Consider the following 72089-nt stretch of genomic DNA (forward strand, 5'->3'; position numbering starts at 1 on the left):
CAGAGAGGCCTGATGCTCTTTAGCTTCTGAAGCTGGACAAAGTCATCAGCAGTCTGTCATTTGCTAAGAGATATTCTTAACCAGATATTTAAAAGCCTTCACACAATCTTTCCTATCTTTAAAATCTTGTTCTAGCAGCTAATTTGTAGAGAAGTGTGGGAAAAAATACTGAGTTTTCTAAACAAAATATAAGTGAAAATTTTAAAATACTTTATCATGAATTCTATCACTATACATGATCAATTGCTCTTCACACATACTGTTAAGTTGCGGGCTCTTTTAGGCTTTCCTCTGTAATCTGGTTTGCTCGTAGATAGTTCTCCACTTGCAAGAGGTAAGACGGCCATTGTTCTGGATGCTTTACATCGAACTCTCTGAGTTTGCCAACTTTCGGCATCTTTCCTCGATTCCTGCGTTCTCAGATCCTGCTTCTTGGGCTCAGGGAATGCATCCACTGAGCACGCAGCCACTAGTGTAGCTTTACTAGCTGGCCTAGAGGGGCGGAGATGCCTCTTTCCTCCAGTGAGTAATGCCGACCCCTCGTAAACTTCAGCCCTTTAGGCGGTGAAGCAGGATCCCACCCTCGTCGCCACTGTTAAGTCGTGGGCTTTGCTGAGCAGGAATGAAGACACACAGCTGAGTACAGAGAAACTCATTCTTTATTCAAGCTGGAAATGAACTAGGGCTTGGGCCGCTCCCAGCCCCAATATATAGCCAAGCCCTATGGTAGCAACCAATAATATTGAACCCGCGCTTGCCGCCTGAGGCTGACCAATTGCAGGCCCGGAGATGGCCTATCTAGGTTGCTGGAGAACGGTTAGTTCTCCAGCAATGCTCGTGGTGTGGTACCAAAAGCCCAGTACATAACACATACAGTACTACATTCATTGTGGCACATACTTGTACCATTTATTTTATCAATTTAGCAATATTTTTCCAAAGTACAAAAAAATATGTTGGTTTGATTCTAAATTTCAGCATGTGCTTGGATGTTGTTTCATTGCCCCAAAGACTCTCCATAGACTTATTGTTTTATTTTATAAATAGCCATTTTATAGAGAAAGAAATGGAAATGAGTACCTACATTATATAGAATACAACCAATTTAGAAGTAACAGTCAATAGTGATTCACCACGGACGGGACTGAAAGCGAAGACAAAATGTACTGAAGTTTAAAGAATGAACTATATATACACAAAGAGCAACTGCAGAGAAGTGATTTGATGTGTTTGTATGTGGCTATTTAAACTGGGAATATTTTTATTTACCTGACTTTTTAAAGGAAAGATTCATAGCAAAATGATATTTCAGTGAGCAAAGATACCCAGTTGGTCTATATGCTACTTGTGTGTATGTGATCTTTGTGTGGGGGGAGGGGTTTGCTGGTTTTAATGTTGCTGGTCACCCAGAATAGCTGGCAGCTATACAAAACTGAAACAAAAAAAAACATGAATTTTTTAATGAATATTTTCCCCCTGAAAGTTAAAAGGATGGAATAGATTAACAGCCTAGTGGGAGTTATCACAGTTTGAGTGATACAGCACCTGTTCTGCAAGCAAGCAAACAGTGCCAATTCAAGCCTTGGCATCATTAAGTTGAAATTAGGTGACGTGCTCTATCGACTTAGCAATTCCTTATTTTTGCAGCTCAGTTCTAAGCATGTTTAAAAATAAATCCCATTACATTTACTGGATTTACTCTCAGGAAAGTGCACAAGGTTAGAACCTTGGTTGCTCTCTGCGTTTTCCATCTTTATTCATTGATTTTTGAGGCCGCAGCATATCTGTCTTGCTTCTCATATTGCTTTTTTCCGGGAGAAGTTGCCTTGGGTTTCTGTGAGTCCTTATGCAAAACCCATGTGACTATGCATACATGCTATGCTGTCTCCAAGGTAGCACTTTCTGCCCCATTGTTTTCTAACACTGCCTTTCATAGTATGCAAATCAAGAGCAAAAGACTTGGAGACTTAATCAAGGAGATAAAACATAGAAAGGAAAGAAGCAGGAGAATAGACCAAGTATCAATCAGCAGCTCTGAAAAAGGAAGTGCTCAAGAAAAGAGGACATTCTCCCCTGGGCCACAGTGTGCAAAAGCCACAGTATCTCTGCAAGGTCATTTTTAGAGTAATCTGAAGGTGTAATCCACCTCCCTCCCCCTCAAAAAAAAGTCTTCTGCAAAAGAATTGCATTGAAATTAATGAGGGATGTGCTTTTCCTTAGGCAGTGTAAATTTCCAGCACAATGAACCTAAACATGTTTGCCTTCTTTTCTTTGAACCATACTGTAATTTTCTTAGCAGGAATATGTTTTTCCAAGTCTAGAAAAGAAATTATTATTATTTTGCTTTCTAACTGGTGGTTTTCATTGACATAAATGTTACGCTTAAAATTCTGGCAATAACATTTCTCCTGGTGGATTTGGTTACACCCTGTTTCCCCTTCCCAAATTCTTTTACATTATTCTTCTTCCAAAGTTATCAAAAACATTACAGAAACTCTGATCCCCTCAGGCCCTAACTGGTATTAAGTTCTTCTGATGGTATTTTCAGGGAATCCACGTTATGTAATGTTCCAGACACAGCTGTTGGGGGACTAATAAGGTAATCCTGGCAAAAACTCAAATGATCAAGAAAAGCACCTGGCTGTAGCTGAAAACCGGGTAGTGCTGACAGACCAAATAACTCAGAAGCTTTCTGTAGCTGGGATCTTTTGATTCAGAAGAAGAAACTCCAAAGGAAGCCTACATATTTATGGCTTAAAAAGTGTGTAGGGATGGGGTTTCCTTAATGGGTCTTCAAACAACATGAAGTGAAAAGGGCCTACCCCAGAGGACTGAACCATGCAGTGAGAAGGCAAAAGGCCACACTGTGTAACTCTGCTGCCAGTTAGTTCAGATGATCAACGTACAGGAATGGGTTATGTGGTATAGCAGATAGGAGTTACATCTCAGAACAACTTCCCAGGTGTCAGGTGTTCATCAGGCTGTGAGTCCAGTGTAGGAGAGGTGGTTGTGCAAAGCATTGGGCGATCTCCTTCCCCCAATGCCCATCAGCTCTTCATTGGGTTATTTTTAGAAATGGGTTTAACACATTTCTGAAAGTTGCACCCCTGTTTAAAAGTAAACCGGCCAATAGATGACAGGCATTACTTCCCCCATGGTGTCTGTCTAAACTTTAGATAACTTTTGCATTCAACTATGCAAAATAGGAGCTTGGATTGTGTTTTCGTAGATACGTTAACTTACTTCCTCACCAGCACCAGCCTATGTTAATGAGAATGATTGGTATATGTTCACACCAGCAGATTCTATTTGTTGGAAGAGGAGGGGACCATGGGGAAGATGTACTGTGATTCCCTGAAAGTAAGCCCTACCCTGAAAATAAGCCCTAGCTTGATTTTTGAGGGTGGACCTAATGTAAGACCTATCCCAAAAATAAACTGTAGTTTTGGGGCAAGGCACACGCCTAAAAATCAAGCTAGGGTCAGGGTAGAGGAGTGGAGCTTACCATTGCAGCCAGGCCTCCCATGGATCGACTCTTGTCTTGCCTCACCAACCTACTTTTTCTGTGGCTGAAGGTGTCAAGTGACAGTGGAGGTCCAGCCTGCATTTCACAGTCAGAGGCCTTTCTGGAAGGCCTCTGCAGCCAAGAACAGAACTATGGATTCGATCCATAGCTCAGTTCTAGACTGCAGAGGCCTTTCCAGAATGCCTCTGACAGCGAAATGCAGGCCGGAGCTCCATTCTCAGCTGCAAAATGAAGCTGCTCCTTCGGCCACAGAAAAAGTGGGCCAGCTAGGAAGGGCTGTTGATGATGCCACTGCAAAGTGAATGGAAAAGCCCCCCCCCCCCCCCAAAAAAAAAGAATAAGACCTGGTGCCTCTTTTGGAGGCAAAAAAATAAATAAAAATAAGACCAGGTCTTATTTTGGGGGAAACACAGCACTAATCTTTTTATTGAGAGCCAGTTTGATCTGGTGGTTAAGATATCAGGCTAGAAACCTGCCTTAGACATGAAAACTGGCTGGGTGACTTTGGACCAGCTTTCAGCCCAACTCTTCTCACAGAGTTGGTATTGTGGGGAAACAGGTGGAGGAAGGAGTATTAGGTATATACCCTGCCATGAGTTATTTATAACAAATAATGAAGATGGGATGTAAACAAGCAAACATAGCCTGCACTTGCTGTCTTTTGTTGAACCAGCTATCTGTGGCAGGATAATGATTGAGCTTGAAGCGCTACTTATCATTTGTTGTCAGGTATAGAAAGAGCAGCAATGGCTAAGAAATGGGGGAGGAAATCACTTTACATTTCAAGTTAAAGAATGCTCCAATTATTGACCAATGGCACTTATCTCTGTTAGTAATCTAGACCTCATCAAAACATAGAATGAGAAGTGCCAGATGTTCATCCTAGCTTCTGAAGAGGTAGAGGCACTCAAGAAAAAAACATGAACATTTATTGGATAGCGAAGAAAAGCAAAGGTATTCCAAAATGACATCTATTTTTCCATTAGCAATTATCCTAAGGCTTTTGATTGTATAGACCACAAATTGAGGAAAGCCCTTAAAAACATGGCAATTCTGGGCTCCTCATCTGCCTACTAAAGAATTTGTATGATGTCCAGGAACCATTTTGGAATAGAGACTGGAGCAATTAAATTCAGAATTGGGTAGGTGTATGCCAAAGGTCCATATGGCCACCTTGCTTATTTAATTTACTGTATATATGGTGTACATCATGAGATATGCTTGACAAGAAGAAATGGACATTGAAATTAAAATCAATCGGAGAAACATCAATAGACATAGATATAATACTGTTGACATCACTTTAATGACTAGAAGTGAAGAAGACTTAAGAAATATCTTGTTGCAGGTGAAAGAAAAATGTCTGCTTCTCAGTATTAAAAACACCAACAATGTTAACAAGCAATGTCAATCCAATCCAATGATGCAAAGAAGTTGAACAGTAGCATAATATATCTAAGCTCAAAAATTCAGAGGGATGATAACTTATAAGCATAAAATAATGAGATATCTGCTATTTAGAAGAAGGCTATGAAAAATCTAGAAAACAAAATCTAGTTGTTCATAGACATCAAAGAAGAAGGAATCAACCTAATCTCCAAAGCAACTGAAGGCAGAGCAAGAAACAATGGAGGAAACTAATCAAGGAGACGACTTGCTTCCTGAAAGAAGTTGTGGGTACTCCAACACTGGAAGTTTTTAAGAAGAGATTGGACAACCATTTGTCTGAAATTGTATAGGGTTTCCTACTTGAGCAGGGGGTTAGACTAGAAGACCTTCAAGGTCCCTTCCAACTCTGATATTCTGTGATACTATATAAATATATGTATTGTCAAGGCTATGGCTTTCGCACTGGTAACAGAGAATGGTGAAAACTGGACTATTTGAAAGGCAGACGAAAGAAAAATGGGTCCCTCTGAATTGTGATTGACAGTATCTTAGGCTACAAAGAGAACAAATCATTCAAAATGAAATGAAGTAAAACCAGACCATTCACCAGGAGTGTTAATATGAAGCCGAAGCTTAAAGGAAGCACAGTACGAAGGCAAGAGTTATTGGAAAAGATGCTTGGGGAAACACAATGGCAAAGAAACCAATACAAGATAAGGTAGTGTAGGCATAAGCAAACTCAAAGAAACAGACAGTCTTGGGGAAACAGCCATGTCCTCCCCTGGGTTACAAAAAAGGCAGATATGACCAAATAACTGAACAACAAGAAGAGTGTTCTGTTGGCTCAAGGATAGTTGGGCAGCACTTTAAATGAACTCACAGGAAATGCCCTGAGTTTCTCTTGATCTCCTTGCCAACTATCAACAAGCAAATGAAGGAGGGGGCAGGAGATGGAAAAGGACAGCAGGAAGACTGTAAATATTTTGCAGAGGAATGCTTCCTCACTTGGCAAGCACAATCAAGATAAAATTCTAGAAGGCAAAAACTTCTGTCTGTCTCTTTCTACCAAGTCACTGCATGCATTGTTTACATAACAAGGGAACAAACTGTGCAAATGTTCTTTTGCACACATGTTCGGTGGAAAAAAACAGACCAATTAACTTTTGGGTAAAGCTTACGGTGTTATTTCTGTGCTTTGGAGGCCATTCCAGACCTAATGTAGACTGAGTTTGTACAATGCAATAAGCCATAATGCAGTTTGATTGTACTGGACTTGTGGTGGTCAACAAACTATGGTTAAACAAATTGTGCATCAGCACAGCATATGAATCAGGTAGTAGGGTGGCTAGATACAAAACTCTTGAAACTCTGGGGAGCACCTGGTATTGGCAACTGACATTTAGGGGAAGTTATGAGAGAACTGCTATCAGGATGACAGTATCTCCCCATTTCCCCCCTAGTCCATCACTTTGAGTTAAACCAGAAGGCTGGATCTAGAAGTTACTATGGAAATTCTCATAGTGCCTTTACCTAATACACTGTGGAAGGTGGGGATGGGGGTCACAAACATAGCAGCTGCAACTTTTTACCAGAAGATGTGTCGCTGGCTGCAAGCTTGGTTGGTTTCAAAAAAGGGTTTCCTGAAAGTCAAAGAAATCAATGGCTATTAGACTTGATGTCAGCATGACTGAGAGACTGGGCTTCCTTGTGCAGTTAGTTGTACCACAGCATTGGACATTGCTGATATTCTGATGACCTATGTACGTAACGACCTCTGACTTTATTCTTCCTTTGTTTTTGTTTCTCTCTCTCTCTCAGAATGACATTTGGAAACATCATCACGAGATAGGTAAGCCACGTGCCATGCTGTGGATTTGGGGTGTTTTTTTTTAAAGGAAAGAAACGTGTTTTACATCAGAAAGAGAATGCAGGAGTGCTGCTAAGTCTAGATTGCCAGCTGTAGGGCCTGTATCTCGTAGAATCCAAAGCCCACTCAACTGACACATATTTCCTATATGTGCATGTTTAAGATAAGTGATCCTGCTCACCTCTGCCTCCTCGAAAACGGCCATTGCTCAGGGTGGGGGGGGGAAACAGACAGAGAGAGAAGAAAGAGACACCAAAGATTGGATGCAAATAATGGGGAAGGGGTGGTGGTGGTGGTCAGAAATCCATTTTGAGAGCCCCAATGATCCCTCATTTTCCTATCAGGCCTCCGATAGAATGTGAGACTAAATGAGTTCATAAGTTTGATATGCTTATTCACACAAGGAAAAACAAAAGCGAACATTGTTGTTGTTGTTGTTAGTTGCGAAGTCGTGTCCGACCCATCGCGACCCTATGGACAATGTTCCTCCAGGCCTTCCTGTCCAAAAGCGAACATACTGTACACAAAGAGGAAGGGAGGAGGAGCTTCTGCGTGGGTCTCCCCTAGCAACAGTCGAAGTCAATCTTTCACTGATTAGATATAGAGCTGGCTTCTTGTAACAACAAGGAAGCAATGCCACCTGTTACTTGGGAAAGTGTGTTGGTGTACTCTATTCCTGTTTGAACTATCTGATGAGGCTGTTTTACTTTTTCTTTCCCAGCCTCCCCCAAGCTATCCAAGTTGCTCTCTTGGTTGTTATTTGTATATTCTTTTTAATTATAACCAGCCAGTTTCATTTGTATATCCAGTGTAGCCTCTTTTTCCATATCATTCTTGTAGCTGGTCATTTTTAAATCCATTTTCAAATCAGTCTTAATCTTGTCTGGTAAAACCTGATGCTCTTCCATAACATCTTTTAAACACAGTCTGTTTATAATGGTAGACACTCTTAAAATTAACTTGCAGGTCCATTTTCCACAAATATACTTCAATAGGTCCAATATTAAGTATATTGCTCCATTCTGTAGTAGTAAGTCAAATTTAAGCGCTCTTCTCTTTTAATTGTAATCTTTAGTTCCTTCTGGTTCCCTCTAGTGTCCAACCTTCAAAGTCTCGTCTTATCATGGTTTTTTAAAAGTATTCAAAACAACAGCATTTTTCCCACAGGAAGTATTATTGTTAATTTAAAAAACTTATTTCAAAACCATCTCGATCCTTAGACCATTTGTAACTTTCCGAAATCAACATTCTGATAACCCCTTTTGCTGTTTTACCAAAAAGGTTTTTTTTTAATGTCAAACGTATATTTAAAACTTTGGCCACCTAATGAGAAGGAAGGACTCACTGGAGAAGAGCCTAATGCTGGGAAAGGTTGAGGGCAAGAGAAGAAGGGGACGACAGAGAATGAGGTGGCTGGATGGAGTCACTGAAGCAGTAGGCGTGAGCTTAGATGGACTCCAGAAGATGGTAGAGGACAGGAAGGCCTGGAGAAACATTTTCCATGGGGTCACAATGTTTCGGACACAACTTCGCAACTAACAACAACAACATGTTTAAAACGTATTTCATACGGGGTTGAAGGGAACTCACCAGATGCTGCCAAAGCACATTGAACCAAAAGTTCCTAATAGCTGAAAAGCAGTTAATAAGCAATTTCCAAAAGTGATTAGAAAAAGAAGTATGTGAAGCCACTGAAAGCGCCAACTGCGGTTTCAGCAAAGATGGCTTTCCCTCATCTCCCAGAGCTCTAAATCCACTGGAGAATGCTGTCTTGTGGTTTCCTCATGAGGAAAAATTGGTCTAGAGCACTTGTGGGTGATCTCAAGCTTTTCCTTTTCCAAAAAGGAATTATGAAGAGACAGACTGCTTCATTCTGCTGTGCTGGTTGGCTCCAACTCAGTTTGGCATTTCATCCCCAGAAGTGCAGGTCCCTGGGTTATCTTACATGTCTACACAATTTGCAGTTTCAATTCTTCTCTTTTCATTACCAACTATGTTGATGGACTCATCATAACCATTCACTATGTTGGCTTCTGTAAACAGTACCTCATATGCTGGCTTCAAAGGGAAATTAATTTGTTACTGTGCTGGATAGTTTATTTATCTAAGAAGGCAAGTACATACCTGTACATTTTGAAATCCATTTGGTTAGTCAATTTCTTGCAATGCTTCCTGGAACATGTTAATAAAACAGAAGCCATCAATTCTTTGCATGCTGTCACAATTTTTAAAATTATTATTTATTGCTATCTAATGCATTATTTTTATGCCCCTGTCATCTGACTTCAGTACATCCATTCTTTTGACAGGGTGGAGTCATTTTAAATCATTTCAAATGTTTGCTAAAAGCTTCCACATACTGCTATAAGTTCTGCTATAGAGCAGTAAGAAGGTATTAATAGTTAAGCTTCTTTTATTAGTGGATAAGCTACATAAAATACTGTACTGATGTTATACAGACCTTAGGTAAAATTGTTCAGACCTATTTGAATAACATCTATCATGGTGGAGAATTGGATATCTCCAAAAGATTTGGATTTCAGTTCCTATCAATCCCAGCCAGCATAGAAATTGAAGAAAACATGACTGTAGGCAGCATGACCCATTTCCTGGTACTACGGGAATTGTAGTCCAAAGCACCCAATATACTTAACCCTAATGGGAAAGAGCCATTTTGGTCTAGTGATTAAGGCACAAAGCTAGAGACTGGGAGATTATGAGTTCTAGTCCCATCTTAGCCATGAAAGCCAGCTGGATGACCTTGGGCCAGTCACTCATTCTCTCAGCCCAACCCACCTCAGAGGGTCGTTGTTGTGGGGAAAACAGGAGCAGGGAGTAGTATTAGATATGTTAGTCACCTTAAGTTATTTATAAAAATAATAAAAGCAGGATATAACTTATATAAGTAAACTGCACTTGGTCCACACACCCCAACAATTAGGTACCTCTGCCATTAGACCTTTTAATATGGCTTAGGGTAATGTGGAAATACGAAGGCCACACCTGCATTCTGGAGATTGGCTTCTTTCTTGTATATCTGCATCTATTCTCCAGCATCTGTATTCAACAAAATGTGTGAGAGAACCTGAACTGATCTTTCTCAAAGGATACCATCACTCATGCCTCTCTTTTGTGTACTCTATCAGTTCAGAAAGAGAGTTTCTTCCAGAGTATTCTGTATTTCACAGAATGGGGAACCAGAAAATAAGGGCTAGTCCACATAAATCACAACCAGCAGAGTTCTTCCACTGTTTTGTTAGTGTTGTGATTCAGGGTCAGCCTGTGGGTTCGGCAGTTGGGTCGGACGATTCAGAGGAGGAGAAGGGGGTGTTGGAGAGCTTGCAGAGAATAATATTGAGGCTCCACAGAGCCCTCAGCCAGGCCCCTCCCATCTGGTCACGACGCAGACCCAGCTGTGTGAGCCTGACAGCATGGATGAAGGTGACCCACAGCTGGCCCTGTTCAAGGACGCCCGACGCAGGAGGCAGTCAATCAGGAGTAAACAGAGGAAGGCAATGGGGCACCTCGGAAGGAGGCAGAGAGAAGCCACGCCCTGAACTGTTTAAAAGGGAATGTGTGGGAGGGCTGGTTTGCTGAAGGCAACCGTTTGAATAGCTCCTGTTTCATGGTTCATGTTTGCTCTCTTTGCTCTGTTTGCTCTGTTTTATGTTGATAAATTTGGCAGGCTTAGTTCCAGCCTCTTGCCTTCTTGTAAAGGGGTTGTCCCTGCCTTTTCTGCAGGGCTGGTAGCAGGCTGGTACACAACAGTTAGGTAGCCAAAGCGCCTACATCATTTTAAGGAGCATCAATCATTTATTCCCACTGCCTCTTATGTGTGCTAATGACTTTTACTTTAGAGTTTGTTAAGAGGATTGGATGGGTAAAGAAGCAGGCCACTAAGCTACATGCATCTATATGGAGGGAAGTGTGTAGTGGGTTGCCCCAGGGCTCTGTTCTGGGGCCAGGGCTCTGCAACATTTTCATCAAGGATTTGGATGAGGGGATAGATGGGGAACTCATCAAATTTGCAGACCACACCAAGCTGGCAGGAATAGTCAACACTCCAGAAGATAGGCTTAAGATAAAGAAGGATCTTGACAGACTTGAACATTGGGTGCTGTCTAACAAAATGAAATTCAGTGGTGAAAAAAGTAAGGTTCTACATTTAGGCAAGAAAAAACAAACGCACACATATAGTATAGGTGGTAGTCCTAGTTGACAATCTCTTAAATATGAGCTAGCAGTGTGCTACAGCTGCCAATAAAGCCAACACAATGCTAGGCTGCATTAACAGAGGGATATAATAAAGATCATGTGAAGTGTTAATACCACTTTACAATGCCTTGGTAAGGCCACACTTGGAATACTGCATCCAGTTTTGGTCACCATGATGTAAAAAGATGTTGAGACTCTAGAAAGAATACAGAAAAGAGCAACAAAGATGATTAGGGGACTAATAAGGAACGGTTGCTGGAATTGGGTATGTCTAGTCTAATGAAGAGAAGGACGAGGGGTGACATGATAGCAGTGTTCCAATATCTCAGGGGCTGCCACAAAGAAGAGGGAGTTATGCTATTCTCCAAAGCACCTGAAAGCAGGACAAGAAGCAACGGATGGAAACTAATGAAGGAGAGAAGCAACCTGGAACTAAGGAGAAACTTCCTCACAGTTAGAACAATTAATCAGTGGAACAACCTGCCTCCAGAAGTGGTGAATGCTCCAACACTGGAAGTTTTTAAGAAGAGACTGGACAGCCATTTGTCTGAAATGGTATAGGGTTTTCGGCCTGAGCAGGGGGTTGTACTAGATGATCTCCAAGGTCCTTCCAACTATTGTTGTTGTTGTTGTTATTGATCATCGCACAGTCAGCCGGATGTTCAGACTCGATTTGGCATTTTTGTCTACCTATCGAGTCCTTACCAAGGTCCTAGGATAAGCAGATGTGGATGTTTGATGGTATTATAGATATCATCACAGGATGGAAGCAGTTCCCAGTAAGGCCGCCTTTTGCAATTGACTAATGGTGAATTTGTCAATGCCAGTGGTGTTCAAGTGATGCTCCAGTTGTTTTGGGATTGCATCCAAGGCACCTATTACTATTGGTACTACCCTTGCTTGCCTTTGCCACAGTCTTTCTATTTCTATTATTATTATTATTATTATTATTATTATTATTATTATTATTATTATTATTAAGCTATAAATCTCAAATAGATATCTTTCATTAGCAGAAAGAATACAGTGAAGTCAAGTGTGGCTGGGAAGAGTAAGAAAGAGGAAAAGATAATAGACTCTCATGTAAATTGGAGAGACCTGAACACTGAGGTAGCTGGGAATGGACTAGAACCTGAGTCTCCCTTGTATTGGTTCAGTACAATAACTTCTATAAAACCATGTACCCTCTACTCTCCTTTTGTGACTACAAATGGTTTACAAATTGTAGTCTTAATCATTTAGGCCAGAAGACATCTAAATGAAAGGGACTGGGATAGTAATATCTCTTTCTCAATAATTTCTGTCTTCACATTACTGAACCTCCCTTGCTGAAGTACATATAATAAGGAAGGATTATATAGAGCTGATTGGTGATTTGGGCTAGTGAATAAAAAAAATCCTATGTATTTTTAATCACTCTGGGGGCCAGGTGTTCTTTTTATAAATTGGATATGAAAACAGAATTACCAGACATCCAATATGCAACGGGTATCTATTTTGAGTAGGTCTGTACAGATGAGACAATCCAAGTGACAATGTTATTGCATTGCAGAATCCTAAACATGCAAGTATCACATTCAAAATGCCTTAAGAGACTATTTACTAGTCTGGACTAGTCTCAACCCTATGAGTGAGTAAGAGAGGAAAACAGGGATGTGTGTATCACCACTATGTAGTATTGTAAGGTAACAGGGTAGCTGCGTGACTGAGAACCTGCTAGAGCAGGGGTCCCCAACTCCCGGTCCATGGACCACTACTGGGCCACAGCATGCCAGCAACTGGTCCGCACAAACAAGGAAAGCCCCATCCATACGATGCAGGCAGCAACAAAACTATGCCCCCTCTGGTCCACAGAAAAACCTCTCTCCCTGTAACCGATCCCTGGTGCCCAAAAGGTTGGGGACCTCTGTGCTAGAGGATGCATATGTCTGCTGCAACTCACTTATTATGCACATAGTTCTCCATATACTGTAGAAATGCCTACATGATAATGCCTGCAAATGTAACCAGTGAACTGGGATGTGAAAAAGTGGAGTAATGGCAGAGTGATGTTCTGAATATATTTAGAGCCTAACATTTAACTTTGGTGGATTTGATTAGACCCCAATCACAATTTAATTTCCTTCTCTGGAAATCCTTTCAAAGCAGAAGAGTGACACTAAATGGATTTTTAAAAAGACATTTGGTTGAATTAATGAAAAGAAAGCATTTATTTGTTTGCTTATTTGTTTATTTTCATGGATTTAAAGGGTTTGCTAAAAGTTGCTGTATATCATTTATAAATAACAAATTACAAACACAGAGTTAATGAAATTATATAGGAAGATGAACACAAAAGAGGGCAAACAGATAAATTACATTTAAAAGGATAGCAAATCATGAATGTGTCTGTTCCAGGGAGCCAACACAGTAATAATAATAGCAACAACCCCAACTCTTTTCTCTCCCTTCCTTTCACACTCTACTGTAATTTGGCAGTGGTGTAGAACAACTTAATGCCATTGAAGGGAAGGCAAGAAAGATATCTGGAAAATTAGAACTGGATGATGAGAAGAGATTATGAGAGAAACAGTAGCCATAACAGGTTTTAATTTCCATGTAGGTTTTACTTCTGCACTGTAGCGTACTTCCTGATATTTGTAAAATTCTGAGATTTGTGCTGCTTCTATATTTTCTTTTTACCGTTCCTCTAACATGCTTCATCTCAACACTTTTCCTGTGGTTTTATCTATAAAAGCCAAAACTGTCATTTTCAGTGCTGTACAAGTAGGCTTCCCTTTTCTAAGTAGAACAAGTTAGTCTAAACATTTTCACTTGCCATTTTCAAAATTGCAATTGTTTCCAGATATATATATATATATATATATATTAAAAAATGCCCTTGGTATAAGATTTTGTACTGAATGAAATTTAGTTCTGGTTGAAGGTGCATACAGTTATAACCTTAGTGGCAAAATACTGTGAATTGGTAGGATATATTTAACATTTTACAAAACCTAAAGGCTGCAAAGGGTTACATTCAGTAGCTAAATGACCCACTTGGTTTCTACAATTATTTGCTCTGAATGTGTTTTAGAATTTTTCAGGCATATTTGAGGACTTAGGGGATTGATTTCATGTATATCTCATTTTAAAATGCACGTCTCGGGTTTCAGCATTTGTACCTCTCCCAGGGATATACAAAAATATGATTGGAAGTTATTTGGTACCTTCAGACTGTCCACTCCAGATGTTATACATACTATACCTTATCCTGATCCCCAATTTCTTGGAGTCATAATCTACAAAACAATACAAAATAATAGAATCCACAAAGAGATTTTTCGGTTGCCACCTCTGAATTACATAAAAAAATAAGTTTATGTTTATGTGGTTTTCCTCCAAGAAACTCAGAATTCCACTCTAAGCCAATCAAAATGTTAAAATAAATAAAGGAAATTAAAAGAGTTCAGCAATGGGAAAGCAGAAAGTTCACAGGGAATGGAAAACAGGCTTCATACAATATGCTATGCTGGTATGAAATAAATCACTCTATTATTAGCATTTTATGAAAACTAGCCACTGAAATTTATTCAAGAAACTTTAAATGAACCATGGCTTTGTGTTAGATGTTGACCCAGGTATTAGGTGACTGTTAAGGGATTAGCCTACCAAAATAGCTACAATTTCATCACTGGCTTTCACAGATCAGGGTTTGACCTAACTTCTGCTGAGATCACCAAGCAGCCATTAAGTCCATCTGTACCTTCTTTCTGGTGAGAATAGCTTTCTTTCAAGCAGGCCCATTTCCTCTGAACCTGCCAATTTCCAGTTTATTCTGACTTTTTTCACTCCTGTACATCTCCTTAAGGCACCTTATAATTTGGCTTTACTTCTTCATTAACCCAAGATCTAAAAACAAAAACTATGATGTCAACATGTATTGCAGTATCATTCAGAATATGTAATTCAGTATGCATTTTTTTTCTCCAAATGTTGTTTTTGTCATTTGGGCATTTTTGCAGTAAAAGGCGCCATCAGAGCGCATTTTACAATCACATATACTTACCGTATCTCATTCCCAGCGGAAATGAGTGACACAGGTCCTAAATCAACAAGCAGACTCTTGTGATCTCCGTTACTCACGGTTCCCTCAAGTTATTAACACATTCTGTTCCGTGTCTGATATACAAACAATTTTTACTTATATCAGATACTTTACTAATTTTCATGAATCCTAATTTGGCTATGAGATAATACAGTAAAAAAGGAAGAAAAATGTAAAAGAAAATGGTAAGGTTGTCTTTACGTTCTAGTTTTTTTTTTTTTTCCAAAAAGGGGAAAATTACAGCCTGATCTTTTTTTATGACGGTAAAAATTCTTAAAAGATGAATGAATGCACAATGTACACATTACTGAAACCAGTTAAAGCAGTGAACAAGTTGTAACCATGCTGATGATTATGGAAATAAACTGCATTAAAAAGAGGAAGTTTTGAAAAGTTAGATGTCAGTATGAGTTGCCATTAGCTTTAAAAGAATAATGACAGTACTTTGAAAGTTCCACATTTTCAGTCATGCAATTAAGTTTCCCTTTCATGTAGCAATCAGCAGTTTTTTTTGAACTAAGCTGTACAGAACAACAGAGTTGGAAGTGATCTTGGAGGTCTTCTAGTTCAACCCTCTGCTCATGGAGGAAACTCTGTACCATTTCAGACAAATGGCTGTCCAGTTTTTTCTTAAAACTGGATTAGCGGCAGGGAAGGACGAGGGAGACGCGTCTTCAGTTAACAAACTTTATTAACTCAGCCCGGACAAACAGAACAGTACAAACACGCTTTATATAGGCAGCTGTCAAAATAGGACAGCAAATCAGCTGCGGGAATTCTTCCCGCTGAGGGACCGTATCCAATGGGTCAGCTGGCAGTTTGACAATCTCCCCAGTGATAGCGCAAGCGCGTTAGCTGGGGGGAATCCCGTCAGCTGGTTTTGGCGGGCGGCCGTGTTTTGACAGTTCGCGGCTGTCAGAGCGCATGCGTCAGTTTTGACAGTTCGCGGCTGCTGCTGTAGGCAGCCCGCGGTTTTGACAGCTTGCGGCCAGTGCGCATGCGCGGCGTTTGACAGCTGTCAAACGGCCGCGTGTTGGACTTAGTGGGCCGCGGGTGTGCCTGCGCATGTGCGCTTCTTTTGACAGCTGTCAGTGCGGCCGCGTATAGCGGCCTGTGACAGCTGTCATTATTGTTATTAATATGTTGCAAAAACCTCCAGTGTTGGAGCACCCAACACTTCTGGAGGCAAATTGTTCCACTAATTGATTGTTCTAACTGTCAGGAAATTTCTCCTTAGTTCTAAGTCGGTTCTGTTCTTTTATCTTTTATCATTCTCATAACTGGTTCCATTCAATAATGTAATCCTAATTATGCCTATTCAGAAATAAGTATTATTAATTTTAACATCTATTGAATAATTTTTGCACTCACTTTCTTCGCCAGTTCCACTTTTATTCTACACAGTAGTTCTATAACATTCCCCATAATTGCCCTCATCTTTTTTCCCCAAACCCTAAATCTTATATAAATTCATCCACCCACCAACATCAATTCACTTAAATTATTTCCACATTGTTGAAATAAAGGTTGCCTGGACAATGTCTCTTTTTTCAATTTACCAAAGGTTCTTTGTATCTCTTGAAGAATAGAAATATTTGATTTTAGAGCTGGAAGTCATATTTCCAGAAAAGTGGCTCCACATTGCTTGTGCTTTTGTGTGTATGTGTGTGTGCATACCTGTTTTCTCTCTCAGCAAACTTTAGGAGAACTCCCCATGTAATTCAACACCTTTTCTTTAGTTGCCAAAACCAATTATGCAAGTCAGCCTTGTTATTTAAACATGTAACCTAGTACAGCTATAACTCAAACATGATATAACTCAGGTCAAGCACAATGTTTTCTTCCTGCCTTTTAAAAACATATTTCTATTCAGTTTGTTTGATAAACTCTAAATGCACTGGGACAAAATTCCACATAGTATTTAAACAAAAAGAACCAAAGCCCTTAGAAAAAGCTGGTTACACACTGATTATTCTCCTCCAGAGGTAATTTTTTTAAATATGCTGACAAATATTTTAGAAATTCCCACTAGCAGTAGTATCATTCCAGGACAAGTAATGTTGACAATTTTGATTTAAGTCCCCTTTCAGGTAACTAAGAAGGTTCACATTAGTTCTAGACTTGGTTGTGTTCCCCCTACCTGAACTTACTAGCAATGTTTGGAGAAACAGAGTTACTTCCTCTAAAGTTTTCATTTTCTACTGTCCCCACAAATCAAACTTACATGGGAAAATGCTGATGTCGTGTTTCTTTCTGGGCACAAATCCTAGGAACTCAAACTTAATTTGGAAATATAAAGCCCCTTCAGCAAATAGTGAAAAATTGAAAAAAAAACACCACTGTTGATACAGCTGATTAGCACATATATAAGACCAGAGCTAATCTATATTCATGGTTATAAATTTTTTGCTAATTTCTTTGTTTTTTCCCAGTAATTTCAAAGAAAGAGCTTATCTCAGATAGTAGTTACAACATGTCTTTAAATAAAACTTTCATTCTTATCTTCTAAAGTCAGTTCAGTGGTGCTTCTACTTCCTCCTAGCAGCCCTTGAGGATATGTAAATAAATTTTTACCATTTCAGTTAATAAATATATAACAATTCCAAGCAATTAGGCAGGACAAATGTAAACACAGTGGAGCCTTGCCTTTCTGTGCTTATTCAGAAATTCATGAATTGCAAAACTGTAAGAAGAGGAGAATCAGACCATTGGAACAAAGGTGGGACCTGAAGAAGAGCAACAAAGACAGTCTTTGACTGGCTAGGTCAGCAAGCATCCCTGCGTTTGTTTCCCATTGAAGTGAATGAAGCATAGCATCACGAGTGTTAGACCAATAATGCAAAGGATCAGACATTCAAAACCCACCCCCACATTTAAAGAATTGGAAAATGACAAAAGCTGGTGAGGTGCTGACAGCAAGGACAAAGCTTTTCCCCACACATTGTGTTTCCATAGTCATGGTAGTATTAGTCACAGTAGAATATATACAGAATGCATATCTAAAGATTCTTGACAGTCCTGGCTGGAAGTGGATGCTGAGGTGAAAGGAACAGGAAGTAGGAAGTAGACAGGGGGAAGGTTCTAATATGGGCAAGTGCTTTACATTCAGGAAACAATTCCTCAGTATAATGGAGCTGTTTAGTGCAAAGAGTTGGGAGCTGGATGGGACTGGCCAAACATCCATCAGATAAAAATGTTGCTCCTATGTTGCAGCCAATCCAGACTGAAAGAGCTGGAGCACACACACTTTTCAAGAGATAAACAGCAGACAGCTGAACCAAGCAAATGGTGGCCTTGACTACATGGCCAAGGCCAAGGAATGCTTGCCATTTATATTTTTTTAAAAAATTACAATGGTGTGTATCTTTTTCAGCACTGTCTAGCCTGCCAGTGCAATAGATTCAGTGTATGATGGCCACAAATGAGATGATGCCAAGGTAAGAGACTCGGGGAACAACAGTGTTGCTGTCACAGGCAACTACAAACTGATAGAGGAATGGGTCAGTCAGAGCAGCTAGGAGAAGTCACATCAGCCCTTGAACAGCCCCCTTCAAAATCTACAGGGCCTCAGCTTCAGAGGACATTCCATTCTAAGATTAGTTAGTGTCATAGTACCAGCTTTCATCAAAGTATTAGGTAAATGTTCCCAGCAAATGTAGCAGGGGGAAAAAACCCAATAGCTCATGTGAGTGACAGGTTGTCATGCTTCTCTCTAGTTTCTGAAATTATTGTTTACATGTTTTGTGTGTGAGAGATTGAATTATAATAATTCTGTATCAGCTGATTTCTGTACAAATTACAGATAGTATAAAATAATACTATATTTGCCACTATTGCAAATAATGCTATAATTGTTACTGAGATTTCATAGAATGTTACTTATTGTTACAGGAAAAACATCTTGAAAATGTCAGATGAATCCCTTTGTGGGGTCCATGATGGTCTCTGAACTTGGTAGTATTTTTGCAGTTATTTAGTTTGGTAATGAAATGTCTGCAAGAAAAGAAATCCACCAAGCTCAGAGAATACTAAGGGCCTCATTGTTCAACCATCCTAAAGTATAAATATTGCCTTGATCGAATTCCTTTTTCTTTTCTTTATATGAAATCTAAGTAGCTTACACTCATAAAATGTGATAGTTAAAACATACAATTAAAACAAACATAAGTTGGTACTTAACAACTGTCCAGTACTGTCTTTAATAATAAAACATGAGTTAACAATGCTAGATACCAGAACATCTAATTGTCCTCATAAGAAACTTATATACAGGTTAGGACGTTACAGTACCAATATAACATAGTAAAACAGATTGAGTCCAGGTTGTCAAAGGAGAGAAATAAAGGTATAGACTAGGGGTGTCAAACTGACGGCCCAGAGGCCAGATGTGTCAGGTGCATGCCACACCCACCCGGGCTCTACAAAGGCAAAAAAGTCACGATACATCATGATATATCATGTGATGCGATCAAGTTTGACACCTGTGGTGTAGACCCTCTCCTTATTTATTCAACCTATATACTGAATATATATATATAATCTAAAAAATTTACACAAATATGAGCTGTCACTGTTGTGACTACTGCCTGTCGATGGCCTTCGGTTAGGCTGAAACAGGAAATAAAGATTTGTCCCATGTTTGGAGCCTAGCAAGGTAATCTAAATAGTTAACAAGCATTTCACACACACACACACACACACACACACACACACAAACACACACACACACACACACACACACACATATATATATATATATATATATATATATATATATTTTCTGAGGTTTTCGCGGGTGTTATATGGACCTTTGGTCATTCGGGGTTTTTCCTGCGTAGAAATGAAGCCTGATGATGACGGATGGGATTCCGTCGAAACGTTGCGCCTACACCTTCATTTCTACGCCGGAAAAAACCCAAATGACCAAAGGTCCACATACAGACATATATATATAATCTTGCTATGCTGATAACATTACTCTAATTGCCAAAATGTGAAGGATACACATCCCTTAGTAATAAAAGGAGCATAGTGGGAGAAAAATTAAACATAAGTAAGGCCAAATTAATGACCAGTACAACAACCTGCTTTAAAATGGAGAATGATGATATCAAAGTGATAGATAGCTTGACCTTTAGGCTCAACCATCAACAGTAAAAAAACGAGCCATCAAGAAATATACCACAGAGTATCACTTGGTAAAGCAGCCATGAAGAGCTTGGAAAAGATATCCAAAGGCTGTGATATATCTATATCTACATCTATAAAAAATCAGAATTGTGTAACTCTGCTATTCTTTATGACACCCCACAGAAGTGAAAGCTGGATTTTGAAGAAGCAGGATTGGGTTGATATTTTTTCAACCTTGGTGTTGGAAAAGCCTCCTGAGAGTACTGCAGACAGCTAAGAAAACAAACAAGCAGTCCTTGAACAAATTAACCCAGAGTTCTTACTTGAGACAGAAACGGCTAGGCTCAAATTATCCTACGCTGGAAACATTAGGCAAAGAACTAGCTCTCTGAAAAAGGTTTCAGTGCTGAGAAAGGGGGAAGCAGATGACCAGCAACAAAGTGGCTGGATTCAGTTATAGGGATCGTAGGTGCACCATTGGAAGACCTGAAAGAACATATTAAGGATGGACTGTCATGGAGAAAATCTATCTATGTGTCAGAATCCATTTATATCATATTCATAAATGTATGTTTAAAACATTATTCCATGGATTCTGCCATCTCCCGAGGAGGAAGGAACGAATGTGGATTTAGCCTGCCTTAGGCATTTCAAAGATTCAGAGAAGCCTTTTGAACTGGGGGAACAAAAGGGAGGGTTTAGGGTAGATAGCATCTGGCTGGTGTCTCCTTTTTGAAGGAAAAGAGCAATAACCATAAAATCCAAAGTTCCTTTTCCCATGAAAGGGATAACACGAGGTAAATGATGGGGGGGCTGACGAAATGGGGTTAGGGAAGGGGGGTTGAACAGGGAACTCTTTATAAGGTTTCAATTTGTACAACAATATTAGATCCTGTCTTGTATTCCCACAGCCAAGCATGTCATAGTAAAGATTTCTTTTTGGACTAGAATTGGCTCCAAGAGTTTTGTCTTCCTAAGACATGGTTTGGGGTGGGTCCTGACAGTATGTCAAAAATGACTTGATGGCAGGTAACCAATCAATCAATCAATCAATCAATCAATCGATCAATCAATCAACCAAGCTAGATTATATTCTTTTCATATAGGGCATCCAATTAAACTGCTATATCAAACATTGTGCATATATGAATTTTTAATATGATTAGAGGAAATAGAAATAAGTGAAAAATATCAGAGATGAAGAACACTTCATTTGAAAAGAGAGGCAAAAATTAGGACCATTTAGTAAGCTGCAAAACATAATGGGATATGCTCTACGCAGAACAAAAATGTTGCACTGATTCACAGGAATAATGGGATTCCCTATCTGGAATTAAGGGGGGGGAATGGACATTTCAGGGAATATTAGCAGAGTCATTGTCCTTGTTGTTCCTCAAGTTCATGTCTAGTTGTGTCTGAAAGCATGTGTCAAAGAAGAATTTCAATTGTCGAGTTTCACAGGTTCATACATTGAAGTGGTCTCCCACCCCCCAGCCCTCTAATACATGGAGGGTCATGCAAGAGTCTTTTTTCCTATTAAATAAACAAGCCAGTATGCCACAGTTCTGCTGTTTTTAGCTGCTTTATTATGTCATTCTCAGGGGCATCCCATCCCAGGAACAAGGCCAGAGAACAAATATCCAGCCATTACTTGCACCAATGGCATCTTTGTTGTTTCTTTAAACAAAGCAAATCAAATCATTGGTGACTTTTTATTTAAAATGTGCCTACTCCCAAACATACACAGTCTTCAGAGGAGATCTCTCACAACAACAGTCCTGGAAAAGAAGCCAAATATTTTGGCCTAGCAATAATCAAAACATTACATTTTCAGGTGCTAAAAAGAAAGGATGAATCCCAATTTTTTTTAAATTCCATTTATATCCCGCCCTTCTCCGAAGACTCAGGGCGGCTTACAAGCTTAGCAGTAGCCTTCATTCTATGTATATGCCTGCTTATTAGGGCTTTCACACACACCCCAAGTGGCATTATTACAAAGTCAGCTTAATTGCCCCCAACAATCTGGGTCCTCATTTTACCCACCTCGGAAGGATGGAAGGCTGAGTCAACCTTGAGCCTGGTGGGATGCGAACCTGCACTAATTGCAGGCAGCTGGTGTTACTTAAGGAGGCATTAGCCCACTGCTCCACCAAGGCTCTTTGCTCTTTGCTCTTAAACATGCAAAGTGAAAAATGAAACTTCATTTAGTAAAATATTGGACATTTCTATATCCCATTGTACTGTTTATACTTAGGAGTTTTCTGAGTTCTTTGTCCTTCAGAGAGGCCCTTGAACAGCTCTCTCTCTCTCTCTCTCTCTCTCTCTCTCTCTCTCTCTCTCTCTCTCTCTCTCTCTCTCTCTCTCTCTCTCTCTCATTCTTTTCATGGAAGCATCTTTCCCCCACAAAACAGTGGGGAGGGGGAAATATTAAAAAACCCTAACCTCTTGAGACTGTAGAGGCACATCTATTTCAATCCTATTGATTTCTTGAAAGAGAAGTTGACCCAGAGAAATGTCAACAGGGTAACATTCTGTATAAATATCCTTGTGGCTTTCCTTGTTGTTTATTGCCATGTTAGGCATATTGTAAGAATCCTAGGTTGGCATCAAGGGAGTTAAAAGCTAGAGATTTTCTGAGGCAAAAGACAAGGTGCTTCATTCATGTGGAGAATTCAAACATTCGCATGTGAATTTTTAGAACTAAGAAAGAAAGAAAGAAAAATCTTCTCCTCCCCTACAGCCCAAGGAACAAACTTCACCCTGTCTAAAAAAAAGAGCTAGTTCTGCCACTATCAGGAAAGCAGTGTGTGTGTGTATGTGTGTGCGCGCACGCGCACACGCGTGCATGCAAGTGCTGCCATATATATGAATGAGACCAATATTCAATTCTTAGACCCATTCAACTCATAAAAGGAAGCCAAAGAGATTCTTGTCTCTGCAAGGTTTTGTTTTTTTTTTAAAAAATAATAACTGACAAACAAGGCTGCATGCCTGTTGTGAGTTTCCTGTGAATGGGCACGTGTCACACTGAAAAGGAAATTGTGTGCTGTGGTTGTATTAAAAAATCAGCATGCGGAGGCTCACTGTTTGGAAATCTGACCTGAAAAGTCCAAATGAATAACCATAATATTTTATATCATTAGCTGCCATTTATAGAAATATTAATATAGAAAATAATTCAGTTCCAAGGGCCTAATATAGCTCCCTGGTTGAGATAAATTGACATTGGTCTGTTAAGTTGGTGGAAATGATATTAATTTACTCTTGGGGATTCTGTCAACCACTTAAGCGTAGGCGTAGTGAAGGCAGAGTAACATTAGCAAAAAATAATGCAACAATCTTCAGCAGATAAAAGAGACACCAAAGCACAGCTGAAAGGTGCAAGTGTGAGTATGAGACTTCAAATAACCCTGATTGTGTAAGGAATAAGAGGGGGGTAAAGGGAAATTAGGGACGCGGTGGCTCAGTGGGTTAGGACGCTGAGCCTGTCGATCAGAAGGTCAGTAGTTTGGCGGGTCGAATCCCGAGTGCCGCGTAACAGAGTGAGCGCCTGTTACTCATCCCAGCTTCTGCCAACCTAGCAGTTCGAAAGCATGTAAAAATGCAAGTAGAAAAATAGGAACCACTACGGTGGGAAGGTAACAGCATTCTGTGAGCCTTTGGCATCTAGTCATGCCGGCCACATGACCACGGAGACGTCCTCGGACAAGCGCTGGCTCTTCGGCTTTGAAACGGAGATGAGCACCGGCCCCTAGAGTTGGAAACGACTAGCATGCATGTGCGGGGGAACCTTTACCTTTACCTTTTTTAAAGGGAAATTCGGGCAAGCTTTCAAAATTCTCTCATGATACCTACAACAATCTAGTAGTGTTCCAGTAGTCTATGTGGTGTCTGTTTCCTGATCTGGTCTACCTCAAAGGGCTGAGAATATGTGCATATTCAGCCACACCAAGAAAAGGCAGAGTTCCCAAAGCAGGGAGAAGCTGTAGCTATTTAACAAGCACAGTGCAGGTACCCCACAGAGTATGACAACAATTTGATTAACTGAAACTACAGGGAAGGGTAACTAGGGCATTGCACTTGATAATTACCTATACTGGAAATTACCCAAGAAACAGTGGCTACTATTTATTCTCTAGGATGCCCTTATGCCAACAATCTAAATAAGTTGTCCATGAGCTCCATCTTTTCTTAATGAAGATTCAGAAAAGTGGATTATCTCTTCATTACATAACAGAATTAGTCTCATATTTCTTGAAGGTTAAGCTCTTACTGCAGATCAATAGTCCTGGCCAAAGCTGCACTGTAACTGAACCCTGGACTTCAAGACAGCCATTTATCTCAGGATTAAAATGCACATCTAAATAGATACGTGACTCCTTATCTAAACTAAACTCATTCTACATGGAGCAAATCCAGGGCATATCCAGACTTACTGTTTAAGCTGCTCCTGTTTTATGTTCCTTCCAGCTTGACTTTAAACTGATAGGAAAATCCTATCTGGACTGAGGTATTTTGCCAACAGTTTGCAAGATATTCAGCCTAGACTGAGGGCAACCAGTCCTCCCGTGAGTGGAGGGTTGCTTTTGGAGAAAGTGGAGATCGATAGAAGCCAATGTTGTCCATTTCAGACCTTCAGTAATGGTTGCCGGTCCTGATGACGAGACAAAAAATAATTCTTGATCTGTTCCCAGCAAATTGTACCAAATCTTATCCATCTTCTCTCTGGTTCAGTTTTCACTGGCTACTCTAAAAACAAAACATGCAGATAATTGTACGATCTGAGATACAGACTACTGAAATAACTGGAATTCAAGTGTATCCTAACATGTTTTTGAGTGTGCGTGTGTTTTGTATGCATTTGTATGTTGTAGTAATCCATTATGGAGATCTCCTGGAACTGGAAGATTCATTCTAAGTATTTCAACAGGCAAAGCCAGCAGGAATAAGCAGGAATCAAAATAAGAAAACCAGTTATCAGTCTGGTACTAATCAGTGATACACCTTAAACTAGAGGTTCCCCACCTTTTGGGCACCAGGGACCAGTTCCCTGGAGAGAAGTTTTTCTGCAGACCAGAGGGTGCGTGGTTTTGTGTGCTGCCTGCATCTTGCGGATGAGGCTTTGCTTGTTTGTGCGGACTGGTTGCTGGCATGCCGTGGCCTGGTACCACAGACCAGGGATTGGGGACCCCTGCCTTAAACAATGTCCTGGAGGTATGTTGTGGGGCTTTCAGTGCATTCTTTCATTTCTAAAGGATGAAGATAGGACCTAACTGGGTAGGTCCAAAAATCAGTGTGATTTCACTGTAGTTTATCCTCAAAATGGAAATAACAAGTATGTCAAGCACACACGCATTCCTCATGGAAAATATAGAAAGAATATTTGGGGGTGGGGTGGGGTGGGGATAGGAAACATTGTTTTGCAGCAAAGCCTTCCACAGAAAGAACCCTTCAAGAAGAATGCCTTGTTGAAACCCCTGAAAGCTTGGTGAATTTCCTCCATAAACCAGCCTATCTAGCACCCTCAGAATGTTTTCACATTGCTGCTCCCAGAATTCTCAGCTAGCTACCTGGGGTACTTTGCAGTGCTTATTTTTCCCCCTTTCCTATATCCACTTGCAAAGCATGTCTAGTTATAAGTCACAAGTGGTTGCTGAGAGACATGGATGAAAATAATTCTACTTACATAACGTTCTTAATCTATTGGCTATTGTGGTTTCCTATTGGCTAAGTTAATTGCAGGACTGCTGCTTTGGATTTAGTGAGATAGGACGAGTTTTCATAAGAAAGAAACTCTGTCAGCTGTGAGTTTCCCTTGACTAAAGAAGAGATTTCAGAGGGTATGTGTTTGGTTCTAATTGACGAGGACTCAGAGTGGTTTAACAATGAACGAGTTTATTGAATACACAAAGTCAACTGTCAACTGTCAAATGTTGCAACCCTTTTATAGAGAAAGCCTTTGAACTGTAACCAATCAATGGAGACTCTTTTCCCGCTCCTAGGTTGTGGCGTCCAATGAATGCACCTTAATTTCCCGCTCTGAACCTTGCTAAGCTGCAATGTGTTTGCAATCTCTTACTTGCCATGTTAATAACTATTTACATACACAACACCCCTTACCCCCCAGTTGATGTTATTTCTTTACAAAATCCTTTAGGTATTTTGGTGGCCTATGTATTCTAGAAGGGTATCTGTTACTTTGGCTGCTAGGGACCCCTCTTCCTGGTTGACTGCTTGGCAGCTTGTCACTGCTGGGCCTGGGCTCTGGGTTGCTGGCTACAGATGTGCTGTCTTGTGTATTAGTTTGTGTTTGTAATTCAGTGGTCACTGGCCTACTCCGCAGGGGTATTTCCCATTCAATTTGACTGAATTGTTGTTGTTGGGTACGAGGGAATGAGTCATTTTGCCCCTCCTCTACGCCACTCTCTGGCCTGTTGTTATCTGTACTGTTTCCCCCTACTATGCTTTGGTCCCCCTCAACTGGCACACAACCACTAGATCTTTTCCTCAGCTGGTCTACGTGTCTTTTACAGATCCTGTTCCCTTCCCCCTCAATAGTGTACGACAGGGGACCTAAGATTTCAGTCACCACCCCTGGAATCCATTTGTCCCCTTGGGCATAGTTTCTGGCCCAGATCAAATCCCCCACTTTAAATGTTCTGTTAGGAATGTCTAATTCAATGTTTGTTTGCAGTCTGTCAGGGTGCAATCTGTCCAATTTGGTGGATAATCTCCTGCCCCACCTCATTTCAGCTGGACTTTTCCCTGTAGCAGAACATGGGGTCGTGTGCTGAGCCAACAAGAACTCTGCCAGTCTCTGATGCCAGTCACCTCGAATAATTCTTTTTAAAGCGTCCTTCGTGGTCCTCACATTTCTTTCAGCCAATCCGTTGGTGGAGGGGTGGAAGGGTGCTGAAGTCTTGTGCTTAATCGAGTTGGCCTTGAGGAAATCCTGAAATTCAATAGATGTGAATTGTGGCCCATTATCAGACACAATTAAATCCGGCAACCCGTGAGTGGCAAAGAGGCCCCTTAATGCCTGTATGGTTCTGCCTGAAGTTACTGAACTGACCGGTACTACCTCTAGCCATCTAGAGTAGCTGTCAACCACTACTAGGAACGTTAACCCTTGGAAGGGTCCAGCAAAGTCGATATGAATCCTGGACCAAGGATTCCTAGCTTGTTCCCATTTATGTGTGCGGATATGTTGTTGTTCAGGCCTGGAACGTTGGCACAGATGGCAATTGGCAACACATTCCTCAATGTCGTTGTCCAGTCCTGGCCACCACAAGTGACTCCTAGCCAACGCCTTCATCCTTACTATTCCAGGATGTCCCTCATGCAATTCTAGTAGAATAGCTGATTTGTGGATTCCTGGAATAACTACACGAGTTCCCCAGAGTAAGCATCCCAAATGAACTGACAGTTCATCTTTCCTTCTGAAATATGGACTGTATATTTCGTCTGGTTTGGTGTTAGGCCAACCGCTCATGACCCAGGCCATTACTCTCCTTAAGGTTAGGTCCTTATTGGTTGCCTCAGCAATGTCTTTTGCAGTTAAGGGCAAATCAGGAATGTCCTGTAGGGACATTATTTGTCCCACTGGGGCAGGGTCCTCCTCTGTTGTGCTTAGGGGCAATCTGCTAAGAGCGTCTGCATGACCCATGTCCTTACCTGGTCTGTATTGGAGGGAAAATGAGTATGCTGAGAGGAAAATGGACCACCTCAGCATCCTGGGTGACATAATTTGGGGAGTCTGTTTATCTGTGGTAAACAGTCCCAGCAAGGGTTTGTGGTCCGTTAGTATAGTAAAGTTCCTACCATACAGGTAGTCGTGGAACTTTTTAACTCCTGCCACTATGGCTAATGCCTCCCTGTCTATTTGCGCATAGTTCCGCTCTGCCTTGGTTAGTGTGCGGGAGTAGTATGAAATGGGTCTTTGTATTCCTTGGTTGTCTAAGTGGCTGATCACAGCCCCTACGCCATATGGCGAAGCATCGCACGCCAGGTAGATTGGTTTGTTTTCTATAAAGTGGGTTACAGTTGAATTACTGGAAAGGATGTCTTTTAAAGTTTGGAAACTCGCTTTGTGCTTGTTCTGCCATTGCCAAGGGGTCTTCTTATCTAAGAGTCTGTGTAAGGGTTCTGCAATGGCAGCCTTATGTGGCACAAATGTGTGGTAAAAATTTACCAAGCCAAGGAAGGCCTGTAGTTCCGCCTTGTTCCTTGGTTCTGGGGCCCCTTTGATTGCTTTAATTTTTTCAGGGGTAGGGTGGATTCCACTTTTGTCAATCCTGAACCCCAAAAAATCAGTGGATTTAACCCCTATGCTACACTTTTCCTTCTTTAGTTTCAATCCAGCCTTCCTAAATCTACCCAGTACCTGTTCCAGCCGCTCTACTAACATTCCTTCATCCCTTCCAGCTATTAGGACATCATCGAAGTAAGGGCATACTCCAGGTATGCCCTTTAAGGTCCTCTCCATCACTTCTTGGAAGATGCCTGGAGCTGCTGCAATTCCAAATTGCAGTCTGTGAACTCGGAACGCCCCCTTGTGGGTAACGATCGTCTGTGCCTCTGCAGCCTCTTTAGAAACAGTCAACTGTAAGTACGCATGCGCCAAGTCTAGCTTGGCGAAAATGGCGGCGTCCTGGATCGTGGCGAGGACCTGCTTCACCGTCGGGACCGGGTAAGCATGCTTTTTCATTCCAATGTTGAGGGTGGCTTTGTAGTCAGCGCAGATTCTCACATCCCCATTGGGTTTGAGGGGTGTGACAATCGGCGTTTCCCACAAACCGCCCTCAACAGGTTCTAATACTCCTTGGCCTACAAGCCGGTCGAGCTCGGCCTCGATTTTTCCCTTTAAGGCGAAAGGTACCCTTCGGGCCTTAAGCCTGATTGGTTTTACTGAGGGGTCTAGGTTGAAGTTAATGGGGGGCCCTTTGTACTTGCCCAGTGATCCATCGAATACGTCTGCAAATTCATTGCAGACGGATTCGAGGGTCTTATTTTTAATCACTGAATTTATTCCCCCAATCCAAATTCCCAGGGCAGGGAACCAATTAAGTCCGATTAAGCTAGTCCTATTCCCCTCTGTAACTATTAGATCTAAGACCCCCTTGAACCCCTTAAATTTTACACTAAGGCTGGTCTTCCCTTTTACTTTTATTGGACTTTTTTGAAAGTCCGATAATTGAATATTTGTTGGACTAAGTGGAATTCTTTTTCCACTTATTTGTTCAATTCTCTCAAGGGTTTCAGTGGAAATTATCGACACTGAAGCCCCTGAGTCGATTTCCATTCTGCAAGGGACCCCTTGCAGAAGGACTGTGATTTTTAATTTTCCATCCGGAAAATTGTGACCTCTTCCCGGCCTTCTCCTATTGATTCGCGCCACCTCCCCTCGAATTGGAATTTTAACCCGGGTTTTAGGGGTCTCCTTGCCACTAGCATTAGGGGTTACCTTACCCTCAGGCCACACATCGACTTCGTTCAGACGGTTGTCGCGAGCGCGGTTTCTGCAGATGGCCTGGATGTGGCCGGTCTTGCCGCATGCCCTGCACTTGGCGGTACGGAATCGGCAGGATGCGCGGGGATGGTTGCCGCCGCAGCTGCCGCATCGGTTCTGGCTATCGTTGTCGCGCGGTCTGGTTGCGGTGTCCCGCCACGGTCGTTGTGCCCCGGTCGGTTGTCTTTGCGGAGTTGCGGGTTGTTGACGGCGGCCAGGTTCGGGCCCCTCACTTCTGGGTTGTCTAGGTGCCATCTTTCCAAATCGCCTGGAGACTTCGGCGATCTCTTCCTCCCACTGCTGGTCCACCTCCCCGCAGTCCACATAGCCCGCTTGGTTGATCTCGGGCGCTGCTGCCATGCTACTGCGGGGGGGGGTCGCGATACCCGGTTGACTCGTAAGTTAGAAGTTCGTCGAGCACTTCCTGCAAATCGCCGGTGGGTTTGGCGATTATTCTGTTTTGTAGTTGTTCATCACGCAAGCCCAGTACTACTCTGTCCCGAATTCTTATTTCTAAATTATCGTATTTACATCGTACTGCGGCTTCCCTGACGGCAGCGACAAATTTTTGTATGGACTCTCCCGGTCTCTGATTCCTCTTTTCGAAGATGCGCCGCCAAAAGAGTTCGGACCTTCGGGGTGTAAAGTGGACCTTTAATTTAGCGAGGAGGTCGGCATAAGGCACGCTAGAGACTGGTTGCGGTTGACACAGTCCGACAGCGACTCTGTAGACCGGTGTGCCGCAGATCGTCAATAATGCCGCCGCTTTTTTACGGTCATCTGTGATTCCGTTCACTAACAGGAACCCTTCGACTTGACCGATGTATTCTTCCCAATCTTCGGGGAAGTTTGGGTCGAATTCCTTCAATGACCCTATTTGCGCCATTCGGAGAATTTTTTTCTTATTCTGCCGCGGCCGCTCGGTTGACTGTGACTCGCTCTGAATTTGCCGCCTTTCGCGACAATTCCGCCAATTCTCTGGTCTTCTGTCAATCCCACCTTCGTCGCCAGTTGTTTGGTTCTAATTGACGAGGACTCAGAGTGGTTTAACAATGAACGAGTTTATTGAATACACAAAGTCAACTGTCAACTGTCAAATGTTGCAACCCTTTTATAGAGAAAGCCTTTGAACTGTAACCAATCAATGGAGACTCTTTTCCCGCTCCTAGGTTGTGGCGTCCAATGAATGCACCTTAATTTCCCGCTCTGAACCTTGCTAAGCTGCAATGTGTTTGCAATCTCTTACTTGCCATGTTAATAACTATTTACATACACAACAGTATGTAAGGCCATAATGGGTGCTCCCAAATTGGGAATATTTTTTTAAAATAAATAAAATACCAAATTTATTATAATAAGTGTAATGTATTGGGATTTTTACTTGAACTGATTCACGTGTCTGTTTGAATGCTGCTTAAGGTTGCTCAATGGTGTGTCTGTGTAACGGTCACTGACTAAGCCAGACTTGTTGTCTCCAAGAAGATCATTGGTTGATTTGGGGCGGGAATGGGTTCCTTTAAACCTATTGGCCACTGCCTAGTGGCCAACTGTATAAGTAACTGCACAGCAGCCTCTGTTTCAGTTCTATTCCTGTTTGCCTCAATAAAGTACGTTCCTGTTTGCAACCTTCCGTCTCGCTTATTTCCTGCAAAGAACCGGTTACACAACAATAAGTATGTATGTATGTGGTCTTTCAGTGCAGAGAATGTATTGAGATACTTGGGGCACATAATCTGAGTTCAAATTTATTGCATGACTGAAAAGGAGGCAGGATTTCTTCCAACTATATAGCACTGGGTAATGTTGTAACTTTCTACCTTGCCAAGAAGAAGGAAGAAAAAAGGAAAGGAAAATCCTGCCACCAGTCTTTCATTATTAGTAGAAAAATGTTACTATTTGAAGGTTTTTATTCTTAACGTTTGCTAGAAATCATTTTGAGTAATAAATGATGCACACATAAACCTTCAAAACATGCTCAGAATTATCACATGTTTCTGTCCTCATCCAAGTACTTTTGCTCTCAGAACATCACAATGGAAACAACAGCCCTTAGTTTAAAACACTGTTAATTTGTACAGCCTATTAAAATGCAATCTTGTGCATCCTTACAGGGATTTGCACGAGAGCTCTGTACTGTAATAGGCCTGAGACTGATCTGCAAGACCTCAGATGGACTTGTATGATATGCCATATCGTATAAGCAAATGGAGGGCATCAGGGAAGCAGACTATCATGGACATACCCCCCTCCCCCAACTTGCAAGACAGGTGTAATAGTCCTGATCCTAACCAACATGATCAGTGGATGGATACAGTTTTGAATTAGACTCTGTGAGAGGCAGAGGTTTTCAGACTAAGAAGCCCGAAGAAGAGCAATCACATCATGATGTCACACGATGGTGTTTAAATACTCTGGTTGATATATCTGTGTTGGGAGGGAGACAGTGGTAGGAAATTTAGAACAAAATCAATGCATTAACTTATTATTTTTTTAAAGAAAAAAGTCTGGAGGATTCTGGGCACCCCTAAATTGGCCCAGGAGATTGTAGGCCATTTGTAGGCAGGAAGCGAGTTATTCAGCCTTGGAATATTTAAATAAAGTTTGAAATTAAGAAAGATGGACTTAGTAGTTATTACTATTAAATACTGTCCAATGAGTTCCTTGCATTACACATTAAAACCCCGAGTTTCCTTTTTCCTGTGCCTTTTCCCTGATTAATCTCTGCATCTTTCCCATTCTTGTCAAGGTGCCCTTTTCCCCACATACAACCACTATGTGGTTGCGTGGTTAATTATAATGCAGGCAAAATTTGCCAGAAACCCAATTTTAATAAGGAAGAATGGAATGAGATGCAATTGATCCAGCTGATGCTTTTTTATGAAGCAGACCAACTTTTTTTCTTTCTTTTTCTTTTTAAGTGGGAGAGCCTGATCACATACATATGACTTGCAGAAATTTTTGGAATGCAGTTTTAATCACACATTTATTATTGTACTCTGACACAGTGCTTCCTCTTCTGAAAATCCTGTCAGAAATATAGATGTAAGTGCATATTCTAGTTATTTGACTCATCTGTTTCTTGTTGCTAGCAAGACACCCACCAAATAATGCATGTACTTGGAAGTAAGTACAAAAACTAGGCTATCTTTTATCAGGTGATAAGCAACGTAGTTTTATTTATTTTTTATTTATTTATTTTAATTCCATTTATATCCCGCCCTTCTCCAAAGATTCAGGGCGGCTTACAAGCTTAGCAGTAGCCTTCATTCTATGTATATGCCTGCTTATTAGGGCTTTCACACACACCCCAAGCGGCATTATTACAAAGTCAGCTTAATTGCCCCCAACAATCTGGGTCCTCATTTTACCTACCTCGGAAGGATGGAAGGCTGAGTCAACCTTGAGCCTGGTGGGATGCGAACCTGCACTAATTGCAGGTAGCTGGTGTTACTTAAGGAGGCATTAGCCCACTGCTCCACCAAGGCTCCACCAAGTTTTAACCTCCCTTGCCAACTGACAGGGCTATCTCACCTTTTTCTCCCCACTATATTCTTGTATCCAGACCATTTATGTTGGCTGTCGCTTTTCTTCATAACATTCCTTCTCAGTCTACTTTTCCCCCCAGATACAGTATCCATAATAGTCTTTTCCTCTTACTTTATATAGATTGTTGACGTCGGAGAAGAGCAGGTAGAGTTGAGGGAGGGGTTGGGGTAGGATTAAGCACATAATCAGCTTAGAGTTGTTAAATTGACACCAACGGTTCAAGTCCAACTCCTCTTAAATCCCATTGGACCCTTATCTGGCACAAATTTAGTACTGACTTTAGTTGACTACCAGGGACGCGGTGGCTCAGTGGGTTAGGACGCTGAGCTTGTCGATCAGAAGGTCGGCAGTTTGGCAGGTCAAATCCCGAGTGCCACGTAACAGAGTGAGCGCCTGCTACTCGTCCCAGCTTCTGTCAACCTAGCAGTTAGAAAGCACGTAAAAATGCAAGTAGAAAAATAGGGACCACTACGGTGGGAAGGTAACAGCGTTCCGTGCGCCTTTGGCATCAAGTCATGCCGGCCACATGACCACGGAGACGTCCTTGGACAAGCGCTGGCTCTTCGGCTTTGAAACAGAGATGAGCACCGGCCCCTAGAGCTGGAAACGACTAGCACGCATGTGCGGGGGGACCTTTACCTTTTACCTTAGTTGACTAGATTCTTGTGTATAGGCTTGAGCAATAAATCTTTGAACTGCAACTTAATCTATGGTCCTGTTCCTTTGCCTCTTACAGTTGGAAATGGATACATGGCCAATTGCACATATATAGCCAATTTAGTCCCCAGGGCCTGGCAATGGCCCAGGAGGCCAACATTCTAAAATGTTTTGGGCAAAGCACAACTGGCTGCATTTCGAAGTGCAAGGATACACAGGCAAATTAAGTCTAAAGAGTCTTCTGATCTCTATTAGCTTCTCAGAACTGAAATGAAGGTGGAGCTTCGAATAATAACTGTTGCTTTATGGAAACACTAATGCCTCTCTAAAAAGTGCTATGCTTCCCTGAATTGTTTACGAAAAAGAAATATTGGAGACTTTGTCCCCAATGAAAGGTTGAAGCTTCTTCAAACAAGTTTAATAGCAGCCTATCTCTAGATGTGCCTGTATGTCTTTCTTTCTTTCAATTTACATCTGCCTGCAGATATAGATGTAAATCAACATGTTCATAAGATGATTCTGATATTATGCATCAGTTAGCAGCCTAACTTCTGCATTTAGCAATGATTGAAGCTTCCAGTTTTGTAACAAAGACCCACATGGAATGCATTTTGACAGTCCAATTGCAATGTAATAGAAGTATGGATGCAATTTGCTTGACCTCACCCTGAATTTCTAGTGGCAAGGATAGTGGTTCAAAGGCTTTGAGCAATTAGGGGAAAAATAAAAATAAAAAAGGGGTAAACATGTCCTTCAAAAATAATATATGAGCCTGTACATAAAATAAATAAAACAGAGTATTATGCAACATTATGCAAGAAGAAAAAAAATATCCATCTGCCAAACTTAATTCTTCAGTCCCAGAATGTCTTCCTGCTGTGCTCGATGGAACAGTCAGAACCAGGAATTCTATGAATTGGAGTTCAGCACATGCTGATACCATGCTTGGAGAAAAATACCAGCCTTGCCCATGTTATTTATTTATTTGTTTTAGTCTTGTCAAAGAGATGAAGTTGCTTTGAGCAAATCCTTACTTTTATATCCTAATATTCTCCTTATGGGCTTTTCATGGTAAAAGATTTCCATATCTTGGTAAGAAGTAATCCCTAAAACAAGAATTCAGGAACTATGGCAATTTCCTCTTTTCTAGTTTTAGAAAGTTCTGCTGCTTTTGGGGTAGGAATCCAACATATCCCCGGGTCATGGAATCTTCACCAGAGGTTTTTGTCTCCTGAGCTTTTGGACTTGTTCTGGAGCCCATCTTCAGGGAACTTCTCTCTAGCAGAGTGTGTGCTGTTCTGTGTGTGGTATTTATAGTGCCTATTGTAAGTGGTTTTTTATATGTTGATTGGGATGTGCTGATGGCTGGTTTTTAAGTTGTTAGTCATTTGCTTGTGTTGCCCAGCCCTGTCTTCTAAATACTTGATAGGCTGGTGGTAAATTAGCACTACTATTGACTAACAAAGGGCCTGTTTCTCAGGCTTCAGTTCACTTTCCTGGCTATTTTTGTGCCTGCTTGTCCAACAATCTAAGTTGCTGCAAAATTGAATGTGTGTTCTTGCTCATTGCAGTGTGAGCCTACCAATGAATTTGGGTCTCCTTGCCTGACCGCTCACTTGTGCTCTTGCAATCTGATGGTTAGCTTCCTCCCCGTCTGTCCTACACAGTCACAGGGGCAATCCATGCAAGGGATTCGGTAGATTTCATTGGAAGCATCTCTTGCCTCCGAGCGATCTTTAAAATGCAATCTTTTTCTTTTCTTAAAAATCTCTTCTTCTATCTCTGATGAACTGCAGCTTCTGAAAGTTTATTACAGAATTCATTTGACTTTGGGTATGAGTATTGAGATTTCTCAGTTAGAAACCTCTCAAAAATCCTAACATCTCTGTTAGCTGATGAAACCATTGTGTGATGTGGGAACAAGTATTAGACAGATCAGTTATAGGCAGCCAATGCTCTCCAAATATCTCAATAGCTATCACTTCCAACTGCCATGGCAATAACAAACAGATTGTGAGAGTTAAAGCCCAAATCATCTGAAGAGTACTAGAGTGCCTATCCTTGAGTGAGCTGAGTATAAGTAAGAAAATATTTTTTCTGAGTGGTTGAGAATTGTTATAACTGTTCCAGAAGCACTTAGCTACTTCTGCTGATAGAATGGCTTCCATCAGTGGAAGAGACACTTGTTCTCTCTCCTGTCCACTAACATGATTACAAATCTGTTTTGAAGAGTTAGGAACTTTCCAAAGCAGATCTGAGAAGCATAGAAGAGAGGAAGGAAGTTACAATATGTGACTAGAACTGTTCTTGCACAAGAAGTGATTTCACTTATTACTTCTTTGAGATGAAAACAAGTATCTCTTGACTGGTGTAAGTATAAAGGAGGATCTGGACAGACGTGAACACTGGCCACTATCTAACAAAATGAAATTCAATGGTGAAATAAATAAGGTTCTACATTAAGGCAAGAAAAACTAAATGCACAGGTATAGTATAGGGGGTATCTTGCTCAATAGTAGTAACTGTGAGAGGGATCTCGGAGTCCTAGTGGACAATCACTTAAATATGAGCCAGCAGTGTGCTGCAGCTGCCAAAAAAGCCAACACAGTGCTAGGCTGCATTAACAGAGGGATAGAATCAAGATCACGTGAAGTATTAATACCACTTTACAATGCCTTGGTAAGGCCACACTTGAATACTGCATCCAGTTTTGGTCACCATGATGTAAAAAAGATATTGAAACTCTAGAAAGAGTACAGAGAAGAGCAACAAAGATGATTGGGGGACTGGAGGCTAAAACATATAGGGAACGGTTGCTGGAATTGGGTATGTCTAATTTAATAAAGAGAAGGGTGAGGGGTGACATGATAGCAATGTTCCAATATCTCAGGGGCTGCCACAAAAAAGAGGGAGTCAAGCTATTCTCCAAAGCACCTGAAGGCAGGACAAGAAGCAACGGATGGAAAATAGTCAAGGAGAGAAGCAACCTAGAACTAAGGAGAAACTTCCTGATAGTTAGAACAATTAACCAGTGGAACAACCTGCCTCCAAAAGCTGTGAATGCTCCAACACTGGAAGTTTTTAAGAAGAGACTGGACAGCCATATTCTTCTTCTTCTTCTTCTTCTTCTTCTTCTTCTTCTTCTTCTTCTTCTTATTATTATTATTATTATTATTATTATTATTATTATTATTATTATTATACATTATACATTATACATTATACATTATACATTATACATTATACATTATACATTATACATTATACATTATATATTATACTGTGTAATATGCTAACTTTGCATTTTCTTCACCCAACAAAGCTGAAGGTGATTAAGAGAACCAACTATATGAAAATAATATTTTATTATCTCTAAATATTATAATACCTCAAAATGTAGGTACTGATATAAAAAAGAAATGCAAAGGACAGAAAATTTGTCAGAGTGTAAGTCAGAGGTCAGCAATCTTTTTGGGTATGATTGCAAGATTGCATTGCAAAGTGTTAGTAGCAGAATTGCCACAGAGATTTGATGGCAAAAGAGTTGTCACATTCATTGATGTACATCCTAGGTCCGTGGTGGCGAACCTATCGCATGCGTGCCACAGGTGGCACGCAGAGCCCTCACTGTGGGCACGTGCACCATCGCCCCAGTCCTAAGCCTTCAGCTCGGTTTTATAAAACCTTTTCACTTTAGGCCTCTGCCGCCATGTGCAAAAAAAAAAAAAGGTTCAATCAATGAATTTCAACTTCTCTTGGGAAAAAAAAGTTGGAATTGATTGATTGAACTTTTTAGTCCCACCCAGTCTGCCGTTACCACTGCAGCCTCGCCCACCCAATGGGCCATGCCCACCTAGTGGGCCACGCCCACCTGGCACCAGACAATACATAAATGGGTTTTGGGTTGCAGTTTAGGCACTTGGTCTCTAAAAGGTTCGCCATCACTGTCCTAGGTGATACAGAAAGTTTGTTTTCATTTTTTCTTATTGATAGGTAATCATAGAAAAATAATTTCCCGATATCCTGATAATTTTGTGGGTATTGAGAAGAACAAGGAGCTTTGGATTTTGACTTAAAGTCTAGCATGTACCATTTTTATTTCTTCAGGGGAATATTAAGAGCAGAACATTTACCAAGGGGCCTCTGATGGGACAGACCACAGTCTGTAATGGATTTCATCAGGAATAACATGCTTTTTTCCCCATTGCCTTCTTAGCAAAGTTAGGATTCTTCCCAGAGCTTGGAGAAATTGAAGTAATTTGTTTATCAGACACATATCCTCAAGCCTAAATAAGGCAGCATTAGAAAGACAGTGAACAATGGATTTAAATCAGCTGAGATAATTATGACAAATCAAGATGAGGATTTTCTTTAAAATCCCAGGGAACATCAGCATAATGTGAGAATTAATTATTCCAGTTCTTTCTTTGCCATATGGAAATACATCAAAGTCACAGGGCTTTCTCCTGGATAAGTGACACCCAAACTATTTGTCTCTTTTTCATATTAGTGTCCAGGGCCTTGTTACTCACAACGATCTGATTATGCAAAAGGTGAAATTATGTCCTAATTTCTTTCCCTGACTTTTAGCTTCAGCAGGACAGTAAAATTTATTTACACTGACTCTCGAGCCCTATTTGGGGAGTTGTTCATACACATCCCAGAGGGCAGGTTTAAATCAAAATTCAGTTTTCATGTCCTGGCCTTCAATTTTGAAGACATGCCCCCCCAAAAAATGAACCCATAATGAATACATAAGGCATATACAGGGAAATTTGTTTCATCATTTCTATAATAATTAGATTTAGAATCATTACCTGAATCAAAACTTCTCAACAATTTATATTCTTAGCAGATGTGAACTTCCCCTGAAGTTTCTGAGGAAACCCCAGAAGTGCAGAAGCTATTTCATAAAGAAAGCCTTGCAGAAGACATTCTGCTAAATGGTCCCTTACATCCACTCATGAGGATGTAATCAATTGGGGGAAAAAGAAACAGATTCTGCTATAATGTGGGGTGCATGGCACTTGTGATTAAAAGCCTATAGCAGCCCAGAAGCTTCAAACATGTCCTGGTAGATCATTACAGAAATAAGATACAAAGCCAGCTTCTCAAAAATATACTTACCCATATATACTTGAGTATAAGCCGACTCGAGTATAAGCCGAGACCCCCAATTTTACCCCCAAAAACTGGAAAAAGTTATTGACTCGAGTATAAGCCGAGGCTGAGAAATGCAGCAGCTGGAGGCTGGATCCCCCTGCTGAGATGAGAGAACGGGGTGGCAAGCCGCCGAGAGAATGGGGCGGTGGAGTGCTCCGCCGAGAGAATGGGGCGGCTTGCTGTTCTCTCGGTGCAGCACGGCAGAGGCTGGATCTCGCGAAAGAAGTCTCCGCTGAGCGAGAGAATGAGGCGTCTCGGCGCCCATTTTCTCGGTGAAGACTTCTTTCAGGGGATGCAGCTTCTGCTGCCCCTTTCTCTCAGCTGCCCAGTGGAACAGCTTGCCACCAGAAATCAAGAGTGCTCCATCACTGGAGGTTTTTAAGAAGAGACTGGACATTCACCTGTCTGAGATGGTATCGGTCAGTGGTGGCGAAACTTTTAGAGACCGAGTGCCCAAACCGCAAGCCAAAACCCACTTGTTTATCACAAAGTGCCAAGGCAGCATCGGCATTCTGGTGCCCTCAGGGGAGGGGACAGGGAGGCGCCTCTGAGTGCCGTCTCTGGCACGAAAAAAAAGGGGGAGCAAAAAATGGGCCACCGTACCGCAAGGCACAAAAACGCCAACCGCCGTGCCGCAGGGTGCAGATACAAGGCACCGCATCACGTGAGAACGGGGCTGGGCTAGTGAGTATCACGCAGGCACTAGCCCCGCCCCCTTTGCAGCATGTGCCTGCTCGTGGCCCCGTGCGCGCATGCACGCATGTAAAATGCTTCCCCCTCCCTTTTCTTCCAGTCCACCAACCAACAAGGACCTGCTGCTGGCAGCGGTGGTGGCGCACGTGCCAACAGAGAGGGCTCTGAGTGCCACCTCTGGCAGGCGTGCCATAGGTTCACCACCACTGGTATAGGTCCTCCTGCTTGAGCAAGGGGCTGGACTAGAAGACCTCCAAGGTCCCTTCCAGCTCTATTCTATTCTATTCTATTCTATTCTATTCTATTCTATTCTATTCTATTCTATTCTATTCTATTCTATTCTATTCTATTCTATTCTATTCTATTATTCTATTCTATTCTATTCTATTCTATTCTATTCTATTCTATTCTATTCTATTCTATTCTATTCTATTCTATTCTATTCCATTCACTTTCTATATTTCTATTCTATTCTATTCTATTCTATTCTATTCTATTCTATTCTATTCTATTCTATTCTATTCACTTTCTATATTTCTATTCTATTCTTATTACCATTCTCTATTCTATTCTATTCTATTCTATTCTATTCTATTCACTTTCTATATTTCTATTCTATTCTATTCTTATTACCATTCTCTATTCTATTCTATTCTATTCTATTCTATTCTATTCTATTCTATTCTATTCTATTCTATTCTATTCTATTCTATTCTATTCTATTCTATTCTATTCACTTTCTATATTTCTATTCTATTCTATTCTATTCTATTCTATTCTATTCTATTCTATTCACTTTCTATATTTCTATTCTATTCTATTCTATTCCATTCACTTTCTATATTTCTATTCTATTCTATTCTATTCTATTCACTTTCTATATTTCTATTCTATTCTATTCTATTCTATTCTATTCTATTCTATTCTATTCCATTCACTTTCTATTCTATTCTATTCTATTCTATTCTATTCTATTCTATTCTATTCTATTCTATTCTATTCTATTCTATTCTATTCTATTCACTTTCTATATTTCTATTCTATTCTATTCTATTCTATTCTATTCTATTCTATTCTATTCTATTCACTTTCTATATTTCTATTCTATTCTATTCTATTCCATTCACTTTCTATATTTCTATTCTATTCTATTCTATTCTATTCTATTCTATTCTATTCTATTCTATTCTATTCTATTCTATTCTATTCTATTCACTTTCTATATTTCTATTCTATTCTATTCTATTCTGTTCTGTTCTGTTCTGTTCTGTTCTACGTTCTGTTCCAATCCATTCCATATTTTCTATTCCATTCTGTTCCACTGTCAGAGCCCATCGGAGGCAACCCAGTCAGCCCAAACAGGAGTTACACTAAGGCTACGCAGCCTCTCCTCTCAACCTGAACCCCTCCTTACCTTTCCTTTTATCTGCATCCTATTTTTAACTGCCGGCTCTGCCCTGCCCTATTTTGTCCTTGAGCACTCGTGAGCTCATCAAGAACAGAAGGTAACCGTGGTTGGAAAGGCAGGGCAAGATCTGCAAGATCCCCATTTGCATTTGACTTTGCCATCCCATCTGGTTCGAGATAACACACCACACACACACACACACACACACACACACACACACAGAGAGAGAGAGAGAGAGAGAGAGAGAGAAAGAGAGAGAGAGAGAGAGAGAGAGAGAGAGAGAGAGAGAGAGAGAGAGAGAGAGAGAGAGAGAGAGAGAGACGCACACCTCAGCAAAAAAGAAAGAAAGAAAAAGAAGTATTAGAAGAGGCAGAGAGCCCCTGTGGGTAGGAGTGAGGATGGGGAGAAACAGCAAGAAGACCGGGTGGGGTGGGGTGGGTTAATCACTAAACCTTCCAGTGTTTAACCAAAGCAGCTTTTGCATTTGTCAAGCTCTGCTAGCAGGGCACTGGACGGGCCTGGCAGAGCTGCTGAAGGTGAACGGGAGAAGGTGAGTCTTCGCCGAGAAAATCTCAGCGCCCATTTTCTCGGCGAAGACTTCTTTCGGGGGATGCAGCTTCTGCCGCCCCTTTCTCTCAGCTGCCCAGCTAAGAGAAGGGGTGACAGAGGCTGGATCCTCCGAAACAAGTCTCCGTGAGACAAGAGAACAAGGCGTTGGAGCGCTCCGTGAAGTGTGGGGTGGGGAAGCTTGCCGCCCATTGTCTCAGCGACGAAGACTTCTTTCGGGGGATGCAGCTTCTGCCGCCCCTTTCTCTCAGCTGCCCAGCTAAGAGAAGGGGTGACAGAGGCTGGATCCTCCGAAACAAGTCTCCATGAGACGAGAGAACAAGGCATTGGAGCGCTCCGCGAAGTGTGGGGTGGGGAAGCTTGCCGCCCATTGTCTCAGCGACGAAGACTTCTTTCGGGGGATGCAGCTTCTGCCGCCCCTTTCTCTCAGCTGCCCAGCTAAGAGAAGGGGTGACAGAGGCTGGATCCTCCGAAACAAGTCTCCGTGAGACGAGAGAACAAGGCGTTGGAGCGCTCCGCGAAGTGTGGGGTGGGGAAGCTTGCCGCCCATTGTCTCAGCGACGAAGACTTCTTTCGGGGGATGCAGCTTCTGCCGCCCCTTTCTCTCAGCTGCCCAGCTAAGAGAAGGGGTGACAGAGGCTGGATCCTCCGAAACAAGTCTCCGTGAGACGAGAGAACAAGGCGTTGGAGCGCTCCGCGAAGTGTGGGGTGGGGAAGCTTGCCGCCCATTCTCTCAGCGACGAAGACTTCTTTCGGGGGATGCAGCTTCTGCCGCCCCTTTCTCTCAGCTGCCCAGCTAAGAGAAGGGGTGACAGAGGCTGGATCCTCCGAAACAAGTCTCCGTGAGACAAGAGAACAAGGCGTTGGAGCGCTCCGCGAAGTGTGGGGTGGGGAAGCTTGCCGCCCATTCTCTCAGCGACGAAGACTTCTTTCGGGGGATGCAGCTTCTGCCGCCCCTTTCTCTCAGCTGCCCAGCTAAGAGAAGGGGTGACAGAGGCTGGATCCTCCGAAACAAGTCTCCATGAGACGAGAGAACAAGGCGTTGGAGCGCTCCGCGAAGTGTGGGGTGGGGAAGCTTGCCGCCCATTCTCTCAGCGACGAAGACTTCTTTCGGGGGATGCAGCTTCTGCCGCCCCTTTCTCTCAGCTGCCCAGCTAAGAGAAGGGGTGACAGAGGCTGGATCCTCCGAAACAAGTCTCCGTGAGACGAGAGAACAAGGCGTTGGAGCGCTCCGCGAAGTGTGGGGTGGGGAAGCTTGCCGCCCATTCTCTCAGCGACGAAGACTTCTTTCGGGGGATGCAGCTTCTGCCGCCCCTTTCTCTCAGCTGCCCAGCTAAGAGAAGGGGTGACAGAGGCTGGATCCTCCGAAACAAGTCTCCGTGAGACGAGAGAACAAGGCGTTGGAGCGCTCCGCGAAGTGTGGGGTGGGGAAGCTTGCCGCCCATTGTCTCAGCGACGAAGACTTCTTTCGGGGGATGCAGCTTCTGCCGCCCCTTTCTCTCAGCTGCCCAGCTAAGAGAAGGGGTGACAGAGGCTGGATCCTCCGAAACAAGTCTCCGTGAGACGAGAGAACAAGGCGTTGGAGCGCTCCGCGAAGTGTGGGGTGGGGAAGCTTGCCGCCCATTCTCTCAGCGACGAAGACTTCTTTCGGGGGATGCAGCTTCTGCTGCCCCTTTCTCTCAGCTGCCCAGCTAAGAGAAGGGGTGACAGAGGCTGGATCCTCCGAAACAAGTCTCCGTGAGACGAGAGAACAAGGCGTTGGAGCGCTCCGCGAAGTGTGGGGTGGGGAAGCTTGCCGCCCATTCTCTCAGCGACGAAGACTTCTTTCGGGGGATGCAGCTTCTGCCGCCCCTTTCTCTCAGCTGCCCAGCTAAGAGAAGGGGTGACAGAGGCTGGATCCTCCGAAACAAGTCTCCGTGAGACAAGAGAACAAGGCGTTGGAGCGCTCCGCGAAGTGTGGGGTGGGGAAGCTTGCCGCCCATTCTCTCAGCGACGAAGACTTCTTTCGGGGGATGCAGCTTCTGCTGCCCCTTTCTCTCAGCTGCCCAGCTGAGAGAAGGGGGTGACAGAGGCTGGATCCCCCGAAACAAGTCTTCGCCGAGAAAATGGGTGGCAAGCTTCCACCGCCCCATTCTCTTAGCGGAGGCTTGCAGAGGTGGCGGCGGAGCTGCGCGCGCAGCTCTCCAAACCGCCGCAGCCCGTTTGGAGAGCTGCTGCCTTCGTCCATGTTTGATGAAAGCAGCAGCTCTCCAAACGGGGGTAGAAGTTCTTTTTTGTTGTTGTTGTTGACTGGAGTATAAGCCGAAGTGGAGTTTTTCAGCCCAAAAAGTGGGCTGAAAAATTCGGCTTATACTCAAGTATATACGGTATTAACATTTATAAGAATTATAAGGTCACACAATTACAATAATGCATTTTAATATATAATGATCTTTTGTTTTTGTAAGGAACCTGAATAATCAAATTCTTGAAATCATAGAAATAAATCGAATTACTCAAGTTGTCCCTCTTGACTCAGCTCCAAATCTAGTTTGAAACAGAAATGCTAAGGTTCTAGTACAATATAAATCAGGATTATAATTCATTGTGCATAATTAATAGCAAACTGAACAGGCAACATAGGTTTAAGAGGCATAGGTGCTCTTATAATCATCAACAATTTTATTCTTTCTTTCTTTCTTTCTTTCTTTCTTTCTTTCTTTCTTTCTTTCTTTCTTTCTTTCTTTCTTTCTTTTCCAGGGCAGCCCGTCTCAGCCAAGTGACTCTTGCAGCTTACAGTTACTAAAACAATGAAACATTTAATACCAATCCAAAAACAATAAAAAATAAATATATCTAGCAGCTGAAATAATTGACCAATTGACAGTAAAACTACGAAATAGGGCTTTCACTCAATTGGAGCCCCAGGAACAGGTACACACCCAAAATTTTAATGCCTTACAGAAGGCCAACAGGGTTGGGTCCATTATAATCTCTGAAGGGAGAATATTCCACAGAGCAGGGGCTGCAGCAGAGAAGGCCAATCTCCCCTCCCCCCCCCACAGCTGACACTCTTTGATTGATGGGCTGCAGACTTGTTAGATTGGACAGCTAGAGACTCTTGGGAAAAAAATCATCCCTCAGGTATCCTAATCCCATTACTTTAATAAGCTGCCTTGAGTTTCTGTGGTTGAGAAAGTAGCCATATAAATTTCCCAAATAAATAAATCAATAATACAGTACACATCATCATAATGGTTTTCTAGATGTGCAGCGTACAAAGACAATGCAATCAGCATTGAATATTTTTGCCTGCTTTATTCATTCATCCTTTCTAAATGGTCCAAAGTGTTGGGCTTGATTACAGAAACATTCCCATGTGTTCAACCTGCAAAGCTTAGGCAATTTGGCCAGATTGCAGAGAGACGCTGCGTGAAAGACTCTAAAGGCATGCAAAGCAAAAACAAAAACAAAAAAAACCCTGCAATGTTTACGTGCAGGCTTTACGAAAAAAAATTCAGCAATAACAAATACATGAGTAAATGAGAGAAAGAGAAAGGCAGAGAAAATGCTGTTTTGCAGCATTATCAGAATTAATATTGAAATAGGAAAGGAAGCAAAGAAACAAAGACAATCAACCTAGCTTTCAGAATGTTGTCATTTTAAAAGAGAGGTATGCAACTTCCAGAGTTTTAAGGTGGGGTGCCTGTTGGAGAAGGCTGGGACCTTAGAACAGGGAATTGAGTGCCAGATGTGCTTTCAGGACATGGAAGGAGGGGGAGAACCATGTTAGTTTAGGCTAGCAAACAATCTGGGTCTAGGACAACTTGCGACCAACTTGCCACTACTGGCTTGCCATTGCCAACTCACCTCTGCCAACTCACTGCCACCAAGTTGCCACAGGACAACTCCACACAGCCAACCCACCGTGGGGAAAATTCTCTGTGGGCGACAACAGGGAGAGTTGGGTGGGCTAGTGAGTGGGCGGGCAGAGTGCAGAGCGCACAGCACATCAGGATGGACACCAGAGAGTCAGTAGTAGCCAAGGGCTTCCCATCTTCACAACCCTGCCACTGCCCCCACACTAGGCTCTGAGCAGAAGAGGCTGGGGATAGTGGTGGCAGCAGCAGTCGCACTGGGCGGTGGTTGGGGTGAACAGCAGGGAGGCAGTGGTGGCCAGGGGCTTCCCATTTTCACATAACCCACTGCTGCCCCTCTAGGCTCCAAGCACGGCACCACCACCAGTGGTGTCATCAGTGGTGTGGAATGGGAAAATGGGAAACCCCCAGCAGCCACTGCCTGCCTGCCACCTGACCTGAACACTGCCATCATCCTTGGCCTCTTCTGATCAGAGTCTGGCACTGTCTGATCAGTGTCTGTGGTAGGAGGTATGAAAATGGGAAATTCCTGGCTGCTGCTGCCTCCCTACCTCCTGTCCTGATGCACTCTGCAGTTTACCCACCTGCTTGCTCACCTGCCCACCTGAATCTCCCTCCAGCTGCCCCCGGCGAGTTATCCTGGTGGCAAGTTGGACTCATGGAGTTGGCCTGTGGCAACTTGGCAGAAGCCAATTGGTGGTGGGTAAGCTGGTGGTGGCGAGTTGCCCCATTCCGAACAATCTAGTCATGTCTGGTAGACCTTTCCCAACTAGCAAATGGTATTAAAAAGGCCCAAGCTCACCAAACCTTATGCCATTTAATAAAACATATAAGTCAGAAAGGGTGCTACCAAACTATTTTTAGCTTTTTGTAAGTCATAACTGTGTTTATTAAACTTCTTCAAGCCTCCAGTTTAAGAAGTGTGATGCTGAGGGGCTCCATTGGGCACCCAGGCCACACTTTTTGCACCCTTCTATTACAAGAAAAGTACAAAATAATAGGCAGGCATAAGGCACTCCAGTTCATACTAATATTGAAACAAGGCAAATTTTGGGGACTGGGTCAGTTGCCTGCTGGTACTGATTGTGTTTCATCTGATTTTAATTATACAATAGATAATGCCATTGATCCACTTTGTACAAGAGCACTAATGGCATGTTGACTCACAAATAGCACATACTCCAAGGCCTGATGGGAGAAGCAGACTAGGAGCTATATTTTTTTATAATCAGTGATTCATTTCCTATAAAAAAAACACAATTCCATCTGCTCTCAACTCATAATGATTGAAACAGACATGATGCTGGTGTTAAGTTTTTGCATACGGAGGTGGCAAACCTCAGATACTACTTGTCCTTAGCAGCATCAATTTTGCTTTCATAGTGAAGTAATGCTAGAATCGCCTCTCTCAATTTGTTTATTTATTTATTTATTTATTTATAAAATTTATTGGCCATTCATTTTACTTCAGAGTATCTCTGGGCAACTTACAGCCTTAAAAGAATAAAAACTGCACAAAGATAAAAACATAAATTGGATACAATGCACAGCCAAATACAGCTGCCCAATTAAAAGATGGTGAAAGCAGGAACAGGATGGGGGGGGGCAATGTGGCGTCTGTTGTTAATCAATCAACCACCTCCACTGTGATGCTCCCCATTAGAGTCCCAAGCCAACTGGCCCAGCCAGGTCTTTAGGATCTTATGGAAGGTCAGGAGGCTTCCAGAGGACAGGTGCAATGGCAGAGAAGGCCCTTCTCCTGGAACCCATCACCTGGAATACTCAGGCTGATGGGGCCCCACAGCACGCCTCCTCTGCCAGCAGATGTGAGATGAGCCAGTCCTAGTGGGATGAGGTGGTTCCTCAAGTAGCCTGGATCCATGTCATGAAGGGCTTTAAAGCTGATTACCAATACCTTCAATTGCACCCAGAGGCAGACCGGCAGCCAATGCAGTTCACAGAGCAGTGGTATTACATGGGCCATTCTTGAGACCCCAAGAACTGCCCATGCTACTTCATTCTGTGCCAGCTGTAGCCTATACATTCTCTTCAAGGGTAGCCCCATGTAGTTGACAGAAATAGGACCCTTGGCCTTACAGTTGTTTAATTCTAACACGCATCAGCTAACCAGCTAACCTCAGTAACTTTAAGCTGTGTGAACATCAACTCCCAGAATTTTCCAGCCAGCAAGCACATTTTAAAGTTGCTAAGCTTGAGAAACACTAAGCTAATCCATTGTACAGAAAAATTGTAGCACAGCAATATCTGGAGAGCCACTGGTTCCATATAATTGGTCTATAGTAGTGCATCATTTACTGAACAGGCAACAAGAGTTTTTGACCCACTGGGACAGAAGTTAGAGCTGACTGGCCTAATTATGGCAACAAATCAGGCCTACATTCCTGCTTTGTTTTCCTATACTACTGTTTATTGCTCCCAGCTTGGCAGATTGGTTGGTAACTCATACCTAAAAATGTGGGGCATCTCCTCAGTAACTGAGAGCTTCACCAACAGTGTATCAGTATAGGAAGAGTTCCTAGAGATATATCTCATGCCTTGAAATACTTGATTTATGAGTGCAAGTACATCCAATTAGGTAAGGGCAGCCCAGGGCTGGGGATATTTGCATGATTGTAAGCATGCAAAGGAGGAGGAGGAGGAGGAGATGTTTTTTTACGGAGGTTTTTAATTTTGTATATTATAAGCCACCTTGAATCCTGCAAGTAAGTAGCATACAAATGCTAATAGGTACATAGAATAAATAGATAACAAATGAAGGCAAATATACAGGTCCCAGAATCATGTTACAGGATCCATTTGCTGCTATTCTATGTGATAACGGCTAACATTAAACAAGAGAACTGGAAAGGCAACTGGAAAAAGCATGGAGGATTAGGCTGTCAAAACTATTAGTAAGGATGGCACAATAACAATATAGTAATTGTTATTTATTATTCATAATAAATAATAATAAATAAATACTTGTCTGTGGCTAAAGAAAGCAAAGGTAGTACTAATAGTAATAGGCAGCTTGAGTGCAATCCCAAAAGAACTGGAACACCACTTGAACTACCATGTGAGCAGTTGTATGAACAAAAATCTAAAGTATTGGTGTGGGTAGAAGGAAGTGGGGAGCACACATAACAATTGTGGCATAGAACTGGAAGAGAGATCTCTATATCTCAAGGTGCCTTTACAATTCAGAACTTAAAGCTCTTTCCATTAGTACTTCCTTTTTCACTATCAAACACCCTTTATTACCTTCATACAAATCTGCCTGCTCCTTTTTGCTGGAGGGTGTCTTCATTCAGAATAGCAATAGCACTTAGATTTATATATTGCTCCATAGTCCTTTTACAGTACTCCCTGAGTGGTTACAAATGTCAGCATATTCCCCCAAACAATCTGGGTCCTCATTGTACCAATCAGAAAACATGGAAGGCTGAATCAACCTTGAGCCAGTCAGGATTGAACACCAGGCTGTGGGCAGAGTTAGCCTGCAATACTGCATTCTAACCACTGCACCACCATCATTCAGAAGCTTTCTCTGTTCAAAATATAACTGAAAAATCTCAGTTCTTCCATAGGCATTGCCTCCTATAGAGCTCCAGGTACATTATTTCTATTCACTTACATTGAAATGACCAACCTAGCACCCAAGGGCTATGTACAGCTCCTGGTCTAATTCCAAAAACCTTCAGCAAGCAAGGCAAAAAAAGGATGCCTATTGTTCCTCCTTTCAAAGCTCTCTGGGCAGAGACTGAGGAAGAGTAAATTAGGCAGAAAAGGAGGTGGCAAAAGTTACAGATTTTCATTTGCATTTAATCCCCATGATGTAGTTCCAAATATATCTCTGGAATCTGTTCCTACCCTCTTTAACATACGATGCCAATTTTTAAGAGCATCAGAATTACAGTACTCTGTTGGATTGGATCAAAGACCTGCTTAGTCTAGACTCTAGAACCTTTTTAACTAAATGACTAACAATATTTTTGTACCACACTCTATCCCAAGGGTCTTCAAACTTGGCCCTTTTATGACTTGTGGACTTCAACTTCCAGAATTCCTCAGCCAGGAATGCTGGCTGAAGAATTCTGGGAGTTGAAGTCCACAAGTCACAAAAGGGCCAAGTTTGAAGACCTCTGCTCTATCCCATTGGCTCATGGAAACAGATGCCTTTGAGACGCTCACAAGAAGGACCTGGATGAGACAGGCCTTATTCATTTCTTTCCACAACTTTTATTCAGAGGAGACTGTCTCAAGTCAAACTTACTCCAAGTGGGGACTCCAAGATCATGTCCATGTAGTTTTTTGGCAGCATTATGGAAGGCTTTTGCCATAGTGGTTTTTTGGTCTTTCTGTCTAGACTTAGACCTAGTCTATCCTACAGCTATGGGACTTCCTGGTAATTTCCCATCAAAATACTAGTTAGAATTTTAGATTTTTGAGCTCCCACCTAGCTGAGCTTTCAAATGAATATTTACCATTAATTATGGTTCTACTGACATCCCTGGAAGGGACGCGGTGGTTCAGTGGGTTAGGACGCTGAGCCTGTCGATCAGAAGGTCGGCAGTTTGGCAGGTCGAATCCTGAGTGCCACGTAACAGAGTGAGCGCCTGTTACTCATCCCAGCTTCTGCCAACCTAGCAGTTCGAAAGCACGTAAAAATGCAAGTAGAAAAATAGGGACCACTACTGTGGGAAGGTAACAGCGTTCCGTGCACCTCTGGTGTCTAGTCATTCTGGCCACATGACCATGGAGATGTCCTCGGACAAGCGCTGGCTCTTCAGCTTTGAAACGGAGATGAGCACCAGCCCCTAGAGTTGGAAACAACTAGCATGCATGTGTGGGGGAACCTGTACCTTTACTGACATCCCTAACAGTAATTAGATGGTAATCTGATATATTGAAATATACTACATTTTGTTTATTTTATGTGTTTAGTTTGTATAGCCATCCATCTCACATACACAACTCCTGACAGAAAGATACTGATGACAGTAATTATATCCCATCCTTGATTTGTTAGTTTACAATGGTGTGTGTGTGTGTGTGTGTGTGTGTGTGTTTCTGTGTGTGTCTGTGCGTGTGTCCTTTTATCTTCATCCCAGCTCCATAGAATGGTTTAGGCCATGGGTGTGCAATCTTTTGGCTTGCATTAGCCACATTGAGTGAAGAGGAATTGTCTTAACTAATTAATTAACTATATTATATATAAAATATATAGTTAATGTATACGCAACACATTATAATATTAAAAGTTTATGATCTTGTGGGACCTCATTACTAGCTGTCCAGGGCCATAGTTGGCCTGTGGGCTGCAGATTGGACATGCCTGATTTAGGCTTAGAAAAGTGACTAAATATCATGTGTTCATTCCCCCCCCATAATGAACAGAGATTTGAACCTAGCTATCCATAAACCCTCTTTGACATGTTGAATAGCCTTTTAGTGACAAACAAATTTAAACATAGTGTCAACTCTACAAATGAGCATGGCTGCAGCCATTTTTCCTTCTCATTCTAGGCTGCCACATAGAACGGAGGGAGTGGGGTTGTCCAGGTCCTTCGCTAGTCAAAATAATCTTTTGTCCCATGGGAACCAAGGTCATTGGATGCTCCCAAGACTAGGGACTGGGCATTGCATAAAAAGCCCACCAAATAATCATATTGGGGAACATAGTTGCTTGCATAGTTTTATGGGTGGGACATTTAACTTTGTATTGGGAAATTGTTACTTGTGTATTCATATTTGGTTTCACTCTTGACCGTGCTGATACTTTGTAATAATAAACATGTTCTTTGAGGAATTCTGAAGCCTCAGAGTTCTGCTTTATTTGTCTCTGTCTGTCAGAACCATGACACATAGGCTTGGACCACTAGTGATTTTTTCCCCCTCCATGTATTTTCTGGACCTTAGATGGGATTCTGGACTAGGATAACTATTTCAGTTTTCTCTTCTCTTAGTACACAAAGTGCGCTGTTTCCCACTGACACATAGGATTGGGGTTGCTTCAGATTTCTTCAATGCTTAGACTGGCTAGAGATAAACAAAATATATTGAAATCAGGACATGGAATAAACATAAACTCAGTCCACTGACAAAATGCATTTTTGAACTTTCTGTTGAAGTATTGGATTTTTTTCCCACTTGAAAGGCTGGTGTCTTGTACTCTTAGTTTAAAATAGTTTAAATTAAATTATCATTAAACAAGATGCCAGGGAAGATGGCTAAGATTATTTTAGAACTACCATTACTGAAAAATCTTCCCTTATAAAATTACTCAGGGACCCACATGTTGGATACACAACTAGGATCATTTTTCAAATTAAAAATAAATTTTACCACCCAATTGTATTCATATCCAACCACAAAATACTGTGACAATGTCTTTGATCTCTAATATATAAAATTGCTGGCTTACTATGAAAAATGGGAAAGAAATCAGTTTACTGGTGAGCTTCTTCCATAGTGCCAGAGGAAATTTACCTTTTTAAGTCAAAAATAAATTGTCTAGTGTGTTCATATCTAATTAATGGAAACTTTAAATCTGGCACTTATACATGCTTTCAATTCTTAGGATGTTTGAATTCCCAGCACTAGTAAGATTTTTGCCCTCAACTGCTTTTGTACTTCGGCATCTTTTAGGATTCTCCATGTCACTCTGTGAGAAAGATGGACAAGCTCCAAATGTTATCTATTTATAAAATGTATATATAAAATTTGGAGTGTGCACATCTCTCTCACAGATAAAAATAAGAATATCTGCTACCTCCTCTTCTGCATGGATCACACTGTTTTGTTTACATTTTCATATATGTTTGGGGAAATAAACTAAAATAATGTATGATGATAATGGTAAGTAGATTACTGTATTTCTATTTGTCCAGCAACATAGATATGAACTTTATCTATATATGCATATGCACTGCATGCTGTCTCTTTGTTCTCTAATTTGTGAGAAATGGCATTATTTTGGATCCTAGTTCCAGAAGCAGGAACATTGACAGAACAAGCTTAATGCTACCCAACAGTGGTGCAACCGGATGTGAGATGCCCTGTGTTTTGCCACATGTGTGTCATGTTTTTAGCATTTCTGAGTTTTTCTCTCCCTTTTATTTTTCTGCTCAAGTACACTGGTTACTATAGAAACCCACACGTCACCGAGGAAGGCAGGATTTAGCAGCAACAATGAATATAAAGCGGACACAATTTATATAATCTTTTCCTATAGTCTTTAAGGGTGGTGATGGGATAATTAGGCTTCATGGAAATGTAGGTATGCCTGAAAGTCACTAACTCATGTAGAATTTCATACATTTAATCAGCTGCCAGAAAAAGAACATTTAAATCCAAAGCAGAAAAAAGGGGGGGAGCACACTGGGCATTTAAATTACTATTCCATAATGTTTAATTGTTATTCCATAATGTTCTATATGATGGATGTATCATTCTTTTTTTGTTGGCTTCCCATTGAAGGAGAAAGAAAACTCTATAAAAGCATTGCATCTTTTATGCGCAATATTAACAATCCTACTTTAGCACATTTATGCACACATGCCTGTGCATTAGGACTCAGTGCTGTGGTATCATTTAATGGGAGGATAACTGATCAAACACTCCACTAATACAAACTGGTAGCAGTGTAATACCATATTTTTTGTGCTACACACTCCATTCTAAACACTCAGGTGCTGCAGATCTTGGATGAGTTACAAAAATGGGCTTCTTAGTTACACATACTGTATAACTTCTATCAGCATGGGGGTCTCTTACCATTTAAGCTAAGGAGGTGTGATCTTGTAAATTGACTGTTAGGAAATCACCTTGCAATTAGTCATACATTGGAGTTCTCAGAGGTGGAATGGGGAATAGTTGTCCTTACATCTTCTTATACCCCTAGGCCCTTTGATAATTGAGATATGTAACCCTAATGAAGTGATAGAAAAAAGTTTATTCCTATTTCAATGACAAAGGCCTTTTCTGGAAATACAGGTTGTGCCAATTTTTCATACCTTGGCATCTCTGTCATGCTATTAGTTTTGAGAAAGCCTTTGGCAGCTCAGTTAATTTCTATTTCAGCTATTGTTTCATAGAAAACCTCACAAAGATTGTGTGTGTGTGTGTGTGTGTGTGTGTATGCACAAACACACACATGTGCACCTTTGACTCAATATTGACTCCTGGTAACATCTGGAAAAGTTCCTACAGTATTTTTTGGTAATTTTCAAAAAGTGGTTTGCCGATGCCTCCTTCCTAGGACTGACAGAGAGTTGACCATCCCAGACTCACCCAGTTGACTTTAGGTGTTATTAGAACTCCTGGTCTCCTAGCAGACCTATGCCATTTCCCATTGTGGGTGGATTTGTACTAGCAGATGTTCCAACTCCTGGATCCTCACATTCATCCCTTCTTCCTGAAATAGAGATATGGTGGTATCTGGATAACCTCTTCAAATTCTCCAGTCAATGTGAGAGGTGAATTTACTGCTCCCCCTATACAGTGGCAATTTCCCCCTTATTGTAAGAGGGATGAGGGCCACTGCTTAGAACAGGGGTGTTAAACTGCCAGCCCGTGGGCGGGACATGTCACGTGGAAGCCATGCCCAACCCATTGCCGGCAATGGCAAAACCGTCCCAATACATTGTGCGACGTCACATGACATTGCGAGTTTGACATGTCTGGTTTAGAACATCCACTGTTGTTCTTCCCCATTGTCAAGCTGGAGGAAGTGCTGGTTTACTCATGAGGTTCCTCAGTAAACAGTGGTAAGGACAATTGCAGAATGAGTGCAAGTGTGAGTCTGAGAATTGAAGGAAGCTTTCTTAATGCAAGAGACTGTTGACAGAGAAGCAACAAAGCAACAGCATATTCACAATCCAGTTGGTTATATAAGTATCTGTACCTAAGCCTCCTTTTTTAGGTAATGCAAAGCAGCAAATTAAAACATGCTCATATGTACTATTTGAAATAGATGTGCAAAGCTCATGGATGCAACTCTGAATCTACCCTAAGAAAGTGGTCACTGAAGGAAGATTTCAACTTGGAAGATGTCTACATCTACAAAACATCTAAGATGCTTCTAAATGGACTCATAAGAAGATAAATACTTGCAGCATTTTAAAATTCTGACCTTTTTTTAAAAAAAAAACAAATTGCATACTCACACCAATCAGAATGACAAGTAGTCATGAGTGAAGTGGGTAGGATTGCAACAGAGCAGTTGTGGTGATAATCTTGAAGAAGATATGCAGAAAAAGCTAAAGCAAAATAAGAGAGAACTCTATCCTGGGAAAAGAGAAGATATGAGGAAGAAACTCAGAATAACCTCAGAGTCTGTTATTCTTAATATATCCTACAATAAAGTCAAGTTCTGGTGGCCCTTGTAGTGGCTCTTTACTGACTTGGCCTATGTCAAATACCCTGGCATCAGTTTTGAAAGCCTCTCGAAAAAAAATTTAAATCAAAGAATTGTTGAGCCTTGACGTTGAATGTGGAGATGTCATCAAGTCCTCGGGGCACCTACCATCCGCAGAACAACTTGCTGAAGCATTGCTATAACCTCAACCATAAGTTGATATGCAAATAACACACCTGTACCATGCCTTGAGCCAACCAACAGAGCAATTACAGCAAGGCTTATCTCAAGAGACGAACACTCAACAGGCTGCAGCCTGACGAGTTATTACTTTCCTCTTATGGAAATTTACTGGAATAGTTTGGGGGATGCAGTTTTGGATTTTTAATATGACCCAATGGGAATTGATTTTGTGAGTTGGCCAGCACAATTTCCCACAGAACTCCCCAGATTACTTTTCTTCTCAGCCCGCTAAAAGAACCAGCAACCAAATAGGTAAGGGCGATAACTGCATACAAATATTTAGAGCTGTTTTTGATGATGAGAAACAGGAAACAGCAGATTCACAAGGTGAAGCAAGTTGATCACAGAGTTTGTGAGTACCTGTTGGATTTCCAATTGTAGGCCAGAGGTGTGGGGATGACAATGAACCTGCTCTGACTGATTATTTTCAGGAAAAAAAACTTGATGACGAACTGAGAAATGGGTTAGTGAGACCAAAGCACATTGGAGAAGTATTGTCATGGTGGTAATTGATGAGTGATTAGAGTTGCTGAGGCAGAGGGTAATTAATAAGAGAAGATATTCCACACCCTCTCTTCACTGCTATCATTCCTCCCTGAATTCTTAAGTTTTCCAAAAAAATTTTACTGCTTTACTGCTCTTCTTGGGAGCTGGCATTTAAGGGGGCTACACCCTTAAATGCCAGCTCCCAAGAAGAGCAGTAAAACAGAGAAGAGACTTCAATTTATATATCTGCCGTGGAGCCTATGGAGAGTTACCAAGATTTGTGCCATTAAAGTACAGATCTCTGAATCAGATATAAATTTACACCCATGGAACTGCAGGCCAATTAGCAAATTAGTGTCTGAATTGCTCCAGAGACTTGGGTGTTTTTTTTGGAAAACTTAATAATTCAGGAGGAGGCGTAGCTTTCAAACAATTAGAAAGAGGCCTGATAGGTGACAAAAGGCAAGTACATTTTATTATCCTTGCTATTCCTTCCTTGACAGAAAAATAGTGCCAATGTTGCTAAATGTTTTTTGGGAGAAAGAAGCGCCTGCACTGCCTCCTCATTGTACATGCGATTATGTAATCAGTTTGAATCTAGGAACCTAGATCCCAGCTAAGAGGCAATATCTCATGTCTATGCAAGCAATTAGCCATGTTGAAGGAGTTTCTGGAGAACAATTTAAAGAAAGGTTTTAGTCATCCTTCTAAATCTTCAGCTTCTGGATCTATGCTTTTCTTCTCTATGAGGGATGATTGCACATGCCTATAGATTCCTGAACATAATGACCATTAGGAATTGCTGCCCACTCCCTTTTATTTCAGACTACTACACTGACCATCTTGAAAAGCTATACATCTCTGTAAACTGGACTTCAGAGCACAATCTGTTTAGAATGAAAAAGGGACATGGATAGTCAATAAACTTTAATACCAGGGGCAGCAAATCTGAATACATAGTGATGCCTTTTGGATTGGTAAAGTGTGACAGTCTTCTCCAGATTTATTAATGACTATGTTCTGATATTTTGGACAAGTGTGTAGTGATGCCCTTGGAGGATATTCTATTTTTCAGAAGATACGTTTTACATTTCATGCCAGAAATGTCTTATAGTGACGCTGCAAAGAAACATTTTTGACAAAATGTCCGCTTGATGTTCCCTCACTACTGAGTTACTGGTGCTCTGCAGAATGAATAGGAAGCGATAGTGCAAAAGTACAGTCTGTTCTCACAAGGCAGACACCTTGAAATGTGAAGGGTGTTCAGTGCTTTTTTTTTAACTTTTGCCAATTTCTACAAAATTGATTCCTAATTTTGCCAAGCACACAAGAACGTTCTCCCAATGTCTGAAAAAACCCGTGTGAATTGAAATGGCCTACTTCAGAGCAAGCAGCTTTTCAGGACTTGCAAGTCTTTTTTCTTTTCCCAATGGGGACCCCTCTCATCTCTTTGTGATACAAGGAGAGATACTTCAGCAGCCTTGGGCACTGTTTTCTTCCAAGTACTGAAAGAGGATGGGTCCTGCTTTCTGTATTTTATTCCAGTCTGTTTCGTACACCAAAAAGAAACTATGATATTTTCAATAAATAGTTGCTTGTTATAGAACACATTATTCCAGCAATGGAGATATTTATTGGGGGAAGCAATACATCCTGCTTAGATCCACACAAATTGCAAGAACCTGGAACACCTGCAGACAGCACAAACCCTCGCCCTACAGCAGCTAAAACAGACACAGTTTTTCCTGTTTCAATTTTTATATCATTTATGTTCCCGACTCACAAACGTTATTAACAGATGCACTACTATGTAAACCTGAATATGATCATCTGTGCCTATTCTTCCTGGCCATACTCCTAACAGTCAAGCAGTTTTGCCATTTCTCTGAGCATAGACCCTCTAGAACAGTGGCCCCCAACCTTTTGGGCACCAGGGTCCAGTTTCATGGAGAGAGTTTTTTCCACTGACTGGAGGGGGCACAGTTTTGTGTATTGCCTGCATCCCATGGATGGGGATTCTTGTTTGCACAGCCCAGTTGCTGGCATGCTGTGGCCCAGTGCCGATCTATGGACCAGGGGTTTGGGACTCCTGTTCTAAAAAGGTTAAAGGCAGAAAGGCAAGCAATAGATCTGTTCAACTGGGTTTGAGTGCAACCAGCACTGGATTCACATGTCAGGCTTGGATGGATGAACCCTAGGACACTACACAGGTTAATTCTTCCATTTCTTTGTGAAAGATGGACAAGTGCTTCACAATGGTCATGTTCTCTGTCCACCAAGGGAAAAATATTGCAACTATGCCATAATAATAGAGCTTCAGGAACATGGATGGGCTAGTATTTAGAACTTTGCACTGAGTAAGGGAGTTCTGGCAGCCAAGGGTGAAAGGAGATGTCAGGATTACATGATTGATGTCACCAGGGAGGTGTGTGGTATTGTTTCTTAATTGTCGTATATTAGGTTTTTATTTTTTGTAAGCCACCCAGAGTCGCTGAGAGTGAGTGAGTGAGCAGCTACGTAAATTTTCTAAATGAATCCTGTTGTATCTGTTGTTTGTCCAAGGCTATCCCTGAAAAACCAGTTTCCTTCAGCCACCCTTTCAGTTTCCTCTCAGCTCATAATCTCCTGGACCTTGAGATTCTATAAAAAATGAATTTTCTTACTGTTCTTCCACATGCACAGGGTTATTCAACCATTTTTGTGACAATGGATTTGTTTACCAAGATGGCTTATTGTATTCCTTGCAGGAGCCTTCAATTAGCTTAGGAGTCTGCACCACCATACAACATTTTAGGCATACGAGCTTAACCAATCGTGGTATTTTAGAACACAAGCCTGAATTTATACAGAAGTTTTGGAAGTTTTACATCACTTGACACTGATTTACATTAATGTTTTGGATGGCTCCCTTCCAGTGATTAGAGCAGGGGTGTCAAACCCGTGACGTCACGTGACATCGTGCAACGTATCGGAGCTTTTTCCCCATTGCTGGCAATGGGGTGGGCGCGGTTTTGTTGTGACACGTCTGGCCCGTGGGCCGGCAGTTTGACACCCCTGGATTAGAGCAAGTTTGGTGTAGTGGTTAAGGCATCTGTTTTGAAACCAGGAGATGGTGAATTCTAGTGCTGCTTTAGGAAGAAAGCCAGTTTTGGGCCAGTCACTCTCTCTCAGCCCTAGAAAGGAGGCAAGGGCAAGCCATTTCTGGAAAAAAAATTGCCAAGAAAACTGCAAGGACTGTACACAGATATACATCCAGCAATTATATACTCAATTTCAAGATTTCTTTGAAATCATCTGGTCTTGAATGAGCAATTGAAGAAAGCCTTTAGAACAATACTAGAGATGTTATGCCTTTTATCAGTAGGACAATTGCAGTGAAAGTTGCCTCATACAGGATAGGCCTATACAAATTCATTTCTCCATAAGCACATTTGTCTTTCAACCCAGTCCGTGTTTACCATCCCTGCATTTTGCCTTCCAGAATTCCAGTCTCCATTATGGCATGTCCTTCTGACTTTCTACTGGAACATAGACTATTCAGTTCTTCAGATTTGGCCAAGGCTACATAAAAATGGGCTGCAGATGTCCATAGACAAGAGGATGCCAAGACTGGGGATGGGGATTGATATAGCTTTCTATTATGTGCTTGTCTTGTGCCCACCAATCTAAAAAGCTGAACTCAAAATTGTGTTGGCTTTTCCCAGTTGCATAGCAGAGTAATCCAGGGGCCTTTCATTAACAATTGCCTGCTTCAGTAAAAATTCTTCAACTAATCAGTTTTTTTCTGGGGAACTCCATGCCCCTTCAAAAGAATCTCTCCCTCCCACCCCACTGCCCCCAGGTTTTTTGGTTGAGGAACAAGCGTATGAAGTGGAATTTATTCTGGAATTTAAATGCAGGAGAAGACATTTGAAACATCATATTCATCCTGAATAAAATAAAACACTCAACAGAAGAAATTGGGTAGGCACAAACAAACCAGTGATGACAATGCAAAAGAAGGCTTATAGTCAGTGCTTTTTTTGTAAAAGAAAAAGGTGCCGGAACTCACACATGTCATACAACCCACCTTGCCTACCCTACAAGGTTCCATCCAAAAAAGGTGCCGGAACTCCGTTCTGAGCGTTCTATGAGAAAAAAAGCCCTGCTTATAGTACATCCATATATAGTCTTAGAAAACTTTAGCTAATTTGGATGGGGAGTCTGCTAAACTGTGGTTAGTTTGGTACAGCAGTGGAATCACAAAACAACACTAGAAGTTAGCCATCTCTCAGCCTAGAAACAATGAGTATAGCAATTCCTAGGGGCCAGCATTCCAATTACAGAAGCTTGTGTGAAGTTTGGAAATTGAACCTCAGTTGTACTTCAGAAGATGATTATAATTAATGTGATTTGCCTTTTAAAGAACTGCAAAGCAAAATGTTCAGGAAAATGTTTCTTTCAATAGAGTCTAATTCTTTCTCTCGTTTTGTCGTTTTTTCCAGCAAGAAAAAAATACTGGCAAATAAATGGCAAATAATTATGTCACTTTACAAGATGGAAGTATTTTGAGACTTGTCCAGAACCAAAATCCAGAATAGAGTGTCTTTAATCCGTCAGCAGCCTTGAATCTTGTTAGTATATCTATATCTATATAGTATATCTGACTAGTTGAGTAATTAATACATTCTCTGCCACAGATGCCAAAGATTTGCAGAGTTTAATCCAGTAACTGGTCATATCCCATAGTTCTGCATTTTATTTTAATCATTTGAAAATACAAGCATTTTTCTGATAAGCAGGAACATAATGTTCCTCTTACTTTTTTTTTCTCTGTGCTCATGATCAGATGACTAAAAGATCATAGCACAGTCATTTTAAAAAACCAATCTGTTTTGGAGAATAACAATACCAAGTTACATTCCCAAAAACTCATTTTGTAATTTTTATTATTATTATTATGCATGCTCATTATTGATTATCGGCAATTATTATAGTTGGCGTTCCATATTCTGATTTCCTAGTAATATTTTTTTTATTGAAAAGTTTTATAGTACATTTTAAAATACAAAACCCCTCCCCTCCCCCTCCCCTCTCCCCAACCCTCCCCAACTCTCCCCTCCCCCCTCCCCGACTTCCCAGAGCTAAATACAGGGTATAAAAATACAAACAAACATAATCTAAAATATGCAAACAACAATAAAATATTAAATTCTATCGCACTTTAACTCTTAATAAAATAACTACAACCTAGTAATATTTTTAAATCATTTCAAATCCAGTTATATTTCACTAATGGATGTTTATGTTTATTCCTATGACAAATGGATTCAGGGCCAACATGCTTTTGCTACTGAGAATCTTTACTTAACTGTTTCTATTGTGTAGTTGGCTCATCACAGAACTATCCCAGAATGAATAAAAACACTGTCACTATCAACTAAAATTTCAGTAAGGAAAAAATATGTAACCATTCATAGGCCATTTTAGGATTCCCCCTCCCCCAATGATGTTTAATTCTCATTATTCTGTACTTTTAAAATTTTTAACCGTAATTTAATTTTAAATTTTAATGTTATTTTTATACATTTTTAAAATCGAGTATATTATATTGTACACTGCTCAGAGCCCCTCTTTAAAGGAGATGGGTGGTTTAGAAGTGTGAAATATAAATGAATGAATGAATGAATGAATGAATAAGTAAATAAAAAAATACATAAAAGCGAATGAAACAAAACAGCAGAACATATACTCACTTAGCTAACTTAGTTACAGCCAGGACACAATGCCAGCCAAATGAATAGTCTCAGTTTAATTTAGCTTAAGTTTCATTACTGGATCAGCTTCTTTTAGCATTTTTTATAAAAAAAAAAAGAGCCTTGGTGGAGCAGTGGGCTAATGCCTCCTTAAGTAACACCAGCTGCCTGCAATTAGTGCAGGTTCGCATCCCACCAGGCTCAAGGTTGACTCAGCCTTCCATCCTTCCGAGGTAGGTAAAATGAGGACCCAGATTGTTGGGGGCAATAAGCTGACTCTGTAATAATGCCGCTTGGGTGGGGGCGAAAGTCCTAATAAGCAGGCATATACATAGAATGAAGGCTATTGCTAAGCTTGTAAGCCGCCCTGAGTCTTCAGAGAAGGGCGGGATATAAATGGAATTAAAATAAAAAAATAAAAATATTTATATCATCATTAACTACGAGAAGTGAAGCTCAGCTTTGCATGCCAGTACCTGATTTAATTTTGTTTTGCCAGAACAGCAGTGGGCAGGTTAATCTGCCTGCTCCTCTTGAAACAAGATAGTTTTAAAAAAAGTTTGTAAAATTCCACTGCTGAGCTGTGCTTCACCCCTTCCCCTCCCCCGCCTCTTTTTTTTTTCTGGTAACTTGCCTGAATCATCCAGCCTACATCTGAATCATTGTGGTATCTGCTTTCTGTGTGATTCGAAGTATAATGTAACTGGAGGACAAGACTCTTTGTTATCTTATAGCTAAATACTGGCTTCTTCCGAGACTGAACTTTATTTAACATTCGCACATGAAATCTCGTGTATGCATTTTATGCCTCTCTGATTTGGCATTTAAAAATGTCACAGACTGTAGCTCTCTATCTCTATCGTATCATTTGCTTTATTCTCTTATTATTCACATTTTCCCCTTCTGTATTCATATAAACATAAGAACAGCGTGCCTGCCAAGTGAGGGTAACAGACCATGCATCCGATGAAGTGAGCTTCATAAAAAATCATGCCACAGTCAATCTGTCCTTCTTAAAATGTTTTATCAAGATTTTGTATTTGCTCCTGTAAAACATTAACACGGCCATTAGTTCCTCATACTAAGATTTTATATAGAAAGAAAAGCCCGGTTTTGCAAAAGGCCCATGAATGGCTGCTTAGAGATTCCCACTAAAGAAGTAATACAAGAGCTGGAAGCAGAGCGGAGATTACCACAAGGACAACATCAAAGATACCATATGCAGTTTCCTTCAGGGCAGTGCACCTCTACTCTGATATAAAAGTCCTGTAGTAACCTGCAAGGTAGCAGCTATAGGCTGTTGTGTTGGCCAAAAGCCTTTTGGAAATTTTCCCCAATTCTGTTTGGAAGTGTTTGGCTTCATGAATACTACGGCAGGGAGGCTATGGACCTACAAGGAAGCTTTCCTCCCATGGGTGTGTATTCTGAAAATATTTGTCCACAGATCTGAAAAGACAAAACCAAGGCTTAGGAAACTATAAAATACCAATGCAGAATATGTACAGATCCCATGAAAATATATAGTATGCATATATATTATATTTTATATAATAATATTTAATATAATACATAAGAACAATGGCCACAGGAATTGGGTGTGTCTAATTCAGGGCTTTTCAACCAGCGGTACGGGTGCCACCTGTGGTACATTGGCACTTATCAGGTGGTACACGGCCATCCTAGAAAAGTGGTAGCGGGGAGGGGAATGAGCTGAACTGGTGGTAGCACTGCACAAGCCTGAACAAGAGATGGCTGGAGCTGCAGGGCTGTCAGGGCTCAGCGGAAGCGCCAGGATCAGCGCCAGGCTCCAGCTGGAGCTCAGCACTGATCCTGGCACTTCTCCTGAGCCCAGAAGTGCTGATCAGCTGGAATGTTGCAGCATCTCCAGGGTCTTGTGATTTACATTCAGATGCTTGGCAACTGATTCATATTTATGATGGTCACAGTGTCCCAGGGTCATGTGAAGTGACCAAAACCTGCTGCAACCACCCAGTGGGGGGGATAAAAACCAAACACCCACCCCACCCCACCCCTGCTGCCAATCCTCACCAGAAATGCTCAGACAGGAGGAAGAGCACCGCCGAGCGGGCAGGCAGGTGTCTTGCTTGGCTGTGGCTTGGGGGGCACTTTTTTTCAGTGCCATTGTAACTTCGAACAGTCAGTAAGCGAACTGTTGTAAGTCGAGGACTACCTGTACTTCAACACTTTTTTCCTTTTTTTTTTTTTGGTCATCAAATTTTTGACACCTTGCTAGGCGACTGGTGGTACTCAGATGTTGCCATATCCTAAAAGTGGTACAATGGGTGAAAAAGTTGAAAAGCCCTAGTCTAATGAAAAAAAGGACTAGGGATAACATGATAGCATGTAGTCTAATGAAAAAAAAAGACTAGGGATAACATGATAGCCACAAAAAAAGTGTGGGAGGGGATCAACTGTTCTCCAAAGCAGGACAAGAAGCAACAGATGGAAACTAATCAAATGAGATCCAACCTAAAATAAGGAGAAATTTCCTGAGAGATAGAAAAATTCTTCAGTGGAATTGTTGATGATTATAGGGAAGAGATGGAGGCTCTGGTGGACTGGTGCAATAACTGGTGTTGATAAAACAAAGGAGATAATTGTAGATTTTAGAAAGAGCCGGCATAGTCATACTCCACTCAGTATCAAGGATGCAGCTGTACAGGTGGTCCACAGTATTAAGTATCTGAGGATACAGATAACTAACAATCTGAATTGGTCTCTCCACATATCATCCTTAGTGAAGCATGCAAACTGTTGTATCTGGTTATAAGGATCACTCGAGACAGCTGGCTCAAGTCGACAGCTTTTATTCGTGAGGAACCGGGCGCAGACAGATTTACAGCGCCTACTTTTATACCCCAGCTGGCAGGCTGGCGACCAATCCAAGCCGCGCCGGTTTCCCGCTGCCGGCAAGGACCAATCGGTGGTGGCTAGCTCTGACAGCCCGGAGCTGTCAATGTTCGCCGCGCCTGCGCTGTTTTACCTGCGCTCTGATAGCTGAGAGCTGTCAAGCTGTTGCGCCTGCGCATTACCTTCGGCAGCTTTTGACAGCTGTCAAAAGCTGCCGCGTGTTCCAGACTGGTTTTACCTCATAACTATTTACATGTAATACATAACCATTAATACATAACATTTAATACATAACACAAACCAGCGTGCAAACCTGTGTCAGATAAGGAGAGCACATCTTTCTCCTTCTGTCCTGGCCACTTTTTACAGAGGCACAATTGACAGCATTTTAACAAACTGCATCACTGTCTGCTTTTGTGGCAGCAGTGCCTCAGTTAGAAAGTCCATACAGAGAGTGCTAAGGACAGCTGAGAAGATCATAGGAAGCTTGCTCCCTGGTATTCAGAATAATGCTTATAAGCACTACATGGTTAGAGCTCAAAGAATTGTTAGAGACCCCACACACCCACTTTACGGTCTGTTTCTGTTGCTCCCCTCTGGGAGGAGGTTTCGAAGTATTTCTAGCAGGACTACCTGATTCTTTTTTAAAAAATATATATTCATTTTTATTTTTCCATTTCTTCCACAAACAAGTCAACAGATATACCGCAATACATAGATACATACATGTAAGTTTGGGTGCTGCTCGTCCATTTCCCCTTTCACTGTATCCACCCTCCTTCTCTCTCTTTCCTCTTCTCTACTTTATTTCTCCCTTTCTCCTTTCTTTCCTACTTCCCTCTTTTTCCTCTCCTCTCCTCTTTCCCTCACCACTCCCCTCCCATTTCTCCCCACTTCTCTTCCTCTTTTCCTCCAACCTTCCTACTTCCTTCCCCCTCCTCTACTCTCTTCCCTCTCTCCTCCCCTTTCTTCCCTCTCATTCCACTTCCGATACAATTCAGGGGTAATGTCCGAGCAGCTCCTCTCCTCAGATTTTCAATATCTATATTAGGTATGATAACGTTAATTTTCTATTACATCAATATTTCTATAAATCTGACCTTCTCGGTATATACTTCTATAAATTTTTATACTACCTCCGGTTATGCAATACTGTGTTGCCTGGGTTTCCCTCCTTATCTCCTCATTTTACTTCCATCTAAATTAGTGTTAGTTGTATTTTAAGCATATTCTCTTTTTCACCCACTCATAAAAATTTACCCAAATTTCATATTACTCTGTCTTATCTTTAATTATCATTGTTAATCTATTCATTTCCGCACATTCCATTATTTTCCTGATCACCTCTTCTTCTGGAGGAGCTTTCAGTGCCTTCCAGTTTTGTGCAAACACAGTCCTAGCTGCAGTGGTTATATGAATAATCAAGTATGTGTTCTCTTTGCTATATTTCTCTGGTAAAATACCCAACAGGAATATTTCTGGTCTTAATTCTATAAGTTGTTGTATCATCTTTTCTATCCATGATCTGATTATGTTCCAATAGATTTTAGCTTCTGCACACGTCCACCACATATGATAGAAAGAGCCTGGTATTTGATGGCATTTCCAACATTTCATAGATCTGTCCTTAAACATTTCAGTTAGTCTTTCTGGAGACATATGCCATCTGTAGAACATCTTGTACATATTTTCTTTATATGCTGTCGCCATTGTCAGTTTATAGTTTCTTTCAGTGCTTTTTTTGTAAAAGAAAAAGGTGCCGGAACTCACATGTGTCATACAACCCACCTTGCCTACCCTACAAGGTTCCATCCAGAAAAGGTGCCGGAACTCCATTCTGAGCGTTCTATGACAAAAAAAGCCCTGGTTTCTTTCCCACAATTGCTGCCATCTATCTAATTCAATCGTATATCCAAAGTTTCTTGACCATTTTATCATTGACTCTTTAACTTGCTCCTCCTCTAATTCCCTATATAGTAAGTAGCTATACATTTTTAAATCCATTTTTCTTCAGTTCCCATAAGTATTTCATCTAACTCTGTTCTCCCCAAATTAAAACCATCTATTTTAGCATCTTTTTCATATCTAGATTGTATTTGCATTCTCATGTACCAATCCATTTTTATTCCTTGTTCCTCTAATTGTTGTCTGGTTTTCAGCTTCCCCATGTCTGTTAGTAGGTCTGGCTGGCTCAGGAATTCTGGGAGTTGAAGTGCACGAGTCATAAAAGAGGCAAGGTTGCCTACCCCTGCCTTAACCCTTCATAATATGGTTTAGCCTCCAGACACCTTATCAATTTTGTTGCTTTTCACTGCACACTTTCTAGGGCTTCAGCATCTTCTTTGTACTGCAATGACCAGAAGTGGATACAATATTCCAACGTGTGACTTCACTAGCGCAGTATATGTTGTTGTAGTTATTATTATTTCACTATTTCTTTTAAAAGTATACTTGTCCTTTCATTAAAAAAGGGGTTACAATCACTCTGCATTTATCTGCAGCAGGAAGACTGCACATGCTCAGATTATCCCTATTTAAATCCATGTTTCCAAACTTTTTTTTTTTTGCAAAGTTGTAGAAGCAGCTATGAAGTGTGGAATACTGGTCATGGGGCATAATATGAGAAGAGAAATGTGAATTCTGTGTATCAAATGGTCATTAAGTAGGCAACCTTTGGGAAATAATGAACAAATCTGGTATTTTGAGACCACCACATGAATCATTATCAAATTATTTTCATTGGCCAATAGCTGTTGATGTGACCAGTTACAAAACACCGAAATACTTCAAAGGTACTTTTTCAATGAAGAGGCTTCTCGGCTGAGAAGCAAAACATCTTCAAGGAAAAATAAAGAAAGTCCTGTTGCCTTTTGAGAAAGCATCTTTGGGACAACCATGATCTGAATGACTGAGAATCTCAACAGACAAACCCCCCAAATATTAGAAGACATATATGTAAGGTTGCAACAAAACCCTCCCCAGCATATTCTCTTACTTCTGAACAAAGCACTAGAGACAAAATTAAGACACGTAGGCATCGGTATCTTGAGCATCCCCTGCTTTTCTCAGATTGACAAAAGCAGTGTCCCACCATTGCAGTTCAACCTCCTTTTATTTGCCTGTATGATATTATAACTCACTAGAAAAGGTTTTATTGTATTGGCATAATTCTGTTTTGACCATTGGCTTTTCCTGTGAGTCTTTGGCCCCATCTTTGGTCGGTGACCTCTCCAGTGGATGCTGCTGGAAGAAACTAGCTAAGGTGTGTGATAGAACACTTGAGTTTGTGTGCAACCTGTTGCTTACTTCCATCTACAACCAGTTGCTTAAACTCTTAAGAAGTACTAAGAGGAGTCAAAGGATAGGAAGGAAGGATGTCCAAAGAAGCAATATAGAACAAGCCAAAGAATGAATCAGACTCAATACCACAAACACCTGGAAATCTGTGAATTATTTGAGCATGTTAACTCTTTCCAGACTAAGCAAAACATGTTTCAGACAGTGTAGTTATCTTTTGCACTTTTCTAGGCAGATATAATAAAATGCCTATATATGGAAGACTATGTCCACATCTCCTCTTTTACTGCAATTACTACAGAGATCTCCGAAAAGTACTGTTTGGCACCAATCTTCCAATAATTTATTAATTTATATTTTATGTAATTTATATTTTAATGTTTTAATGTATGTTCATAATTAAAGATTTTGAGGCAGAAGGATAAAAAAGGCTATAGATTTTCAGACCAGTCAGAATTCAGAATCAACTATCAATCCCTTAAACGGTATTGACCTACACCAAAATACTAGTGGCAAATCCATATGTAGAAGAACATATGGAAGTTCACTCTGTAGCTTTTGTGTCAAGACTTTGAAGGAAGCACTTCAGTGGATGGGATCCAGAGTTATACCTGAAATGTGCAGAAATAAACGAGTTCCCTTTAGGAATCTACTAGTTCAAGAATGAACTTGTCCAAGTACTTTTTCTTCTTGGAGAAATGTATAGTAAAAGAGATCCAGCAACAGAGAGACCTTTGAGAAGATTAAAACGCAAACCACAAAGCAATTAAGGTAATTGGGTGAAGACATTTTTAACCTGAAGTTAAAACATAGCTAATTTTGTTTTTGTACAAACCTCTGTGAAGGTACAGATGAGATAAGTAGGTTTGGCTGCCTCCATAATTTCTGACTTAATTCTGCCAAGGCCACAATCCGCAGCTTAAAGCCAATTCTGCTTTTCCATCTGAAATTATTGTTGAGTATCTCTTATAGTAAACATTTACAACTGTGGTGTGCATAAAAGAAAATGGATGCCACATTTGAGGATTCTAATTTTACCACACAATTGCTAATTTGCAACAAACCTATCACCTCACATTTGAATTGGTTATCCTTATGAGCAAACCTTTCCTCACTTTTGCCACCCATTCTTGTTGTTTTGTTTTAAAAGGGTACTGATTTCAAAGAGAGAGCTAATATGGTGTAGTCACATGGTTAAGACCTCAAAGCTCCCTAGAAACTAGGATTTGGTGAGCTCTAGCCCCACTTTAGGCCCAAAGCCAACTGGGCGAGCTTGGGATAGTCCCTGTCTCAACCCTGGGAAGCAGATAATGGAAAATCACATCTGAAATCTTGCCAAGAAAACTGCAGGGACTTGTCTCAGCAGTCATGAAGAGTCATAAACAGCCTTGAAAGCACAGTCTCATTTCAAAGGTGGCATGGTGTACAAGGCCCCACTTTCCTCTCACAGTTGACAGTAACTTTCAATTATAAATCCTGATGTATTGTAAGCTCCCAGCTCAACAAAAGTATATGAACACTGTCTGGCAACCAAAGTAGAAATGTGACTGTATAGGACTTCTGGGTGAGAGAGGGTCATCCTGCAGTGGTTCAGCTGGAGCTCAACAGGTTACCAGCTTCCTTAGGCTTTTCCTTCTCCATGGGATCTAAAATGTCTGGGAATGTCTGTTATGAAATGGTAGCTTCATTGTGAAGACATGACCTTAGTACGTCATATATCTTCATGGGGCATGGTAGTTTTCTGGATAAGCCTATAGGCCAGGATTTCCCAAAGTGTGAGGTGTACCTCCTTTAGGAAGTTCAGACAGGGTCCAGGGGAATATGAAGAGCCTTTTAGTTGTACATTTTATAATAATTCCAAAAAATTTTTTCACCTTTCCCAAATTTTCATTGTATTGTATTCACTGTTCATTTTGTATTCATTTTAGTCCTTGGATTTTTAGGGGATGTGTCCACAATAAGATTACACTTAAGGGAGATGCCCCTTCATGGATTACTGCCTTGTCGTGGTGAAGGGGCTTGCGTAATTCAATGAAGCTATGAGCTATGCCGTGCAGGGCCACCCAAGACGGAAAGGTCATAGCAGAGAGTTCTGACAAAACGTGATCCACTGGAGAAGGAAATGGCAACCCACTCCAGTATCTTTGACATGAAAACCCTATGGACAGTACCAAAAGGCAAAACGATATGACGCTGGAAGATGAGCCCCTCAGGTCGGAAGGTGTCCAATATGCTACTGGGGAAGAGCAGAGGGCTAGTACTAGTAGTGCCAGAAAGAATGAAGCGACTGGGCCAAAGCCGAAAGGACGCTCAGCTGTGGATATGTCTGGTGGTGAAAGGAAAGTCCGATGCTGTAAAGATTCTTTCTCCATAGGAACCTGGAATGTAAGATCCATGAATCAAGGAAAGCTGGATGTGGTCAAACAAGAGATGACAAGACTAAACATCGACATCTTAGGTATCAGTGAACTAAAATGGACAGGAATAGGTGAATTTAATTCAGATGACCATCAGGTATACTACTGCGGGCAAGAATCCCACAGAAGAAATGGAGTAGCCTTCATAGTCAATAAAAAAGTAGGAAAAGCAATACTGGGATACAATCCTCAAAATGACAGAATGATCTCAGTTCGAATCCAAGGCAAGCCATTCAATATCACAGTAGTCCAAGTCTATGCCCCAACCACCGGTCCTGAAGAGGATGAAATTGACCGGTTCTATGAAGCCCTACAGCACCTTATAGAACTAACACCCAAAAATGATGTCCTTATCATCATGGGGGATTGGAATGCTAAAGTAGGAAGCCAAAAGATAACTGGAATAACAGGCAAGTTTGGCCTTGGAGTACAAAATGAAGCAGGGCACAGGCTGATAGAATTTTGTCAACAGAATACAATGGTCATAGCAAACACTCTTTTCCAACAACCCAAGAGACGGCTTTACACATGGACATCACCAGACGGTCAACACAGAAATCAGATTGACTACATGTTCTGCAGCCAAAGATGGAGAAGCTCTATACGGTCAGTAAAAACAAGACCAGGAGCTGACTGTGGCTCAGACCATGAGCTTCTTGTTGCAAAGTTTAGGCTTAAATTAAAGAAAGTAGGGAAAAGCGCTAGGCCAGTCAGGCATGAATTAAATCATATCCCTGTTCAATATACAGTAGAGGTGACAAATAGATTTAAGGAATTAGATCTGATAGACAGAGTGCCTGAAGAACTATGGACAGAGGTTCACAACATTGTACAACAGGTAGCAACCAAAACCATCCCAAAGAAAAAGAAATGCAAGAAAGCAAAATGGCTGTCTGGGGAAGCTTTGCAAATAGCTGAGGAAAGGAGGGAAGTGAAAGGCAAGGGAGAAAAAAAAGATATGCCCAATTAAATGCAGAATTCCAAAGAATAGCTAGAAGAGATAAGAATGCCTTCTTAAATGAACAATGCAAAGAAATAGAAGAAAACAATAGAATAGGGAGGACCAGAGATCTTTTCAAGAAAATTGGAGAGATGAAAGGAACGTTTCATGCAAAAATGGGCATGATAAAGGACCAAAATGGCAGGGACCTAACAGAGGCAGAAGAGATTAAGAAGAGGTGGCAAAATTACACAGAAGAACTATACAAGAATGAGTTTAACGTTCCTGATAATCACAGTGAGGTGGTCACTGACCTCGAGCCACACATCCTAGAATGTGAAGTGAAGTGGGCCTTAGAAAAGCTGAGCAACAACAAAGCTAGTGGAGGTGACAGTATTCCAGCTGAGCTATTCAAAATCTTAAAAGATGATGCAGTAAAAGTGCTACACTCAATTTGCCAGCAAATTTGGAAAACTCAACAGTGGCCACAGGATTGGAAAAGATCAGTTTACATTCCAATTCCAAAGAAAGGCAGTGCCAAAGAATGTTCAAACTATCACACCATTGCACTCATTTCTCATGCTAGTAAAGTTATGCTTAAAATTCTACAAGCTAGACTCCAGCAGTATGTGGATCGAGAACTACCAGAAGTACAGGCAGGATTTCGAAGAGGCAGAGGAACTAGAGATCAAATTGCTAACATACGCTGGATCATGGAGAAAGCTAGAGAGTTCCAGAAAAACATCTACTTCTGCTTCACTGACTATGCTAAAGCCTTTGATTGTGTGGATCATAACAAACTGTGGCAAGTCCTTAAAGAGATGGGCATACCAGACAATCTTATTTGTCTCTTGAGAAACCTATATGCGGGCCAAGAAGCAACAGTGAGAACTGGACACGGAACCACTGGTTGGTTCAAAATTGGGAAAGGAGTCCGGCATATATTGTCACCTTGCCTGTTTAACTTATATGCAGAGCACATCATGAGAAAGGCAGGGCTAGATGAATCAAAAGTTGGAATTAAGATTGCCGGAAGAAATATCAACAACCTAAGATATGCAGATGATACCACTCTAATGGCAGAAAGTGAAGAAGAACTAAAGAGCCTCTTGTTGCGAGTGAAGAAGGA

Source organism: Vipera ursinii (assembly GCF_947247035.1).
Source record: "Vipera ursinii genome assembly, chromosome: 2".
NCBI lineage: Eukaryota > Metazoa > Chordata > Lepidosauria > Squamata > Viperidae > Vipera > Vipera ursinii.